Below are 72,089 nucleotides of genomic sequence, written 5' to 3'. Positions count from 1 at the left end.
TTTGAATTCAGCATACGCATATGAATATTCATTATCATTCTGAGGAGTCTCCAGCTGTGGTCGGTTTATGCCTGTGTCTACAACCATGATGTCATTTATTTTATCATACAGACTTGATTCTCGAGTATTATCTGAATCTACTTGATCATACGGGCTCTCATTACCGGACATATTGTTGTCATTTATATGATTATCATGACCGTCAGTAGTCTCGCCTATACTGTTGGGCGTTTCATCGTCAGTTTGAATGCTATCATATGGGTTGTAGCTTTCTAATGAGTTCTTTGTGTCCAGACTTTGCCCATTTGATTCATCGGAAATATTTTCATCCTTTACTACCTTTGGCTTTGTATACTCATTATCTGTAGCGGTAGTAAGAATGGACAACCGGTTGATTTCATTGGTTTGTTCGCGACCACCAGGCTTCTCGTCTACACCGGCATTTATATATGTGTTGGAATTGTGTAAGGAATCCTTAGTGCCTATATTCTGTTCATCATACTCTCTTTCTTTGTCGGTATATTCATTTTTATCTACAGTAGCATAGGGGTTTAACTCTTTACTTCGATCATTAATGGAAGCTTGTACGTGCATTTGGGTGTCCGTTTCTTCTGCCTTAGAATGAATTTGCGCAATTTTGTCATCTGTTTTATCGTCAAGAGTACTATCGTTATCGGAAGTAGTGGCTTGATTAGTCGAACCTTCTAGCAATCTTGTCTTTTTAATTGGTTTAGCATAGATTGGCGTTTTGTCACTTTCCTGATCATGTTGCCTTTGGTCGTTTCCTTCCAGTTCAATACAACAAAGATCTATGGAATTGTCTTGTCTTATATCTTCATTTTCTGTCGATTTCTGTTCATTACCCTGTTGAAATGCAATCTTGAAATTACTTCTGTTGGATTTTTTTGAGAAGCTACGCTTTCTGCAAATGATGACCAGGATCAGTATGAAGATGATAATAAGCAATCCGCCACCACCAGAAGCGGCAATAACATAGATACGATTAGATTCTTTCTCACTAGTTGTGGCGCCTTTAGTCGTTGTTGCCATTGTATCGGTATGAGGTGTGCTTGTTGAAGGCGATGATGCCGTTGTAGTAAACGAAGACAAAAGGAAATCAGTCGAGGGCGATTCAGGCATGTCTGTGAAAATTGAGGAAGTTGGGGATGTAACATCAGAAGAGACAATAACTGAACAATTTTGTTCAAAATCTGGATAGTGTTTACTTGCAATTTGGCACAAATAGCCGGTATAATTTTTTTCTGTTGTCAGTAAACTTAGAAATTCTGATGTATCTTGACTTCTGAGGTTTGACGTTTCATTTAACTCTTGAAATGATTCAACATCAAACCAATGAAATGTTATGTCATCAGGACACATTGTTTCGACTGAGCAGAATACTTTGTTGTTGTCGTCAGAACCACAGGATGGATTTCGCGGCGGTGCTGTAATAACACATATCGATCTATCAATGGTCACCGTCACAGATGAGCTTGAGTTATTTGGGATAGTCAGGTACTTGTACAGGCAGCTTATGATGCCTGTATCTTGTGAGGTTGTATTGGATATTTGAAGAGATGAGTATAATCCACTAGTACCGACTGTCATTTGCGTCACAGTAACTCTTGGTATTGGTGTATTTACATAATAAGTCACTGTCATACCTGTTGCAATAAAAACATGATCCCATAAAAATATTGATCCATCGACATTGTTTCTGACGGTACATAAATAATTCACTGTTTCTCCTTCCCTAACAGTTTGGTTGCTTTGCGATATGCTGAGAGCTGGTGTAGGCATATCTTGGCTTCTCACAAGCATGAAAGTAAACCATATGATTGCACATGCAATCGATAAGCAGCCATTAATGTTGGTATTTCCTTGTGTCGATCTCATGGTGTAAATGATAACATACAACGCTGCATAATTTTGACTCCTTTATAATCTAGATGCTGTACTTTGATCAGGTTGTTTTTCTTGATTATGTTGACGTGGTCTTCGAAGAGTTAGATTGAACGAATTTCCAGTAATATGAAATGACGACAGACAAGTTGGTTATTAGATTATTTCTTCACACGAGAACGTATAGCTTATCGTACTATCTGTAATAGGCCTACATGTATATAATTATATATAGTATTTCCCCGTTTTAGTCCTTTATTCTTTTTACACTTTAACTTCCGTGTACGTATGTCAAATCGCTCTTTCATTACGTTTGACCTGTCACCTACAAAACCGGTCATCCATGTACATGTACAAAATGGGACGATTCAAAAGAACGGCATTTATGACATTAACAATATGTCTGTATACATCTTCTTGGCGGTGTGTGTCGATTTCAAGTTTACATTTACAGTCACCTACTCCAAGCACTTCCTTGTTCCAATGGAGTAGGTATACTAAGCTTAAGTTAATTAAAGCATAACATTGTACGATCTTTTAAAATGGATTTGGTCTTCTTTTTTCCAAATCTAATTTGTTGGCATATATTTGTAATGTTTACCCATGTCCCAACTTACAAATAATTGGATTCAGCCAAATTCATTGTATTTTAGGAGAACAAAGCAAAATTGAATCAAAGTCACATTATGACTTTAAATCCCCATAGAACACCACAGTTAAGCGTACAAGATACGATATAGTAAATGAATTTTCTTTCATTTGGTTTAACAGTTGTTACTAATAATATTTCACAATATTTGGCAAAGAAGAATAACCAAATTAATATTTTACCGAAATCGTATTATTAAAGCTTTAATGGAAAGCATAGGCACTATTTCAAAAATAAAATCTGAAATTAAATATAGTGCACTCATGAATTTTTACCCATCATTGGGTCGCGTAAATGCGTTATCCGATCAAATTTAGCTTTCGAACTAACGATTTTATGAGGGTTACTGCAAGATATTCGTAGGTGACATTTTTGTCATTTTGCAGCATAAGCATCCATGTGTTTCAATATTTTAACTTTATTGTTTTTAAACTTATTAAATTAAAATATTATTTAATTAATTCCTTTTAATACTTGCAAAATTTTTGCATACCTCTATATTTTCATAACCCATTCATACCTAAAATAACTTGCACTATAACTTCTGCATTAATATTAGAACATAAATTAATTTATCCGACTTTAAGATACCCTGAACATTTTATGTTGCAGATGGCAGAAATATTATAAGATTTATAACGTTGTCTTAAATAGACCTAAGCAAAAGGATGGTGTTTTAGAGATTTTTTTGTGCCACGCGTGTGTGTGACTTCAAAAATATCTCAGTTAGAACCTCTTTCTTTTGTGTAATTCACATAATGTAAATTGAGCTATATCTTCAGTAGATAGCATGCAGCGTTCACCTAATGTAATTATAGCTATATCTTCAGTAGATAGCATGCAGCGTTCACCTAATGTAATTATAGCTATATCTTCAGGAGATAGCAGCGTTTACCTAATGTACCGGTAATATTAGCTATCTTCAGTAGATAGCAGCATTCACACAATGTAATATTAGATATCTTCAGTAGATAGCAGCTTTCACACAATGTAATATTAGCTATCGCAAATAGATAGCATTCATACAATGTAATATTAGCTATCTTCAGTAGATAGCAGCGTTCACACAATGTAATATTAGCTATCTTCAGTAGATAGCAGCGTTCACCTAATGTAATAATAGATATCTTCAGTTGATAGCAGCGTTCACACAATGTAATATTAGTTATCTTCAGTAGATAGCAGCGTTCACACAATGTAATATTAGCTATCTTCAGTAGATAGCAGCGTTCACCTAATGTATAATAATAGCTATCTTCAGTAGATAGCAGCATTCACACAATGTAATATTAGCTATCTTCAGTAGATAGCAGCGTTCACACTAATGTAATATTAGCTATCTTCAGTAGATAGCAGTGTTCACCTAATGTAATAATAGCTATCTTCAGTAGATAGCAGCATTCACACAATGTAATATTAGCTATCTTCAGTAGATAGCAGTATTCACACAATGTAATATTAGCTATCGCCAGTAGATAGAATTCACACAATGTAATATTAGATATCTTCAGTAGATAGCAGCGTTCACCTAATGTAATATTAGCTATCTTCAGTAAATAGCAGTGTTCACACAATGTAATATTAGCTATCTTCAGTAGATAGCAGCGTTCACACAATGTAATATTAGCTATCTTCAGTAGATAGCAGCGTTCACCTAATGTAATAATAGCTATCTTCAGTAGATAGCAGCGTTCACATAATGTAATATTAGCTATCTTCAGTAGATAGCAGCTTTCACACAATGTAATATTAGCTATCTTCAGTAGATAGCAGCGTTCACCTAATGTAATAATAGCTATCTTCAGTAGCCTAGATAGCAGCATTCACACAATGTAATATTAGCTATCTTCAGTAGATAGCAGCGTTCACACAATGTAATATTAGCTATCTTCAGTAGATAGCAGCGTTCACCTAATGTAATAATAGCTATCTTCAGTAGATAGCAGCGTTCACACAATGTAATATTAGCTATCTTCAGTAGATAGCAGCATTCACACAATGTAATATTAGCTATCTTCAGTAGATAGCAGCGTTCACACAATGTAATATTAGCTATCTTCAGTAGATAGCAGCATTCACATCTAATGTAATATGAGCTATCTTCAATAGATAGCAGCATTCACATAATGTAATATTAGCTATCTTCAGTAGATAGGATCCATCTAATGTAATATGAGCTATCTTCAGTAGATAGCAGCATTCACCTAATGTAATATTAGCTATCTTCAGTAGATAGCAGCATTCACACAATGTAATATTAGATATCTTCAGTCGATAGCAGCATTCACACAATGTAATATCTTCTGTAGATATCAGTATTCTATCAAAAGTATTTGACATCATCTCCCGGCACACCCCAATTTAGCCCGTGATGTTTATACAGACCCATTTCAGACTATAGTTTTAGCACATCGTTTAAAGAATATTCCATACCGGTACTTAATGTCAAGTCTATTACTTAATAAGCCAGAGAAAAATAATTTAATCCTCCTATACGGTACGCGGTTGCTAGCGGCCAGAATATTTAGATTTAAAGCCATTTTTGGTCAAATTTTGCCCCTCTTAAAAGTCTTAGATATACCATTAAGTAGGCTAACTATATTCACCATTTTAGACTCAATAACTATGGCAAATTTTTTTTTTTGCGCGTCAATCAGGGTATAGACTTGATTGTCGCCTCACCCCGTCTGTTCTCTTTTATTAGCATTAATATTCTAAATAATATTCTTACGTGCGCCCTCATCTAATTTTTTTTATTTTTAATATCGTACATATAGAATGATGGCGCTATTGGACTTTCAAACTGACATAAATTTTTCTCTCAGTGTTATGTTTACTGCTACTGCTAGTAGAGGCATGCGTGATATATACTAGTATTGCTATCTACTGGTGATAGAGACATGGATGACGTACTAGTATTGCTATCTACTGCTGATAGAGGCATGGATGACATACTAGCACAGGGCTGTCAACTCTCACGCATTGGCCGTGAGTCTCACGCATTGGGTCACTTTCTCACGGTCTCACGCCAAGGGAGTAGGCCTATAATCTCACGCCTAGGTAGTAAATCTCACGCAAAAAGCTGGAAAATGAGTAAAATCTCACGCATCGTCATGAATAATATGTTGCACCTAACCCCCCGCTTTTCACATTCTCGAGCGCCGTGGCTCAATGAATCATGGTACAAAATGAACATTGGAGTCGGCAAATCCCGGTACACGCCAAGCAATTCCAAAAAGTTGACAGCCCTGTACTAGCATTGCTATACTGATAGAGGCATTGATGATATACTATAGCCTATTGCTATCTACTGCTGATAGAGGCATGGATGACATATTATAGTATTACTATCTACTGCTGATAGAGGCATGGATGACATACCAGTATTGCTATCTCCTGCTGATAGAGGCATGGATGACATACTAGCATTGCTATCAACTGGTGATAGAGGCATGGATGACACACTAGTATTGCTATCTACTGCTGATAGAGGCATAGATGACATACTATAGCATTGCTATCTACTGATGATAGAGGCATGGAGCCATAGTATAGTATTACTATCTACTGCTGATAGAGGCATGGGTGACAATGACATACGGTACTAGTATTGCTATCTACTAGGCCCCTACCCATAGAGGCATAGATGACATACTAGCATTGCTATCTAATGCTTGGATGACATACTAACATTGCTATCTAGGCCTACTGCTGATAGCTTATAGGCATGAATGACATACTAGTATTGCTATCTACTGCTGCTGATAGAGGTATGGATGTCATACTGGCATGCTATCTACTGTTGATATAGAGGCATGGGTGACATACCTGTATTGCTATCTACTGCTGATAGAGGCATGGGTGACATACTAGTATTGCTATCTACTGCTGATAGAGGCATTGATGACATACAAGTATTGCTATCTAATGATGATTGAGGCATGGATGACATACGAGTATTGCTATCTACTGCTGATAGAGGCATGGGTGACATACTAGTATTGCTATCTATTGCTGTTAGATGCATGGGTGACATACAGCATATACAGAAGTCTCACATGATTCGCATATACGAGGGCGGTCTGTGATGAAAGTTGACTGTGACCACATAGTGACGCCCCATGTCAAAAGAAAACACCTTTGGGCAGGATCGTAAATGGAGAAATGGCCAAAAGTCTGGCCGGGTGATTTTTTCACATAAACAATTTGGGTTTGTTGCGAATTTGTGATGTTGTTAATGTTTTAAATATTGTCTGATAGTTTCAGATCGGAATATAACTGGCATCTTGTATTTTTTGAGACATTTTTCAAGGTAATTCCTACTCTCAACATTTGTCAATACTATTTTTAAAGGCCGATATCTCAATTTCCAATTATATAATATACCATTATATTAATAACTTACGAACTCAATATCATCGCTTAGGAATGTCCGGTCCGATTTCATTGGGGGGAAAACGGCGTTGTGGAGCAAATAATCTCTACGGGCCTATTTCAGATATGTAAAGAACCTGATAACCTGCCCAAAAGTGTCTCCTGTTGACATGGCACGTCACATAGGCCCTAAATGATGGAGATACAAAATTAGGTATCCGGGACTAAAACCTTTGTTCATGGTGCTCCTTTGGTGAAAATGAATGCTGCTATTTACTGAAGATAGCATAATATACATTATGTAAATTAATACTGCTATCTACTGAAGATAGCTCGATATATTACATTATGTGAATACTGCTATCTATAATTACTGAAGATAGCTCGATTATTATATTATATGTGAATGCTGTATACTAAAGATAGCTCGATATATTACATAATGTGAATCATGCTATCTACTGAAGATAGCTCAATATATTACATTATGTGAATGCTGCTATCTACTGAAGATAGCTCAATATATTACATTATGTGTATGCTGCTATCTACTGAAGATAGTTCAATATATTACATTATGTGAATGCTGCTATCTACTGAAGATATCTCAATATATTGCATTAGGCCTATATTATGTGAATGCTGCTATCTATAAGATAGGTACGTCGATATATTATGTGAATCATGCTATCTACTGAAGATAACTCGATACCGGTATATTACATTACGTGAATGCTGCTATCTACTGATATAGCTCAATACCGGTACATTATGTGAATGCTGCTATCTACTGAAGATAGCTCAATATATTACATAATGTGAATCATGCTATCTTCTGAAGATAGCTCATATATTACATTATGTGAATGCTGCTATCTACTGAAGATAGCTCAATATATTACATTATGTGAATCATGCTATTTACTGAAGATAGCTCAATATATTACATTATGCGAATGCTGCACTATACTGAAGATAGCTCGATATATTACATAATGTGAATCATGCTATAACTGAAGATAGCTCGATATACATTAAGTGAATGCTGCTATCTACGGAAGATAGCTCGATATATTACACTATGTGAATCATGTTATCTACTGAAATAGCTCAATTAGGGCCTATATTACATTAAGTGAATGCTGCTATCTACTGAAGATAGCTCGATATAAGTTATGTGAATCATGCTATTTTATACTGAAAATAGCTCAATTACATTAGGTGAACATGGTGAATGCTGTTATCTACTGAATATAGCTCGATATAGGCTATTACATAATGTGAATAATGCTATCTACTGAAGATAGCCCGATATATTACATTATGTGAATCATGTTATCCACTAAAGATAGCTCAATATAATTACATTAAGTGAATGCTGATATCTGCTGAAGATAGCTCGATATACATTAATTGAATGCTGCTATTTACTGAAGATAGCTCGATATATTACATATGTGAATGCTGCTATCTATTGAAGATAGCTCAATATATATTAAGTGAATGCTGCTATCTACTGAAGATAGCTCGATATATTACACTATGTGAATCATGTTATCCACTGAAGATAGCTCAATATATTACATTAAGTGAATGCTGCTATCTACTGAAGATAGCGCAATATATTACATTAAGTGAATGCTGCTATGTAGCCTATACTGAAGATAGCTCGATACGGTATATTACATTATGTGAATCATGCTATTTTATACTGAAGATAGCTCAATAGGTGAATGCTGCTATCTACTGAAGATAGCTCAATATATTACATTATGTGAATGCTGCTATCTACTGAAGATAGCTCAATATATTACATTATGTGAATGCTGCTATCTACTGAAGATAGCTCAATATATTACATTATGTGAATCATGCTATTATAACCGGGCTTTATGAGGTCTGTTGATGTTGGTCTGGGGAATTAACTCTGGTAGAGACTTGATGACTATAAAATACGAACTTAATATTCCTTTTGCTTGAGTATGATATTTATTTGAGATCCTTCTTCTTCAACTTCCAAAACTTAACTCTCTCAAAACACATTTCTTAACCCACATCACTTACATCCAGCTTAACCATCCAATCATCATGTAGGAAACCATCACTTTCCTAGAACTCATCTCTATTGTTTTACCATGATACATTAACCAGCCTTGCTTGTACTATTATTAATCTTAAGAAGATGATGGGCGGTAGCTTCCTTTAAAGGTCCGTAACCCGATCGACAGCATCATCCCCGATTTTTTCATTGTTGATGAGGTTTTGGTATCACATAATAGATACTATTTTTCTCATTTCTATCCTCAAATTTGACGCTCCAAGTCGATGTATTTCCGGAGAAATCATGAAACACAGCGGCTTTTTACAGGTATACCAGTTTGTAAACAATGGTAAATACTTTGGATCATGGGCCGGGAATTATGAACGAAATAGCTCGTAATATCAGTCGCCTCAACAGCTACTTTGGTTTCGCGTCATACACATTCTGTGAAAAAAGCGAACCACACTAACTGCTGAGGAGACGCGTCTAGACGGTGTGCCGTATTTAATTATAAAATTTCCAAGATGGGGGCAGCGGGCCGATTAGCTCAGTCGGTTAGCGCGCGCTTCATGTTTCAACCCGAGAGGTAACCGGTTCAAAATCCGGTGTCGGAATGTTTTTTTTCCTCTCCATTTTTAACCCAAACTTTTTTTATATTCATTTGAAATGTACATATTGCAAGGGGAAATATATTTTGTTTCCTTTTTTTCTGAAATGTTACGAAAAAACAAATATTTTTCGTTCAATACGGGCCGGGCATTGATTGTACAGCATGTCAGCATTAAATTCGTCATACGAACGGAAATAGTTGTTGTTGCTTGCCTACCCAGAATGCAATTCACGTATACCAAGGTATTGGATTGCAAATTTGGCTATTTATTCACATTTACGCCGAAAATGCTCTCGTTTTTCACAAAGCAGCATAAAGGGGCGATATTTGATATTATTATGTAATTTTAAAGACAATCCATATCCAAAACCAATAGTGTTACCCCCCTTTAAGAAATCATGCAAAACCACCTTATGAATGATATACAATTTTGTACTTGGAAAAGGATGAAAGTAACATTTGTTCTCTGGACGTCATCAGGGCGATGGCCTAGATTGTGGTTTCTTAATTACTAAAAGAATGTCATAATTATGCCAGGTAAGTCATGAGAACCAAAGTTGACTGACCATCGTGATTATTACTCATCAATCATCAAGGTTGCAAACATAGAAAAACATAATACATTTCTAAACCATGTTAATTAACTATACAAAATAATTAGTAATCATTATCATAACCAATATATAAACAAAACAAAACAAAAGTAATAACAAACAGTTTCTTTGGCCTATGATACTATTTAAAGAAAATAGCCCACTTAGGCCTATATTAAGCGAATGCTGCTATCTACTGAAGATAGTTCGATATATTACATTATAGGTGAATGCTGCTATCTACTGAAGATAGTTCGATATAATTATGTGAATCATGCTATTTTATACTGATATAGCTCAATTATTAGGGGAAGGTGTGGCATAACGGACCCCGGGGCAAAACAGACCCACGGGGCAAAATAGGCCTTGGCAATACTGCCGTCTATATGCAAACTATATTGAGGGACACAAGTATGGCCACGCAGATTTACAACAAAAATTTGATCTGAAACAATCCACTGACATCCGAGCAAGATCAAGTCAAAAAATTACTACCCGTCTGGTCTGATGTAAAATATGTAGTGTTTAGCCTAATGTGCTGAAATTTTACTTCATTAATATCGGATTCCCAAATAATTGTGTATATTGCAAAAACGAAGGTATAAATAGCTTTGAGCTCTATGTACTGCATGGCTAGGGGGCCTACGCTACAATGTATTATGCATGCAACCTATTTCTAAAAAATCGGGTATGGGGCAAAACGGAACCCCTAGGTGTGGGGCATAACGGAACAGGGTTCCGTTTTGCCCCGGACGTTTTGCCTCACAGATGGGTTCCGTTTTGCCCCATTAGACATAGGCCTACCGGTAACACGTCTTCACTCAAGGAAACGTAGGCCTAGGCGTTATTTACTCGAGCTTGGTAGACCTAAACACTTTGCTGAAACACAGGCATTTAACTAGGCTTACAGATAGAATTAATGATTAAAAGTTAACCACTTACTCCACAGATATGCATGGGCAGGCCTACTTAATATTTCTTTCTAATCAAATATTGGTCATACATAGGCCTATACAGATTAAACTAATCATATAAGAAGTTACCACTCACTCCACAGAGATGGTAGGCCCACTTAATATTGTAACTGAATATATGCCTATATAACTAGGCCTAGGGCCTACCGATGGAACTACTGATATAAGTTAACACCCAGGGTGCCGTTTTGCCCCATATTCCGTTTTTTGCCCCGATAGTGGGGCAAAACGGATTTTTTTTTTTGGAAAATATTTCTTCATTCTTATAAAAAATTGTAAGATTCAAGTTGTATTGGTTAATGGTATATTAAAGGTAAATACAAACTTCAACTGAACATATAATTTTTACAGTCATATTACTATGGTGACAGAGCATCCTCGAAGTTAAGTGTTCCGTTGTGCCCCACCTTCCCCTACATTATAGGTGAATGCTGCTATCTACTGAAGATAGCTCAATATATTACATTTAATATGTGAATGCTGCTATCTACTGAAGATAGCTCGATATATTACATTATGTATAGGCCTATTAAAATGCTGCTATCTAGGTCTACTGATGATAGCGCGATACAAGTTACGAGGGGCGGCGGTCAGTAGGCCTAGGCCTATGTACCGGTATTAAACTTGACCTTTGCCCCATAGGCCTTGAATAGTTGGATGGAATTTCTTTGTGATAACATAACGACTGTATAGGGCCTAGGGGCCTATCCGGTCCGGAGCCGGGGGGGGGGGTAAAGTTTAAAAACAAAAAGTTTTACGTTTTAGGCATAGGCCTAGGCCTATAGGTCTACCGGTAGGCCTATATCAATATCCTTCAATGTCTTAAACGTAACCCTGGTAACATAAACAGTCAAAAAGGGAAGAGTCACATCTAAGATTTGAGCGACATGTAGGCCTAGGCCTAATTGTTCTTTGGTTATTCACCCGGCCCCGCGGGGCCCCGCACACACAAATTGTCTATTGTTGACCCCCAATGTTCCTAATCTTAGCCAAAGCCCGCCTATAGCCTAGTGGGGGAAGTTTTATTTTTTTTCAAAAACTTCCAGCACCCCCCTCCCACCTGGAAGTCAAATGGTCAGTGTGTCCCCGACCTCGGGACAAATACCTGGCGTCCGCGGTCAGAGCCCCTGTATCCCATCACTCAGACATTTTAATTCATTCTTGCGAATTCATTGACCCATTTTCGCGTACGTAAACATGGTAAAGCACTGTTTGTCCTTTGAGTGACCTTTGCTACGTCCGCCTATGTACGCGTATAAATTTGGTGATTGACAGGTGCAGTGACGGTTTCGAACTTTCTACCAATCACATTATCTCCAACTTCAACCATCAGCAATGCACTGTTTAGCCTTTAGGAGTGGGACGGAGTTCTGACCAAAAATCCGGCAATTTTTTTTTTATCCCTCCCTCACATCCGCTAAAAATATTCCCCTTGTTTTCCCCATTTAAAACTTAAAATCCCGCTTAAAATCCCCCACATGGTTCAAGTAAAAAAAAAAAAATCAGATTCCCCAAAAAAAAAAAAAATCGGATTTCACCTTAAAACTCCCACTCTCCTGGAGGTGGATTTAGGCCTACTCCCTATGATACTGTGTTGTAGGCCTACGCAGGCAGGTTCAATATATCAAATGATTTTTTTACCTACTGATTGTACAGAGTAACTAAAAACTTTATATGTGTTGAATAATGTGAATAATATGGTATTGTAGTCCCATTTCCATTTTTGTCTGTGACGAGATTGGATCGAGATCAGAGTGGGGATGTGACCCCGGAATCGGATGTGACACTTGTTTTTAGTTTATTTCGGCTAGTTTATAGAATAAACATTTTGGCAATATTGATCTGTATTAAACAAAACCACAGAATGTCAGGTCAGGAAACATAAAGAAATATTAAATTATAATTAAAACTGCTCCCGGAAATTTGCGGAAAACTGAAGTAAATTTGGCGGCAAATTGAGAAGTTATATTTTTCGTGAACTTTTTACCAAAATAGGCGTGACTCTAAAATGTTTCTATGCAAATTAAATATACTACAGACGAGTCCACTACAAGGCAGGGGTGGCAAAGTGTGGATGGGTGTTTTTGAGCGTAGTCTCGTCCCAGTGATTTTTATAGTTCCGGACCTGGAAAGCCCGCTGGAAAGCAACTGAGCTAAAGCAGTCCTGGCCTCCCTGCCCTTTACAGCAGCACTGATCTCATCACGTATGTCTGGCTTTGTCTAAAATCTAAAATAATTTATTAGATTTTGTTATGATCATCGCTCGAAAAATGAAAATTCACCCGGAATTTTAACCGGTACTTGAGTAGCTGTTCATGTTCGATGTTCCGGGATTCCGGTCATAATATTTAACTAAAATATTTATTTTTTACTTTCATTTCAATGACATTGGTATATGAGTTCAAATGGATCATTTCAAATGGGATAAACCTTTAATTTATTCGAATGTTTCATAAAATAAAATAGTCACAGTGCAGCAAAGTGAGCGAACATATTCCAAGAGATACATTCTTGAAATGCCTTAGGTACTGGGACATCCCCACGTTTGGAATTATTGGTATGCGCCAAGTCCCAGCTGTTTTGACCAGGCACACGCGCGTGTACTGTACAATGTACAGCTCTCCATTGAAATCTACAGCACATGTGAATGATGATGATCAAATTGAGCTGCGTATTTTCTGCTGATGAGATTTGTAATACGGATGACTACTCGAGCTTCACTCTAAATTGATGGAAAATATAAGCGTTTTATAGGACCGGAATCTTAAATTTATCAAGCTTGTCATCATGACAGAATCACAGATTCTGGTAAGTATTACTTTGGAAAAGGCGATCGTGTAGAAAACTTGAAGAGAATACAGTGAAAGTTTCATGCATGGATGATGTACACACGATGATCTGTGCATTCATGCATCATTGGTGAGTTGTAGGGCCAGGGATATCTCAGCCCTGGGGTCAATAGCCCGATCATAAAACTTACACGGGTAATTAGTGTTGTATTGCTTCCGATTGTGTTAGCGCATGACACCATTGATGTCTAGACCAGGCTTCCTCAAATAGATTTGTTGAAGCGCCACATGAAATTTAAAAAAAACTGCAAAGCGCCACTCAATGGCTGCGAATTCGCGGGGGAGTCAGAGGGGGGTTCCCCCCTGTGAAGCTATCGAATTTTTTAATTTGAGGTGCAAATGACGCCATTTGGTGCAACATTTTGTACTATTTTAGCCTGTCTTTACAAGGATAACATGGGAATCGCATTGTTTATTTATTTATTTTTAAATCTAAACGGCGCCGCGCGCCACTCGGGAAGCCACGGCGCGCCACATGTGGCGCGCGCGCCGCTATTTGCGGAGCCCTGGTCTAGACCATCGAAACATAGCCTCAACAAGTCAACATACATGCACACACGTGGATCTTTTGCATGTTTTATTGGAAAATGTGCTGCACATGCTTGCATGCTTGACATTGTAAAAAAAAAAAAAATTTCAGTAGATATCCACGAAAAAAGCTTATTTCCAAAATTTCAGTTGATTCCGATTTTCATGGTTTTGCGTTTGCGAGTTATGCATGATTATGTGTATTACACTGCTCCATCATCATCATGTCCATAGACAATGTGTTGTAATTTCATTTAATTTCGTTCTGGTGCACCAGAACGAAATTCAAATTTGGCGATATTTTTGCTAAGGCTGCGTTCACATAGAAGTATACTATTCGGGTATACGGTGCACGTTTTGCAGGTTCACGCGTATAGCTTAAATCGAGCAAGGCAATTTCATAGTACCGGGTCACATAAGGCTACGATCGCATAGAAGTATACTATTCGGGTATACGATGCACGCGTTTTGCAGGTGGACGCGTATAGCTTAAATCGAGCAAGGTAATTTCATAGTACCGGGTCACATAAGAGCTATTCGAAAAGGCCGTATACCTGCGTTTAGTATAGTATAGTGGGAATCATCGCGTGTTCGATTTTAGTGCAGCGTATACCGTCCAAATTTTAAAAACCTAAACCATATGTGGGTAAATTCATTTTTTTTTTTTTTGTACTATCTAATTCTGCACATTATGACACCTCATTGAATGCAATGTGACCTCAAGAAGTAAAGTTACAAGCATTTGATAAGACGAAGAAAATGGGTAAACTGACATACTGCGCTGTTAAGCTATATGAATATCGCTCATTCGATCAGGCTGAGTTCACATAGTATACTCCTATATGAACTCAGCCTGATCGAATGAGCGTATTTCAGTATAGCTTAATACCGTGATACTTCTATGTGAACTCAGCCTAAGCGAATTAATCTGCAAGAAATATTAGGTACATAAACAATATGTGACCTTGCTTCGATACAGGTGAGTGGTTTTGAATAGATCAACGTACGTCCGATGTCTACGTTTTGAAATCGCAATGTCTCTATTATGTGTATTTTTTACACTGCTCCATAGACAATGTGTTGCAAGTTTCACGATATCTTTTGCTAAACAAAGCAACTTGCAAGTACATTGTACATAAACATTATGTAGTCGGAGATTTCCAGTCATTGCCAGTGATATAAAAATCTCAACTTTTTTTGAGCCAAGCGAGGGGATGATGCTGTGGATCTGATCACGAAATGCCCTTTAATTTAATTACCCCCCTTATGAATGACCATTTTCATCACATGTGACAAAATTTGACATGTCATTCATATTTCATTGCATTTTTTGCACCTCACTATAAAATAATAAAAGTATTTACCGTATTTCGTCAAATAAACGCCCCCGGGGCATTACATTTTCCAAAAGGGGGGCGTTTATTCAAGGTCAATTTTAGAACAACAATTCCCGTTAAAATCATTAGCAGTCCAAGAGAGCGCCAAATATGGATCAGGAGTATTACATACCCTGCTATGACAATAGCTGCACTAGGTTAATCGTATAATCTCCTCAAGTGGTTAGCATGGCTGGGCCAGGAAATCCACAAGGTCAGCCAATGTATGTACATGTATTCGGTACATGTGCCATATCTTTTACAATGGGTGATAATATAAATTTCTGGTTTGTTTTATTTCAAAACATAACATTCGATATTCTAAAGCTTGGTCCAAATCCAAGAGAAGAACCAACTCTAGTAATTTATGTGGTTTCAAATTATATCGGCCGTTGCCTTTTTGATAGAAATGGTGTTTGTTGATGTGCACAGTTTCCCATTAGATCATAACATGCTGTTGTACATCCAAGGTCAAAGGTCTTTTAATCCATATTTGGCGTTGTTCTGGGACTGAATAGGTAAACTTAAAACTCACGCTAAAATGACGAACTATGATGAACTAGAAACACTGACTTCTGGTTCACTTCCGGGTTTCCAATCCAGATTTTCGCCAATTATTGATGCTATTATCGACCATGTGGGGAACTTGGTAAGCTTACTACACAAGATAGCATGGAAATATCGGCATTTTTGAAACATCTTGGTTGAAAAAAGTGGTGGGGGGCATTTATTTGAGGGGGGCCGACTATTTGACGAAATACAGTAATTACTTTTGCATTTAATGAGGTCTACTGGTCTAGTGTTGCATGGTCATTTCATTTTCACGGTAAGGGTGTTTTGGATTTTTAACACTTTGGTCCGTACTGGTCTAATAAAGCTACAGAATTCCATGATTTTTGGCCACATAAGTTATCTAGTCACATGTAGCAGCTACCTTGGGTAGCATAATCATCTTTGGGAGTAACTGCGTTCAGTTTTGGCAGGCTAAAATGTCCATAAATATGGCCTTTTTGATGTACCGTAAAACGGGGTGGTCTTTGTACAATTTTGATGTACATTGTGGTTTTGTATTGTCGTAAATATTTTGATAATGATCAGTAGAATTCTGAATTTCATGTTGGGATTGGCAAGTACCAATAGAGGACAGTTCATGCCCATAGAGTCAACTCAAGTTTATTTTATTTTCCAATTTGGGGGGGGGGCAAAGTTTGTCCAAAGTCACCCCTAGGTTTGGGGTTACTTTGGACACCATCATCATGTATTCAAGTGAGTGTCCAAAGTCACCCCAACCTGAAGAGTAGAGCAATGGAGAGTGTGGAAGTAGTTGTGTGGTGAGTAGGAGCACAGAGGACGCTGTTGGGGTAGGGCATGGTCACTGTGGTGTATTTCGAACAAAGTGTCAAATTTTTGGTATTCGTTTATTATGTCCAAAGTCACCCCGGAAAGGAAGGCAAACCCTGGGGTGACGTTGGACACAGCCTGCTTTTAAATTCTTATTAAAGAGTGAGTAGATATCATCATGACTATCCAGGTAGGTTCTTAATTTATCTGTGTTCACTATCCAACCAACAGGCTTGAGTTTCCACTCATTATGTTCCGGTGGAGTACTGAAAGTTTGACCACCACAAAAATCCTGTATTTTATTGGCCCAGCTAAAAAGTTATGAAAAACATAACACATTATACTGGGAAACTTTATTCATTTGTAAATTATTGTAATGTCCATACATTACCACATAAGAACATATAAAAATATTCTTAGAAATATTAAAAGGTAAAATAGCCTACATGAAATAATAGTTTTTCCTATGTGTGTCCAAAGTCACCCACCGTCCAAAGTCACCCCGTTTTACGGTACTAAAAAAATTGTAACATTTTTGTAAAGCCCTGTGTTTTCTTCAGTTAGTTCATGGATAATTTTTCTTATGATGAAAGTGTAGTCATATGCTCAGTAAAAACTGCCACGTTAGTTTTAATTGTGAACAGCCCTGTAGGGGAGATTGGGGTTAGTTGGAACGCGGGGTAAGTTGAAACATTGTATTTTTTTCTGACACAAAAAATTAATTTGGTAAAATACTGGCACCTAGTAATAGGTATTAGTAAGGGTCATCCACCAAATTAGCAACAGCACTGATGCCCCACCAGTGTTGGCTTGGGAAAGGAATATCTGATTTTTGACTTACTGACTAATTTTTATACCTCTCAGAAAAGATGCGTTATCTCCATGTTGTTTGAAGATTCAGGGGATTATTTTTTGAGTATCATAAGCACTAGTAGTAAGTCCCAGAATAATGTTAAATAAAAGTTTTACTGTATTTCTTCTTTTGTGTAATGAACTTTGAAATGTAAAAATAGGCATAGGGGTTAGTTGAAACTTTTGAGGTGGGGTTAGTTTCGCATAGAAAAATATGGTTAAAAATTTGACTTAAAAAAAATTTGTAACATGTTTACCATTTCTTCAATATTGCTTTAATATGGTTAAAAAGCAATAATACAAGCAAAAAGTGCACACAGAAAGTACATTTTATAATATTTTAGGCTTCTCATATTTTGGTCCATGGTGACACTCGTCACCTTGTGTCCAAAGTATTGACCCGAACTCCCACATATTTATTTATTCATTTTTTCACACTGATTGTATGTTAAAGGGTGCCTTCAAGGGAAGTATAACCCTAACAACACAATAATAATTATTTTGAAATTTTTACAAGCCGTGTTTCAACTAACTTCATTCTATGTTTCAACTTACCCCAGGGGTGGGGTTAGTTGAAACACTTTTTTTTTTTTTTTTTAATTGGATTATATGAATAATCATAAGCAGGTCCAATAAAGTTTAAGGCTGTATTTGTAGCATGTATGTATATGTTTATACTGATGTGGTTAGTGTTTCTTGAAAGTAATCGGTTTGCGTTAAAAAGACGATTTTGTGAAAAATGTTTCAACTAACCCCAATCTCCCCTATTTTTGAGAATCTGTCAATCGGACTTTGATATTTGTCGTTTCGGAGGCTTCATTTTCCGTTAACAAACTTTGTGGGTATAGCTTTGGTTCATAATTCTTTGTTATTTCTTCATTTCTTCTTGATTCATAACAGTTGATTACTTTAACTTGAAATAGGTAACAAAAATTAGCCGATTTGCAAGCTTTGAGTTTCAAATTTTTTATAAAATCTTGACTTTTGAAGCCTCCGAAACAAACTGTTCAGCTAGCTTGTGCAAATATAAATAAAAGAGCTCATCCAATCTATTTATCAAAATGTAGCAAAGTAGATCCTCAAGTCACTTGTTTTTAAAGAGTGGAGATACAAACTGGTATACGTATACATCACCGTTTGAAAATGGGACCCAATACAAACTTTCCGTTAACACTTGAAGCCTCCGAAACAAATGAAGTCTCTGAAACAACAATACGATCAATCATCATCTTTGCGCATCTAAATTGGTGTGTTTCGTTATACTGATATCTGCATGTGCAGAATGTCATAAATTTAAAAAAGTGTTGATATTATGGTTAATGTTTGAAAAATATACTGATACCCAAGAAAGCCTGTTTCGGAGGCTTCACATGCAAGTTTAAACACCATAAAACAAATGGGGGAAAAATGTAAGTGTCATAAATCTACAATATCTGCGGCATAGAATTATTGATTCAATGCACACAAGAAAATAACAGCTTAGATGATTCCAACAGTGTTCTTTTCAAAAAAACTACTTCTGCAATGTTTAACCATTGTTAACATGAAGCAAAAAAAAAAAAAAAAAAAAAATGACTTGCTGTGATAATTTACTTTTTGTCACAACTGAAATTCAATACTTACATTGTAGAAGCAAAGCATGAAAATTGGTAAATGTGATATTTTTTACCTATTTTTTCATGTCAACTTGTAGTAGCTATATAGCCAAATATTTTACTTTTATGATCACTTGTGTTGTTAACTGTTCAAGCCTCTGAAACACAAATCGCTTGAATTGCCAATTCTAAAAAATAACTCCAATTTCTGTGAAACTTAGCTGGGAGGTTCCTTTGTACATGAAGTTAGACATTCAAATTATTTTAGGAACCCAATTAAAACTTAAATTTCCATTGTACATAAATTTGTAAATGACACTTGATGCTAAAAATTTTCAAAACTGCAATTACAAACATAGCAAAACATGGTATAAAATTTATCTTATAACTGTTGACTTACTTTGGAATGGAATTTCACATGTATCCATTTCATAATTTTCTGGGCTTATGAAAATATATTTTTTCTTAGATTTTAACCTAGAAATGTTATGGAAATGTCAATTTTTTAAAAATTATAAATCAAAAGGTTTAAGCCTTGAAACATTATTTTTTACTGGAATTTAAGTTGCTTCTATGCATGATTTCAGTATTTAAGTGGTTTGAAATTTTGACCATAAAAATCAAAAGTTACACCCTTTATTATTATCCCAACCTGCAGTCCTGCATTTTGCATTTTGCATTTTTTCAAAGTACCAAATGGTTACATTACATTACAAAAACCAAGAAAAAAAGTTTGGATCTTGATGGTGCACAAAATCAACAAATCCAATGTTTGATGAAAAGTGCTCTTGTGCTAACTTCAATGTGCCATTGAGATCCCAAGTCCAAACAAGTGTGAAATTAATGACATCCATGGTAAAAGTTTCATTTGATTAAATTTGCATCTCCTGTGCATCATCCTGAGTGATTGGTCCTCCTCCACTTCACATATTTGCTCAATATTGGAAAGTAAAAAATATATTAATTACCTGTTTAAATTAATATAGTTTTTACTTTCCAATAATGCTTTCATGCTGCTAAAACAGCTGATGTGTTACTAATCACAAGATGCTTAAAATAATTTGATACCAAGTTCACAATGTATCAAAGTAAGAAAAACAAATGCACAGTACCCCAAAGGTCACACAAATGTAACACATTGCTGATTTTGAAAAAGTGGACTTGGCGGGGGGGCAATTTTGATGTAAAGTTGGATCGATTGAGCCCAAATTTATTGGCCGAGCTACATGTATGTGTTTTAAAATATTGGACTTGACTACATCTCGTCCAATATTTTATAACTCAAAGCGAGACCAATAAATATTGGACGTAAAACATCCAATTTTATCATTATTATGTTTTGGAGCCAATATTTTCATCCCAAAATTTGGACCTTTTTTTGGCCAAAAAAGCATAAAAAAACTGATTTTCTGGACTTCTTGTAGGCCTATAATATGGTACTTAAATTGCAAATTTGGGGTGGTGCGGCCACCCACACACTAGAGTTGGGCAATAATCACTTTTTTCCTAGTCGACTAGTCTCCAGCAAATAGTCACGACTAAGACTAGTCTCCAGCAAATAGTCACGACTAAGACTATAGTCGCGACTATATGTTAGTAATAGTATTTGGTTGGTTTTGGTGTGGATATCTGGCGCTTTTAATATGTTTTTTTTTTTAACATAAAATAAAAATATACAGTGTAGTTGTGTCTAGTCGACTTTTGGTTTTCAATAGTCGTAGTTACGACTATTAGCGACTTAGTCGCCCAAGCCTACCACACACCCCGGTCCCCGGCGTACAGGCCTGTCACCGCCTGTGATCAAGCAAAATCAGTCGGAAGTCGGAAATTTATTGATTTTCAGATGTACATGATATATGTACAGCCAAACGTAGGAAAAATTCATTTGCGCTCTCTTATAATTTGGAAACGCTTCAACTGTTCATATCTTGGGAAATAAATGGGGTTGTCTGCAATTAATGTAGCTTAATTTTTTGCAAATGAATATTAAAAAACAATGTGGGAAACTGAAAATTGAATATGCCCAACTTCAGACTGATTTTGCTTGATGAAGCCACATATTGTTACAACTCAAAAATTGAATGGCCAGGGTGGCCCTGCAGTGTGGACAAACAGAAATGAGTGTAAATCTTTATGATACCCTCATCTACGTAATTGATACATAGCCACAGGCTGTGTATACTGCTTGAAGTTGAACTACAGTACTACAAACCAACATCAGCTAAGAAACAAAATGATACCTATGGATGTATAGTGCAGTCACAGTGTACGTACGCTTGTTGTGTACAAGACTTGGACATTAGTGTGTAGTTAGGAACTAACTGCATGATACCAAAAAAGGTAGTGTGCACTTATTTTATTGATACAATTTCAAAATGCGATGAATTCTAAAATTATTGATTGCACTATATTATGGTTTGATGACTGAATGTTTCAGGGAGATAAAACTGATAGATGAACATGGGGGGGCATAAGAGAAAATGCCCCCACCCCCGTCAGAACCCCCCAGTTTCCCCGTAAAATATTTACAAAAATGTCCACTTTTTGTGGTAATTTTATGCAAAATTTGATTTTGCCTCCCTGCAGTTATGTGGCGAGAATCCATGGAATCTTGCAAAATTCCACTGGGAGAATCCAAAAGGATGTTGCGAATTTCTGACCTTGCAATTTCTGGTAAAAAGGGTGTCTGGCTAAAAAGCATGGCAATAAAATTCAAAAGGGGGGATTTGACCCTGTGACAAACAGTGCCAAATGTTAAAGAGAAGGAATAATTGTCTGAAGTTAATATTATACAGTTTTGGGGATCATGGCAATTGCCTATTTGCCTTGGGTGTCTTTCAAAGCTGGGATGTCCCCCCCCAAAAAAAAAAGAAGTTCTTTTCTGTAATATTGTTGAAATTACTGTTTGTCCATATAGCTTAAATTATTGTTTTTTTTAGATATTTGAATTTTTAAAAACAAAAAAATTGTGGCCAAATTATCAAAGAAAATAAAGTGTTAGCAGTAACTTAGCACACCCTTTGACCCAACCTGATTTATAGGCCTACTTTTCAAATTACAAAGTTCAATTTGAAACCCATAGTCTTTTCAATTTTCAATAAATTTTATAAAACAAAATTGAAAAGTGGGGTTTCAAATTGAAATCTGAAAAGTATAAATCACATTGGTCTAAGTGTGTGCTAAAACTTTTCTTTGATGACCTTGACGGTTGACCACTATTATTTTTTCAAATATCCTAAAAAACCCAATCTAAGCTAATTGAACAGACAGTGAGTAGCCCTTTAAAGGAGTATTTTCATGAATTGACAAGGGTGGGTGTTTTTTTTAAAAGCAAAATTAGCATTGGTAGCACTTGTCAATAATGAAAAGATCAATTTTAGCCTACAGTCAGTCTTCTCTGAAGTACAAAGTACCGACGCAGACGCACACATTGTGCCGACTTTGAAGGCACGCATACCTGCAGCAGAAACGCACCACTGCACACTATTTACGTGCTGTATACGCGCGAGTTGTTACTTTGTACTTCAGAGTGGACAGACTGTAGATAATTGTTTATCATACAATGTAAGCTGCCCTCTCATTAATTCGTACAATGTAATTGACCAGCAAAATTTCTCAAGAAAAATGTTTTATTTTATTTTTTCTCTTTTATCTTGTATTTCAGGATGGTGTAAATAACAGTGCAACAAGTTCTAAAGCCTCATCGCCGGTTCCCAGTGCACCCAATGCTCCCAGATATGGTACAGTCATTCCAAACAGGATATTTGTAGGAGGTGTCGCATTTAATGTAAGTAAAATCAACAAACAGAAAAAATGCATGGAATGAGGAACATTTTTTATCCATAGACTCTTCATCCATTTTCCTCTGTTTTGAAAGAATAGTATTGACAAATTATGCTTAACATTTTACGGTGAATTTATATGGAAATATAGGGACAGTCTTTTGGAATTCGCAGGAGAGCATTAAATAGCTCTTGGACAGCTACTTTGAGATTTACAAACAGAATGTAAGGAGAGAATGGTCAACTAAGGAGAGCTAAAAATCATTCTCCTATATCAGATTTAAGGAGAGCAGTAGAGAGTGATTGCTCTTGCTCTCCTCAAAAGGCAGTCCCTGGAAATACTTCTTGTTTTTAATCAAATATGCATTAAAAAAAATGACTAAAATAAAAAAATAAAAAATGTCCTTGATACTGTCAAAGGTTATGGTGTCTTTTAAAAAAAGTGATCGATAAATTCTTTTTTAAAAACCCGACCCAAGATTTCCAATTTTTTTCGGACGGTTGCGGAGGGCAACCAAACATCTTTTTTGGGCCTAATTTGGCAGTGAAATAGTGGCAAGTCTTGTCGTGAGGTTCTTGAAACTGACATTGAGATACATTCAAGCAATATTTGAACCCCAGGGTGCCGATACTCCCTGTTTGGGCAGATGTACTGCCAATAGCAATTTGCGCAAAATGTTAAGGAGATGATTTGTCAATCTTGCTTCCTCATCTTCTGGCATTGAGATAATTGCTCAACTGAGACGTGTGCCGGCCAGTCGGGTTTTGTTTCAATAACAAAAAAAACAGGCGACCCACCGGTGATCGACTCTGCAGTTCAGTAGCTCATCTTGGGGTTAATGTCACAATTTAATATAAATGTAAGCTGGATATATTAGAAGTCACTTACTGTATGACCTTACTAGTGCCCTGGGCTCTTAAGTCAGTTTTTTAAACTTTGGAGCTCTTGTTAAATTTAAAACTTGAATGAAATGAAAGTCTGCAAAATGAGGAATTTAGAAAACGCAATACATTCTGAAGTCATACCGTCCCCTTCCGCCTCAATTTCTTGGCATTTGTCTGGATTAAAAAAAAATGATTTTTCCAAAAATTTAAGACTTTGGCATGATTAGAACAAGGATCACTTCCTGACTTCCAAGACTTTTTGATGTGGTAATCTTTGGGGCCACATAATTCTAGTTTTCTTCTTTTTGTGGCCGGTTAATACTTTATTTCTTGAATAATTCTTTTCCATTTTAAACTGAAAATTGAAACCTGTTTTGTACATTATGCTTTTTATTCTGTGTGTGATTTCAGACAAGTGAAGCAGAGCTAAAGAATTTCTTCTCGTCATATGGGCATGTAAAAGAAACAAAAATCATCGCAGATAGAGCAGGAGTTTCAAAGGGGTAAGTAGTAGGCTCACAGGCTAACTGCATGCCCGAAGCACAAGACCTTTTTGTAAGCCTCTGGGTTTTGTGCGAAAGCACAAAGGGATTTTTGTCTCCCATTACACATTTTTCAGGAAAATGGAAATTGACCCGTACGTATATCCTCTAATAAATGCCCCTAGGCTTGAAATTTATGAAAGGGGGCGTTAAGGTCATTTTTACAACGATGATACCCAGGGAAAAAGGTAAGCTTAAAAATCATGTTGAACGAACTATGAATTAATGGTCAATGACTTCCTGTTCACTTCCGGTTTACGATGTAATTTTTGCCAATACCAACCACCAAATACCGATCATGTGTGGACCGTAGTAAGCTTACTTACACAAGATTTGTAGCATAGAAATTGTTTCTTTCAGGGGAGTTTGGGGGCATTTTAATTCAATTTTTTCAAAGTTTGGAGGGGCGTTTATTAGAGGAGGGGTGTTTATTTGAGGATATATGATTATACGGTAGGCACATCTTTGAAAGCATAAAAAATATTGCATCTGGATATTGAAAACTATCGTAATATCATCAGGATATTGCACACCCTTCGAATTCGTGGGTTTTTTTTGCATAGCAAAAACTGCTATGCAAGTTTTATCTTGCATAGCAGTTCCAAAATTTTGTATAGCAGTTTAAACTGCTATGCAAAAGATGTTTTGCATAGCATTTTTTTAAATTTTAAAATTTGCTATGCAAAATATGTTTTGTGTAGCAAATTTACTTTTATAATGTTATGTATTATTATGTTAAATGATTGTTGTGACTTATAATCATTTATTAAAGATACTGATTAAAATATTGTTATTTGTTAAAAACAAGTTTTAATAAACATTTCAATTTGTCATTGCAAAAGTGCAAACATTCAGACTTTTCACTTCTTGACTGCCAGTTAGCTTGACTAATAAACAGATTTCAGTAACAGACAGCAGCCAAATTTGGCCAACACAACACGGCTGAAGAAAAATGGCTGAATGATGAGTGATGATTCAAGAATCAAGACTAAAGACTGTCAAAACTAAAAGTATTATTATGGCCAAGTGTTAGGCCTACTAAAAATAAAATTCGGTTTCGTAACCCGCCTCGTCCCTCTTTTTGGTGCATAAAAAAAAATTATGCCACTTTTGGAAAAATAAAATTTTTCAAGAGTCGTCTGCGGTCGAAATTCTGACATGAAGTTGTTGGAAATCACATATATTTTATTTTTCCCCGACTTTCTGCCATTCAATGATTAAAGAAATACAGTTGAATTGATAGATAATATTTATCGCGACATACGCCAATGCACAACTTTTTTATTTTATGAAAACAGCGTGCAGCAGGACTCGTAATATTAAGTAGGCCTACAACTATTGAAAACCACTGAACTATTTTGTCTGTGAAAAATTAAAGCACCAAACATCCGCACAAAACCAACCAAATAGGCCTTGTAGCATAAAACCCGCAAAAAATTTAATAAAAACGGTAATAGTAAAACTAATTCCCATAAAGCTCGTATTAAAAAGAGCAAGTAATAAAAAAGTTAAAATGCTAAAAATGATGTAGGCCGAAAAATTGTGTAATCTTCCTTGTCCTAGACACTCAACGATAAACCCCTATCAAGTATGAATAAAAGACTGTTCATTGTCCAAATATTTCAATTTATAAACGTTGAGGAAGTTGTGCATTTTGTTAGCACCGAAATAACAAAAATTAAAATAACTAACCTGGCAGATTTCAGGATTAACCAACATTTATATACCCGCATGCGAAGCATGAACGGGTATATTGTTATCCTTATACCCGCATGCGAAGCATGGACGGGTATATTGTTATCCTTTGGTTTCTTCTCCTTCTTATCTATGCCTGTGGAACAGGGCATAGATATTCTGCTTATGCTCTTTAGTCTTCTCCTTCTTCTTCTTCTCCTTCTTCTTCTTCTCCTTCTCCTGACCCTTCATATTGACAGGGCTATCTCCAAAACTACAAGGGCCCCAGGGCTCATATTTGGCACACTTGATGGCCCTACCCCGTAGATGTGCCTTTTACCCATTTGGGCCTCATAGGTCAAAGGTCACGGGCCCCAGGGGCCCAAATGTAAAAATACAAAGCATGCCGTTTCTCATCAAATAAAGCAGCCTCAGGGCCCTGAGTTGGTGCACTGATAGCCCCAGGAGTACTCTATATTTACATGTATACATGAGCCCCATATGTCATATATTATGGGCCCCAGGGCCCCAAATGTTAAAAAAGGGCAACAGTTTGACAAGGTTAGCTGTGAAACTACAAGGGCACTAGGGCTCATATGTGGCACACGTATGGGCCCGAACTTGTAGATATGCATTTTACCAATTATGGCCCCAGATTTTTAAGACTAGGGGCCTAGAGGCCCAAATGTTAAAACAAAGGGCCGGCCGTTTCTCAGCAAATAAAGTAGCTACAGGGCTCAGATTTGGTACACAGATAGGTTTTCAGTATAGGGTGATGGAACAGCCATTAAAGGGACACTCCGTTTTGGGATTAAAGGGGTATTCAGATTTTTTTTTTTTTTTGTTTTTTTTTTGTTTGGAACATGTTTGTTGCATTATTTAAGGAGGAGCGCCCTCAAGCGTTTACACAGCAAATGCAATTAAAGGGCTATTATTTGATTTTTAATTAATTAATAAATTTTAATTTTTTTTTGTTGGTATACTGATAGCCCTTTTAGAATATGGGGTGTCAGTGGGTGTTAGGGTGATGGAACAGCCATTAAAGGACACTCCGTTTTGGGATTAAAGGGTATTCAGATTTTTTTTTTTTATTTTTTTTTGTATGGAACGTGTTTGTTGCATTATTTAAGGAGGAGCGCCCTCAAGCGTTTACACAGCAAATGCAATTAAAGGGCTATTATTTGATTTTTAATTAATTAATTAATTTTAAATACTGATAGCCCTTTTAGAATATGGGGTGTCAGTGGGTGTTAGGGTGATGGAACAGCCAATAAAGGGACACTCCGTTTTGGGATTAAAGGGGTATTCAGATTTTTTGATTTTTTTTTTTTTTTTTTTTTGATTTTTTTTGCATGGAACATGTTTGTTGCATTATTTAAGGAGGAGCGCCTCAAGCGTTTACACAGCAAATGCAATTAAAGGGTATTATTTGATTTTTAATTAATTTATTTATTTCAATTTTTTTCGTTGGTATACTGATAGCCCTTTTAGAATATGGGGTGTCATGATGGATTAAGAGTGTCATGGTGGGTTAAGGGGGTTAGGGTGGGAAACACAGGCATAGATATTCGTGTTTGGTCAAACACAACTGTGCCATCTAGTTCTTCTTCTCCTCCTCCTTCTCCTTCTCCATCAAACACATCATTCTGTCAAGGCTAGCGCTAAAACTACAAAGGCCCTGGGGCCCATATGTGGTACACTTATGGGCCCTACCCCGTAAAAGTGCCTTTTGCCCATCTTGGCCCCAGAGGTCAAAGGTCACGGGCCCCAGGGGCCCAAATGTGAAAATACAAAGCACGCCGTTTCTCATCAAATGAAGCAGCCTCGGGGCCCTCAGTTGGTACACTGATAGCCCTAGGGGCACTCTATATTTACAGCTATCCAAGAGCCCCATATGTTATATATTATGGGCCCCAGGGGCCCAAATGTTACAATATGGTGCAACAGATTGACAAGCCTAGCTCTAAAAGTACAAGATCACTAGGGCTCATACATGGCATATGTATGGGCCCTAAGTTGTAGATGTGCCTTTTGCCCGTTTTGGCCCCAGATTTACAAGGCTAGGGGCCCCAGGGGCCAAAATGTTAAAACAAAGGGCCGGCCGTTTCTCAGCAAATAAAGTAGCTACAGGGTTCAGATTTGGTACACAGGTAGGTCTTTAGTATTGTATTGTCAAATGTATGTATAACCCCCATAGGTCACATAATATGGGCCCCAAGGCCCCAAACGCTAAAACATAGGGCCGGCCGTTACTCAGTAAATAAAGCAGCTACAATGCCCAGCTTGAGTTTACTGATAGCACTTGAGAATTATACTTCAACATATGTACATGAGCCTCATAAGTAAAAAAAAATATGGGCCCCAGGGCCCCACATGTTAAAACAAAGGGCCGGCCGTTTCTCATCAGTTAAAGCAGCTTTAGGGCTCAGAGTTTGTACACAGATTGCACCTGAGAATTTCATTGTTATATGTACATATGAGCCCCATATACCACATAATATGGGTCCCAGGGCCCCAAATGCTAAAACATAGGGCCAGCCATTACTCAGTAAATAAAGCAGCTACAGGGTTCAGATTTTGTACACAGATAGGTCTTTAGTATTATATTGTCATATGTATATATAATCCCCATATGTCACATAATATGGGCCCCAGGGCCCCAAACGCTAAAACATAGGGCCGGCCGTTACTCAGTATATAAAGCAGCTACAATGCCCAGCTTGAGACTACTGATAGCACTTGAGAATCATACTTTAACATATGTACATGAGCCCCATAAGTCATATATATTGGGCCCCAGGGCCCCAAATGTTAAAACAAAGGGCGGCCGTTTCTCATCAAAGAAAGCAGCTTCGGGCTCAGAATATGTACACAGATAGCACCTGAGAAGTATATTGTTACTAACACCCACACGCCCATCCACCCCACACACGTGGGACTAAACAGACATATCGTATTATCATAATTGGAAATACCAGCGTGAAGCGTTAAGGCTGTTCCAGTTAAATTACATACCCATTGGCTGTTCCATTTAATTTACATACTCCCTCTGAAATGGCCCCCAAAAGGCTGTTCCGTATAATTTACATACTCCCTCTGAAATTTTCTGCCCAATTGGGCGACTTTTTACAATTTCGTTATTTTAAGTCCTCAGCAAATAAGGACTGTAAGTTTGGGTACATGCGGGTATAGCCGTATTTGTGTACAAATATATAGCCTTCTAGTTATACCCGCATGCGAAGCATGGACGGGTATATTGCCATCCTGTGGTTTCATCTCCTTCTCCTCCTTCTCCTTCTTCTATCAAACACATCATTCTGTCAAGGCTAGCGCTAAAACTACAAGGGCCCAAGGGCCCATATGTAGTACACTTATGGGCCCTCCCCCGTAGATGTGCCTTTTGCCCATCTTGGCCCCAGAGGTCAAAGGTCACGGGCCCCAGGGGCCCAAATGTGAAAATACAAAGCACACCGTTTCTCATCAAATGAAGCAGCCTCAGGGCCCTGAGTTGGTACAGTGATAGCCCTAGGGGTACTCTATATTTACAAATATACAAAAGCCCCATATGTTATATATTATGGGCCCCAGGGGCCCAAATGTTAAAATATTGTGCAGCAGATTGACAAGCCTAGCTCTAAAAGTACAAGATCACTAGGGCTCATATGTGGCATATGTATGGGCCCTAAGTTGTAGATGTGCCTTTTGCCCATTTTGGCCCCAGATGTACAAGGCTCTGGGCCCCAGGGGCCCAAATGTTAAAACAAAGGGCCGGCCGTTTCTCAGCAAATAAAGTAGCTACAGGGCTGAGATTTGGTACACGGATAGGTCTTCAGTATTTTATTGTCATATGTATATATGACCCCCATATGTCACATAATATGGGCCCCAGGGCCCCAAACGCTAAAACATAGGGCCGGCCGTTACTCTGTAAGTAAAGCAGCTACAATGCCCAGCTTGAGTCTACTGATAGAACTAGAAAATTATACTTCAACATATGTACATGAGCCTCATAAGTCAAATATTATGGGCCCCAGGGCCCCAAATGTTAAAACTAAGGGCCGGCCGTTTCTCATCAAATAAAGCAGCTTTAGGGCTCTGAGTTAGTACACAGATTGCACCTGAATATTACATTGTTATATGTACATGTGAGCCCCATATATTACATTATATGGGCCCCAGGGCCCCAAACACTAAAACATAGGGCCGGCCGTTACTCAGTAAATAAAGCAGCTACAATGCCCAGTTTGAGTCTACTGATAGCACTTGAGAATCATACTTTAACATATGTACATGAGCCCCATAAGTCATATATATTGGGCCCCAGGGCCCCAAATGTTAAAACAAAGGGCCGGCCGTTTCTCATCATATAAAGCAGCTTTATGGCTCAGAGTGTGTACACAGATTGCACCTGAGAATTACATTGTTTTATGTACATATGAGCCCCATATATCACATAATATTGGCCCCAGAGCCCCAAACGCTAAAACATAGGGCCGGCCGTTACTTAGTAAATAATGTAGCTACAGTGGCCAGCTTGAGTCTACTGATAGCACTAGAGAATTATACTTCAACATAATTATGTACATGGGCCTCATAAGTCAAATATTATGGGCCCCAGGGCCCCAAATGTTAAAACAAAGGGCGGGCCGTTTCTCATCAAAGAAAGCAGCTTCCGGGCTCAGAATGTACACAGATAGCACCTGAGAAGTATATTGTTACTAACACCCACACACCCATCCACCCCACACACGTAGGATTAAACAGACAGATCGTATTATCATAATTGGAAATACCAGCATGAAGCGTTAAGGCTGTTCCAGTTAAATTACATACCCATTGGCTGTTCCATTTAATTTACATACTCCCTCTGAAATGGCCCCAAAAAGGCTGTTCCAGTATAATTTACATACTCCCTCTGAAATGGCTGTTCCATTTAATTTACATACTCCCTCTGGAATAGTTTCCCCTGAATCATATTGCATAGCCTCACTGTGAGTAAGAGAGACTGACAACAGCACCATATGGAGAATAAGAGAGACGACTCCCCTGTGAGGGGACATTTTACAACTTCTTTATTTGAAGTGCTACGACAGTGCAACCTACATTCAATTAAAGCTTGTGACTTGGACTTTCACTTTTTACACATTTTCTGCCCAATTGGGCAACTTTTTACAATTTCTTTATTTTAAGTCCTCAGCAAATAAGGACTGTAAGTTTGGGTACATGCGGGTATAGCCGTATTTGTGTACAAATATATAGCCTTCTAGTTTGGTTTCTTCTCCTTCTCCTCCTTCTCCTTCTCCTCCTTCTCCTTCTCCTCCATCAAACACATCATTCTGTCAAGGCTAGCGCTAAAACTACAAAGGCCCTGGGGCCCATATGTGGTACACTTATGGGCCCTACCCTCAGAAGTGCCTTTTGCCCATCTTGGCCCCAGGGGTCAAGGTCACGGCCCCAGGGGCCCAAATGTGAAAATACAAAGCACGCCGTTTCTCATCAAATGAAGCAGCCTCAGGGCCCTCAGTTGGTACACTGATAGCCCTAGGGGCACTCTATATTTACAAATATACAAGAGCCCCATATGTTATATATTATGGGCCCCAGGGGCCCAAATGTTACAATATGGTGCAACAGATTGACAAGCCTAGCTCTAAAAGTACAAGATCACTAGGGCTCATACATGGCATATGTATGGGCCCTAAGTTGTAGATGTGCCTTTTGCCCGTTTTGGCCCCAGATTTACAAGGCTAGGGGCCCCAGGGGCCAAAATGTTAAAACAAAGGGCCGGCCGTTTCTCAGCAAATAAAGTAGCTACAGGGTTCAGATTTGGTACACAGGTAGGTCTTTAGTATTATATTGTCAAATGTATGTATAACCCCATACGTCACATAATATGGGCCCCAAGGCCCCAAACGCTAAAACATATGGCGGCCGTTACTCAGTAAATAAAGCAGCTACAATGCCCAGCTTGAGTTTACTGATAGCACTTGAGAATTATACTTCAACATTATGTACATGAGCCTCATAAGTAAAAAAATATGGGCCCCAGGGCCCCACATGTTAAAACAAAGGGCCGGCCGCTTCTCATCAATTAAAGCAGCTTTAGGGCTCAGAGTTTGTACACAGATTGCACCTGAGAATTACATTGTTATATGTACATATGAGCCCCATATACCACATAATATGGGCCCCAGGGCCCCAAATGCTAAAACATAGGGCCAGCCATTACTCAGTAAATAAAGCAGCTACATGGTTCAGATTTGGTACACAGATAGGTCTTTAGTATTATATTGTCATATGTATATATAATCCCCATATGTCACATAATATGGGCCCCAGGGCCCCAAACGCTAAAACATAGGGCCGGCCGTTACTCAGTAAATAAAGCAGCTACAATGCCCAGCTTGAGTCTACTGATAGCACTTGAGAATCATACTTTAACATATGTACATGAGCCCCATAAGTCATATATATTGGGCCCCAGGGCCCCAAATGTTAAAACAAAGGGCCGGCCGTTTCTCATCAAAGAAAGCAGCTTCCGTGCTCAGAATATGTACACAGATAGCACCTGAGAAGTATATTGTTACTAACACCCACACACCCATCCACCCCACACACGTTGGACTAAACAGACAGATCGTATTATCATAATTGGAAATACCAGCGTGAAGCGTTAAGGCTGTTCCAGTTAAATTACATACCCATTGGCTGTTCCATTTAATTTACATACTCCCTCTGAAATGGCCCCCAAAAGGCTTTTCCGTATAATTTACATACTCCCTCTGAAATGGCTGTTCCATTTAATTTACATACTCCCTCTGGAATAGTTTCCCTGAATCATATTGCATAGCCTAACTGTGAGTAAGAGAGACTATTACCAATTGGCTGTTCCATTTAATTTACATACTCCCTCTGAAATGTCCCCAAAAAAAGGCTGTTCCGTTTAATTTACATACTCCCTCTGAAATGGCTGTTCCATCTAATTTACATACTCCCTCTGGAAAAGGGACTTTTTACAATTTCTTTATTTTAAGTGCTACGATAGTGCAACCTACATTCAATTAAAGCTTGTGACTTGGACTTTCACTTTTTACACATTTTCTGCCCAATTGGGCGACTTTTTACAATTTCTTTATTTTAAGTCCTCAGCAAATAAGGACTGTAAGTTTGGGTAGACCGATAACATGCGGGTATAGCCGTATTTGTGTACAAATATATAGCCTTCTAGTTTATTTTCTCATGCCGCTCGCCCATGCCTGCATATTTATATCCCGTCAAGAAACTCAACCCTAGGCCTACATTTTACAACATGTAAATATAATTCCATAGTGATAAATAGTGAACGTTGCATTGGAGATGAGGATGCTTGGATGATAGGCCTACAGATATTAAGCACATGTTAATTGGGGGTATGGGGATGTCCCATATCTGTATTATTATAGGTCTACGTTATTTGTTTAATTTTGTAATGATAATGCTAAAAATAAATAAGACCCCGGGAAATACCCATGCCGACGGAATGGCTCAAATATGCGTCCAAATTAAAAAATTGTGCAACCATGTAAAATTAGGCAGGCTAAGATCATGATACAACTAAGCAAAACTTGCCGCTGATCCCCGATGATTTTTTGTTCGATCAACCCCCATGGGAACAAACGGTCAAAGAAATGTCCCGACCGTCATATTGGAATCGCAAGACTTTCGGCTTATCCTGTTGAGGACGATTTCATCTCTTAATCTCCCAACACATGAATTCTGTAAACAGCTTTGCACAACCAACCAATCACGAAGGGAATTCCTAGGTATTCCCTAGTACGTCATATGCATAAATTATTATAATGTCGATGGAGCTGCAGTTGTTAAAATCAGCTGTCGGACAAGACAAGCAAGGTATTAAGCAAATGTTTTTATTAAAATTTCTCTTTATTTAAAACTTTTCTCACTGACGCGACGTCAACATGATTAAATTTACATAGTGAGTCAACATTTGTCAGATTTTGCAAGATACACATTCTGAGCATGCCGCATCAAGTTTCTACATGTGCGGACCGTGGACGTTCATTGTATGAAAGGGGAGATTTGGGAATCCGGCCGGCGCGATAATTATTTAAAATAAAATAATGAACTCATTACCAGCGCTATTAATTATAGTTCATAACGGGCAATTAGTCCATAAAATGTCAACTGATACAAAGTAAGACCGTATTTCATATTTAAAGGGGCATTTCGTGATCCACAGCCTCATCCCCCCACTTTTCTCAAAAAAAGTTGAGATTTTTATATCACTGGAATACTCTGGCTACATATTGTTTATGTACAAAATATTTCTTGCAGATTAATTCGTTTAGCAAAGATATCGCGAAATTTGAATTTCGTTCTGGTGCACCAGAACGAAATTACAACGTATTGTCTATGGAGCAGTGTAATACACATAATCATGCATAACTCGCAAACGCAAAATCGGAATCAACTGAAATTTTGGGAATATGCTTTTTTCGTGGATATGTACTGAAAAATGTCATAAAAAGAGGATGCTAGGATCACGTAAATACTCCTTTAAATTATGTTTTACTTAATTTTTCTCCACAACCCTCGATTCACGCGCCACGCCGCACCATAGGCCTACATGCCTTACCCATGCCAAATAGTGAATCGTCCCAAAAGCATCACTCAATATACTCATGCATGATGCATATATGCTAATTAACTGCCGAAGTCAAGTTTGGCTGTGTACGATATTACTGTCCTCCCTGCGCAACATGTATTATGAAACGCAGTAGGGGAGATTGGGGTTAGTTGGAACGCGGGGTAAGTTGAAACATTGTATTTTTTTCTGACACAAAAAATTAATTTGGTAAAATACTGGCATCTAGTAATAGGTATTAGTAAGGGTCATCCACCAAATTAGCAACAGCACTGATGCCCCACCAGTGTTGGCTTGGGAAAGGAATATCTGTTTTTTGACTTACTGACTAATTTTTATACCCCTCAGAAAAGATGCGTTATCTCCATGTTGTTTAAAGATTCAGGGGATTATTTTTTGAGTATCATAAGCACTAGTAGTAAGTCCCAGAATAATGTTAAATAAAAGTTTTATTGTATTTCTTATTTTGTGTGTTATGAACTTTGAAATGTAGAAATAGGCATCGGGGTTAGTTGAAACTTTTGAGGTGGGGTTAGTTGACACGTGAAAATCGCATAGAAAAATATGGTTAAAAATTTGACTTTTTAAAAATTTGTAACATGTTTACCATTTCTTCAATATTGCTTTAATATGGTTAAAAAGCAACAATACAAGCAAAAAGTGCACACAGAAAGTACATTTTATAATATTTTAGGCTTCTCATATTTTGGTCCATGGTGACACTCGTCACCTTGTGTCCAAAGTATTGACCCGCACTCCCACATATTTATTTATTCATTTTTTCACACTGATTGTATGTTAAAGGGTGCCTTCAAGGGAAGTATAACCCTAACAACACAATAATAATTATTTTGAAATTTTTACAAGCCGTGTTTCAACTACCCCCACCCTATGTTTCAACTTACCCCAGGGGTGGGGTTAGTTGAAACACTTTTTTTCAAATTTTCAAATTGGATTATATGAATAATCATAAGCAGGTCCAATAAAGTTTAAGGCTGTATTTGTAGCATGTATGTATATGTTTATACTGATATGGTTAGTGTTTCTTGAAAGTAATCGGTTTGCGTTAAAAAGACGATTTTGTGAAAAATGTTTCATCTAACCCCAATCTCCCCTACACTGCTTAGCATCAGCGGGGGTAGAGATAGAGAATATAAAAGCATAAACAAGGTAAAAAAGAGGGGTATCGAATGAGTCGTTCGTAGCACAACACAGGTGGTCAAAATGATTTTAAAACTGTTTATTGTTATTGTACAAGCGTTCACGCGGAAGTATGGATGAATTTCAGAAACCCAGTCGGCTATTTGGATGAATAATTTGGTAAGCTTATTTAGGAATTTATAGGGAGAAATTATGCATCGCACATGTTGCGATGTATAGCAGGGAAGTGTTTAGCAATTGACAAGTTTTGCATCGCATTCTGCGATGCGATACGGGCGAATTCGAACCCTGCTTAGTGTACATGCACTGTAAGTGTAAGCATACCATTGCCATAGATGCACAAAATATTATTCCTTCACCATCACAATATCTTTTACTGCAAAAGTGAAAATTTTTGCGCAATTAATTTTTCAGGTTTTGCCAATTATGAACCGTTTCCTTTGATTTTTAAATTTGCGATTCTAAGTTTCCTTACATTGGCCTATATTCAAAAGGAATATAATTATTTGCTTGTTGATATTTTCACGGTAGCAGCTTGAAATGCCAAAAGCGCGAAAATAAATGAAGTGCGAAAATTTACACTTTTACAGTATTACTGCCCTTTCACTTCAGTGCAGACTATAAGGGATACCACTGTACTTAGCAAGTCTCACTGAGTAATGAGATAAGTAGAAGTAAATAACATAGGAAACATGGTGACCTTGACTGACAATGTTATTACATTATAGTGCTGATCATGAACAGCGGTAGGTATGTTATAATGGAACACACCCGGCTATCAGGAGGCGTAACAAGATGACAACATTTAAATGGTCTTATAAGCAGCCCTCAAATTAAGGATCTGAAGGGGCACGGCAAGTTTTTTATGGCAAGTTGGAAATTGTTGTGGATTTTCACTTAAAAGGCAAGGCAGCACGGCAGTTTGTAATATTTCAAGAGGGCATCATGGCAATTGTTGAAAATTTGAGAAGGGCACCAACTCACCAAGGCAATTTCTCAAAAGTGAAGGAAACACACACAAACATAAATAGATGATTTTATAAATGAAGGGGCAGGGCTGGGGCACCGACAGCAACTTCGTAAGAGGGTACGGCAAGTGACTGCCTTGCAGGGTTCGTAGCGGTCATTAAATTCCTTAAAAGTCAGTGAATTTGAAGCAAGGTCATTAAAGTCATTAAAAGTCATTAAATTTTGTAGAAAAGTAAAAAAGTCATTAAAAGTCTTTGAAATATATTTGTATGAAGGAAAAAATAAAAATACGATGTATTTTAATAATTATTTTATTTAATTTATGATTTACATACCTGCCAACCGTTCCGCTTTAAAAGTGGAACTGTTACACTTTTTAAACCTCAAAGTCGGTAAAAAGGGGAATGTTCCGTTTTTCCGAGAAAAAAGAAATATTAATGATGATTCTTTCTGGACACATATATTTCCAATTTTAAAATGAAAATTCCTTAGAACCCTGACTGGATGACTAGGCTAGATAATGGTACTCATTTAACATGCATGTGGTCACCTTTTCATGCCCAAAAGACTCCCAAAATTGATGCATTTTGGTCGATTATCGGACCTGCATGTTATCAGGTTTTGCGTTCAAAAACTCATCACTTTTTCCTCAATGAATATTACCTTAGTAAGAAGTATGTAATGTGTATTAATGAACGATGACGTTTGAGATGATGCTGGACTGATGTCGTGTAGGCCTATATGTATACTCTAATATCAAGTCATGTTTAAGTCTAAATTAAATTGAAGCAAACTTGGGTCAAAGGTTTGATATGAACCTTTAGCTGTATCCTTTGGCTTTGTGTGGCCGTCAGTCGGGGTGGACTTGGGGTGGGGGTGGGGGAGGTTGGGTGGGGTGGGTGGGTGGGGGTGGGTAAGTGTGTGTATGTATTTCCCTTGGGATAGGCTTACTATTTTAGTCCCAATTTGTAGTGACATCACTCTGTATGTTTAACATACTGAATTTTACAAATTACTTTTATCATACAATGTATTCTTCATGCACATTAGTACCCCCCCCCCCATGTGGGCCCCCTCCCACATACCCGAAGGTGTGGGGGGTCAAAATTTGATGAATCATTGTTTTTATATTGCGCATTATATATATATCAATTTCAGTCATGTAGGCCATGTTATTAGGCAAAAAAAACTTTGAAGAATGTCTCTCATGTACAAAAGTATAGGAAACTGAAAACTTTAAAGCATGTTTTCTGGAAGAAGGAAGCACTTTTTATTAAAAGTGTAAAACAAGCCAGGAGCTTTGAAATACACATTAGCACCCCCTCCCCATGTGGGCCCCTCCCACATACCTGAAGGAGGGGTGGGGCAAAATTTAATGAATCATCGTTTTTATATTATGCATTATATATATCAATTTCGGTCATGTAGGCCATGTTATACAGGCAAAAAAAAACTTTGAAGAATCTCTCTCATGTACAATAGTATAGGAAACTGAAAATTTAAAACCCCTTTTTAGGATGAAGGAAGCATTTTTTCAAAAAGTCTAAAACAGGTCAAAAATGGTGTAAAAACCCTCTGGCTTCGGGGGGCTTCATCCACTCGACCCCCACCGGGGCTTTGCCTCTGAACCTCCGCTGTTATATGCTCGGTCGCACAAGTGCTCCCGCGCAATATGTGTTCCACTTTTGGGGTTTCTGGGGTTGGCAGGTATGTGATTATTATGTATTACTTTATACTTTCCCGTTAGATAAATTAGAACAGTAGATTAGTTGAGTAACCCTTCCGAATTCAGCAGCTGAACCTGCAGGCTGTAGTATCAATGTATATTTAAAATAACTGGTACTTATATTAAGAGGTATATACAAACATAACTGGTACTTCTATTAAGATGTACAAACAATACTGTTCAACACATCCGAGGTATGAGATTTAATAAAAAGTCATTGAAAAGTGTATTTGAAAGTCATTAAAAGTCATGATTTCACTGTGGTCTTGACACTATGAACCCTGCCTTGGGTAAAGGACATATTTTGAGGGCATAACGGCAGTGGGGATGGGCACCCACGGAAAATGCCATGGGTGCCGTGGGTTAATTCGAGGGCTGCTTATAAGTCATCTAAATGGGCAGGTATGGAATTCATAAAAACAAATACAGGTAATTCAAATGGTCAAAATTTGAGCTTGTCAAAACAAAAAAAAGCGGGTTCGCCGTAGGACAAATTTAGAATTGTCTAAACTTGTCCGACCGCTAAAAACATGCTAATTATCATGAACTCCAGTCATAAAAACTTTTCCCGCAAATTAGTAATGTATCATATGTACATACAGGGTACAATTTAACTGGTGTCATGGAGCAAAATGTTCCCCATTTTGGACAACCTGCTACACAAATTTCAGCTTGTATAGTAATTTTTTACAATGTAATTATAAGAACATCACCTATATTCGCTAAAAATTGCTAAATCGAACTCTGTGTACATATATGTATGGTTTCATGAAAAAATCAGTGTTGAATTTCACAAAATTTATTATTTATCAGATTTAATGCCAATCGGCCTCGGTTACCAAAACTGCTAAACTAGTTATTCTTGTTGACATTGGAAACAGAATTTGCATGTTTTCAAGTTAGTTGTGTGATAAACAATACATCACATAAAAACAAGGCCTGGAAAATATTAAAAGTTATATCCTGGAAAATGGCGAACAAGAATTAATTGATCCGTGAGAGATTCTGAGGTTGATTTCGCTGCGAAATAGCAGTTACGTGATTTAGTGGACATGAAAATTTGTATTTTTTTTTGGAATAATTTTAATCTATCTACCAACATGTTTCTTCCTCTCCTGAGGCGTCAAAATATTTTAGGTTGTGGTGGGGGGAGGGATGTCAGAGCTATGGTTGACAGGGAACGCTATTAACCACACATTTGTTCCTTGACTTACATAATAGTTAGGCCTCGAAATAAGGAGGGCCCACCTTGGCCCCTGAAAATCAGTGAGGGCCTGCAAAAGATACATCCGACAGGCCCGCAAAAAATTTACTATTTTTCTCACTTTTTTGTGGGGTTCATAGGTTAAAACCAATGGCCCAAATTTGGGCCCACAAAAATTTGTGAGGGCCCTCAAACATTTAAGATCAAGGGCCCAAATGACCCTCAGAAATTCTGGCTTATTTCGAGGCCTGATAATGGTGGTGTAGATAAGATATGATTACACAAAATAAGATTGAGATCTTGGTAGACTGAGAGGCAGATGTTGCTATAAAGGTTGCCTAGCAGGGTGATGTGTCATCAATGTGAACTGTAGCTTACATTGGAGCTACATAACACAAGGTAAACCTATGTGCAGGGATGGATCATGTTGAGTCAAACCACACCCCAATTTTTTTGTGGTGTATAATACTGATAGGGCAGTGACGGCACCAGGGGGGTTGTTGATGGGGGAAAATTCTCTCAAGAGTCAAAACTTGTTCCCCCTCGGATGTTTTACTTCACCCAAAATTTCTACTTTCTGCTGTCATTTTATGCAAAATTGGTTGATTTTTACCCAGTGAAATTCACCTCCCTCCCCCACACCCTGAAAAAACCTGTCTGGTGCTGCTACTGAGTATTATAATATTATCGCTTGCAAAGTCTACTCTAAGGGTAGTTTTGGCAATGTTTGATTGAAGGTCTTTTTTGCATGCTAAGTACTGTCCCCCCCCCGGATATTCTACTACACCCACAATTTCTGCGGTCATTTTATGCAAAATTGGTTGATTTTTACCCACACCCTGAAAAAAAAACATCTGGTGCTTCAACTGAGTATAATATTATCGCTTACAAAGCATACTCTAAGGGGAGTTTTGGCAAAGTTGGATTGAAGGTCTTTGTTGCATGCTTGACAAGCATGACCATAGGCACAAGACCATATGCATAGTCAGGGGCAAGGGGGCAGCTGTCAGCTCCCCCTGTGAAAAGCCTTTCCCCCCTGATCCTGATACATAAGATTTTAGGCCTTTTTTTATGTTTTGTACTTTTTTGTGCCCATTTTTTTAACCATTTTTGTCAAAGTTTGCCCCCCTTAATAGTTAGCTTGTTCCCCTTTTGGCCTCTGAGAAAGTGCTGGCTACACCACTGCACAAGACCAAAATGTCAGACAGTTTACAATTCCCCAAACCCTGGACTCCATAGTCCAGCAATAATTGATACTAGAAGGTATAATTTTGTTTGTTTTCTTAATGCATCCTTTCAGGTATGGGTTTGTCACATTTGAGTCAGAAGATGAAGCAAGGAGGATATTAAAAGAACAGGTAGGGACATCATCAGGCATGCAAGAAACCTGAATTCGCTGGTGTAATGCATGTTAGTAACCATTGGCAGGTGGATGTGAGTTCATAAGAGCAATGTTGGGGATTATAGATCACAATTTTTCAATCGATGTGGAGAGATGAGGTCCCACCAACAGCCATTTATAAATTAATGGTTCATGTTCAACTAATTCCAGCGGACAGTCTGTGGCTAGTAAGGAATCGTCTTTGACCATGCGCTGATCTGGCTGGTCAGGAAGATATTTAATATCCCGAATTTATAATATGCCTACCAGTTCCATCGTATAACCGATTGCTAGAGAATATGTGTTACCATGTTTAATAAATTTGTATTTATCGTATAATAAAATGTGTACATCCATATCAAAACGATGCACTTGTCGGCTGCTACATGTGTCTCATTTCACATAATAGCCAGGAATAAATACCATACCAGATTCATATCAAGTGTAGGTTACTTCAAATCATCCCAAGTCAAATTGTATAAGAAATATTATCTGTATTTCTAAACCATGTGACTTGGGATAATTTGAAGTGACCTCCACTTCGGAGATGAGTCTTATCATGTGAAATGAGACACATGTAGCAGCCGACAAGTGCATCCTTTTGATATACGGTATGGATGTACACAAATAAATGTGGCCAAATGTATAATGTGTACATAGTGTGTGGATTCACTGTGTGCGAACATGCGTGAGAGGCAATTCCCGATAATATATTAAGTTCCCTGCCACTGGTTACCTAGCCATTGGCCTAGGCTCATGTTCTGAATTATGATATGCCTTAGTCTTTGTGTTGTGATTATTTCGATGAGTGGTTCATAACAAAGAAAGCATGATCCAGTTGACCTAGCAAGGGTCATACTAGTATTCTAATGTGCACTACACCAGCGAATTACCAAGAAATCTGCTTAACTGTGAAAGTATCGGACAGCAAAAATGTTTGAAGCTTGCAACTGTAAAAATATCTGTTTTAAACATACACAAAATATTGGCTTACATAATACAATGTAAGTGTCGCACATCTTTGCTATGATTTTAAAGGGCTGAAGGGAGTACGTGGATCTAAAAGCTCAATTTTGATTGGCTTACTCAGATGAGTATAACATGTAATCAGCCAATCAGAGGCACTGTAGAATAGCAGTTGTGCCAAAGGTGTCATTTTGAACCACTTCTGGTGACACTTTATTATAAGCATCCCACAATGCACCTGTTATAAGAATTTTCGTGTTGTGCACATCATTAAGGGATCTAAAATGAGCGTTTATTATGCTTTCGACAGTATTTTTTGGGACATGAGAGCACCTCAGACCTATCGAATTGCATTCTGAATACGAAGCATGTCTTTCTGATATCAAATAATTTTCATTTTTTGAAAATTACAATATAATACAAATTTTATGACAAATTATAAAAATTTGATATTTTTCAAATTGTTGATATATGGTCATTTTCACGGTAAAGGGTGTAACTTTTGATTTTTATTTTTAAATTTTCAAACCACTTAAATATGTTTCTGTTTACTGAAATCATGCATAGAAGCAACTTAAATTCAAGTAAATAATGTTTCAAGGCTTAAACCTTTTGATTTCTAATAAAAATTTGACATTTCCATAACATTTTAGTTAAAATCTAAGAAAAAATGTATTTTACATAACCTCAGAAAATTATGACATGAAAGGTGGAATACATGTGAAATCCCATTCCAAAGTAAGTCAACAGATATCAGTTAAATTTTATACCATGTTTTGCTATGTTTGTAATTGCAGTTTTGAAAATTTTTAACATCAAGTGTCATTTACAATGGAAATTTCCAAACCTGAAACATATTTTTTAAGTTTTAATTGGGTTCCTAAAATAATTTGAATGTCTAACTTCATGTACAAATACTACTTGATGAAAGGAACCTCCCAGCCAAGTTTCACAGAAATTGGAGTTATTTTGTAGAATTGGCAATTCAAGCGATTTGTGTTTCGGAGGCTTCAGTTAACAACACAGGTGATCATAAAAGTAAAATATTTGGCTAACTACTACAAGTTGACATAAAAAATAGGTAAAAAATATCACAATTACCAATTTTCATGCTTTGCTTCTAAGTATTGAATTTCAGTTGTGACAAAAATTAAATTATCACAGCAAGTCATTTTTTTTGTTTCAGAGGCTTCATGTTAACAATTGTTAAACATTGCAGAAGTAGTTTTTTTGAAAACAACAGTGTTGGGATCATCTAAGCTGTTATTTTCTTGTGTGTATTGAATCAATGAATCTATGCGGCAGATATTGTAGATTTATCACATGTTAATTTTTTCACCCATTTGTTAAGTATGGTGTTTTTTGCATGTGAAGCCTCCGAAACAGGCTTTTTGGGTATCAGTATATTTTTCAAACATTAACCATAATGTCAATTTTTTTTTAATTTATGACATTCTGCACATATCAAGTAATAATTACAATGGAGATATCAGTATGAAACACACCAATTTAGATATGCATAGATGATAATTAATCTTATTGTTGTTTCGGAGGCTTCATTTGTTTCGGAGGCTTCAATTGTTAACGGAAAGTTTGTATTGGGTCCCATTTTCAAACGGTGATATATATCTCCACGATTTAAAAACATGTGACTTGAGGATCTACTTTGCTACATTTTGATAAATAGATTGGATGAGCTCTTTTATTTATATTTGCACAAGCTTGCTGAACAGTTTGTTTCGGAGGCTTCAAAAAGTTAACGGAAAAACGGCTCTTTGAAGTCAAGATTTTATAAAAATTTTAAAAGCTTGCAAATCGACTAATTTTTGTTACCCATTTCAAGTTAAGATAACAACTGTTATGAATCAAGAAGAAGTGAAGAAATAACCAAGAATTATGAATGAAAGCTACACCCACAAAGTTTGTTAACATTTGTTAACGGAAAATGAAGCCTCCGAAACGACAAATATCGAAGTCCGGTTCTCAAAAATACAGGGCTGTTCACAATTAAATCTAATGTGGCAGTGTTTACTGAACATATGACTGTACTTTCAGGATAAGAAAAATTATCCATGAACTAACTGAAGAAAACACAGGGTTTTACAAAAATGTTACTGTTTTTTATAGTTTTTCAAAATGGCAATATTAAGTACATTTAAGCCTGCTAAAACTGAATGCAGTAACTCCCAAAGCTGATTATGCTACCCAAGGTAGCTGCTAACTAGATGACTTATGTGGCCAAAAATCATGGAATTCTGTGGCTTTATTAGAATAATACGGATCAAAATGTTAAAAATCCAAAGTTACACCCTTTACCGTGAAAATGACCATATAACAGTCCTTGGAAGTAAATTATATAAATCTAATGATATATTCTTAAAGTGTATGTAGCAGGAAGGAAAAGCCGACGGTCAATTGAAAATTTTGACCTTTCATATTGAAGATATGGATTTTTTCCCAAAAAGACCTAATTTTTTTTTTGTGTTTTGGGAAAAAAAAATCCATATCTTCAATACGAAAGCTCAAAATTTTCAATTGATCGTCGGCTTTTCATCCCATCTACATACACTTTAAGTATAAATCATCAGATTTATAAAGTTTACTTCAAGTACTGTTAAATATTAAAAATATCAATTTTTAATGATTTGCCATAAAATGTGTATTAAATTGCGAATTTCAAAAAATCAAAATTATTTGATATCAAAATGACATTCTTCGTATTCAGAATGCAATTCGATATGTCTGATGTGCTCTAATGTCCCAAAATAAATACTGTCCAAACGTTCATACCCCAGCCCTTAAGTGAATTGGATGAATTGCTGAATTTTTGGACAATATTCTGATACCAAATTTTTTAATTCAATTGCTGTTGAAAGCGATTTGGAATGGATATTAGAAGCAAAAAATGTGTATCACACTGGCCCATGGAACACTACGACGTGACTTCCGAGGTATTAACCTTCAATCTATGATGTTTTTGTTCATACTCTTAAATGAGAAATGACACATTTCGAGTAAAGTTTCACTAGGGATATAAGAAAAATATGAGCTTCAAATCTGATACCAAATCTCAATTTTGATGGGGGTAAAAAGGAGGGGGTGAGGCTAAAAATCGAACGCAATACTTTTAGGCTTTATCATGGTACATGTGCCTACTTAATCTCAGTGATTGTTGATTTCAGTCAGTAACCATGGAAGCATTTTAAACCGGTGTTATTTCATCATTACTTCCAAGATTTTGTCTTTTTTTTCCAGCCCAACAGTTTAATCTTCAAAGACAAAAAGTTGAACATAGGCCAAGCAATACGTAAACAGCCAACGAGCTTTCCAAAGAATGTTGGTGAGTTCAACAATCGTACGTAACAATGTGGTTTGTATAATTACTAACCAATGAGGTTGAATCAAAGAGTACCGACTCTGACATGTTTGTGTGTTGCTCATGGAGGCCACTTGTACCTCAGGGTTATTTTGCTTTGCGCCTGGCAGACTTAAATTCAAAGTGTGTGGTGGTTTGCGTTTTGTATGTAACATGTGTCAATAATGCATGCTAAGCGTTGCATGTGCAAACTTTTGAATACACAAGCTAAAAGAATTTCAGACTCTTGACGATAGATGCTGGAGGTAACATTAAATGACCTCCATGAGCGACAGACCAAAATGGTGGATTTGCCATAGCGTAAATATGGTTTGATTATGAGTTGGTATTCTTTGATTTTTATATCTTTGTACCTAACCAAAGAGTTTAGACTTGGAGAGCCCAGACTCCAAATATCTGCTTAGCACTGTTGTAAATCTGCTGTATTGGATTGTTACAATGGGGACCAAATAGTGTACTCGGGCAATTATCAATAAGAACCTGAAATCAAACGATAACTGGCTCCTTTTCAGCTTGAGCGTTTACTGAGGCTTGTGACGCTTATCGTGCCTTATCGGTAGTGTCCGAAATAAGGAAAATATGGAGGTTATCCCGAGGATAACTGAAGCATAAATTCTGCTTGTCCTCAATACATTTTGGTTGTCCCCAAAATGTGTCATACTTTTGGAGGTAAAATATAGTGGTTGTCCAGGGGATAAGTATATAGCTCAATATGGTTGTCCCCTGTGATTTTTGGACAAGAGGACAAGAGGATAAGTGCTTATTTCGAACACTGCTTATCGGCATCACATATAACCAGGGACAGGCGATTTGCGCGGAACTTTTTTTCCGCGCAATTGGCTATTTTTTTTCCTATGGGCAGGGATACATGATTTGCACTGAAAAAAGAGTTCGCGCAATTTGCTATTTTTTCCGCACAAATCGCCTGTCCCTGCATATAACACACAGATGCAAACAAGCATGCACATTGAATCAGTACCGGGCGCATGGCTGAATTATCCTGAGGTACACTATTTTGCCCCCTTGAGCAACAAACAAACATGTCAGAGTGTGAACTCTTTCAAGTCTAATCTCACTGTTCCTATTAATCAATTTTGTCCAGCATCAAAAACCTTGTCATTTGAGGATCAAGCAAAATCAATCGGAACTCGGCAATATTTATTTTAAGATATAGCCGAACAAAGGAAGTATTTCCTTTTGTTTACTGTTGTTTTGGAAACTCTTTATTTGCTCATATCTTTTGAACTAGTAACTGGTTGTACAATTTCAATGGGGTTTTCTGCAAAATGCAGCTTTGCAATACGATATGTTTAAGAAACTGAAAATTTAATATTTCCGAGTTCCGTCTGATTTTGCTTGATCGCATCACATATCATGCCTATTAATAAACTAATCACATCTAATTAAGTAATACTGAACAGCATAGCACTACACTAACACAACTTGGTATAAATTTGGGGGATTATGCGGAACAACTCAAATTGCATATATACCAAATCTTATTGCGTGGAGAAGGGAAAAGCGTCGCGGGATTTCACACTGCAAAAATCATTGGGCCCTGCTGGTGACATGTACTGGAAAGTGTTGTTGCAGTCTTATGTTTTGAAACATTTGTTATTATTCTTGGAACTGTTGTGCTGTTTATCAGTGCTTGAATGCTTCTATTAGGCCTTAAAAAAATTGTTTGATTGGCGTAACCCGACCGACCCTAAAAATAGGCCCGACCCTAGACTTTTTTTCTTACATTTTTTTCTTACAAAAAATTGAAATTGATAAAAAAATGTAAAATAAGTTCCGATTTATGCAATTTACAGCTTATAAAAAAAAAAAATTTAAATTGCTGACCGACCTACCCTAATTTTTTTTTTTATGTTACGCCAATCAAACAATTTTTTTTAGGCTTTATGTGATTTCAATGACACATCTGTTATGGTTTCACTAACACGCATAATATGTATGTGACCTAATTCTTGGGAAACAACAGGTGTGTTCAAATGACAGTGAACTTTAAGAGCTTTGAAATTTTTATGAATTTTATGATACCATTAAGGTAGAAGGACCCCTATTAAATGCCATTTTTGACAATTTGTAAAATTTTCCTTAACAGAAAACTACATTTCTTAGCTTTCCTTTGCTTTTTACCCCATTCAAATACAATATTCCGCTCAAAAGTTGAAATTATAAATGTGGCAAGGATTCGCAAAAACCTGAGAACTTTATGAAATTTGTATACTTTTACATGTAATTTTTTTCTTTTGTATTTTATTGTTTTTCAAACTGCGATTTTTAATAAAATCAACTTTTAAAATAAAAGCAGGTTTAGGCTAGTTTTGTTAATTAAAAGTGTATTATTATTACTTTTGGTAAATATTGTATACCTTGAAGTGTTTTTAATCCATTATGAGGTATATTTTATATTTTTGATGACAATTTACACAAAGTAATAATTATTAAATGTTATTTTGCCATTTTTTGCAATTTCTATTTTGGACAATAGTGTAATTTTTGATGCACAATATCTCATTTTTTGTTTATTCCAATTAAAAGCCATTTGGCATAGTTGTTCATTGGATATTCCTGCTTGTCCTGACATTTTAGTTTTTGAATTAATGTTTAGATTTTGTGCTATGACCTCCCGCATACTAATGAGGTGCGAAAAATATGAAATTTGCATATTTTTGAATATTATGCAAATTTGATCAATTAATTTGAAATTTGGAAAATGTCAGGACAAGTAGAATTACTCAATACATCTAAATACCAAGTTTCATGTTGATAGGTGGTATACTTTGGCCAGGAGAGTGCATCAAAAATCGGTCAAAATGGCCACTATTGGCGGCCATTTTGACTACATAATTTGCATAATTTATGCAGAAATAATTTTTTTGTATATAATTTGGTATGTGTTTTCATGTCATCAATGAACATTAAAGAAATACCTTAAAATAAAGATTTTTTGCTGAATAGGGGTCTTTCTACCTTAAACTAAATGTATAATGAACCAAACCAGTCAATTTTTGGTTCAATCTAACTTATGAAGAAATTTGATCAGTTTTGCCATTGAGCAAGCCTGTACGCAGGGGCCGCACCACCCCCCCCCCCTTCCCATTACATACAAAAAGTCACAAAATATCACAATTTGCGAGCATAGCAAGCAACAACAAAATCAGGTTTTTTACGCTTATTTGGTCAAAAAAGGTAAAAATTTTGGGAAGAAAGTCCACTTTTTCAAAATCAGCACCCCCAAAAAATCCTGCATACGACAGCGTTCAAGCTTTGACTTGCGTTTGCCGGACAGAATGGTGGAAACTTAAAGTGAAAGATATCCTACTTAAAGGAACATTTTCTAGGGTGAAATTTTGTGTAGAAACTGAATCTGACATAAAAAATGCATAATTATCAACTTGAAAATTTTCCCCATAGCACTGTACAGGCATATTTCTGCCCAAGTCCCCAAATTGGAGCAAAAATTGGAGCAAAAAAATAAGTCCTTCAAAATGGGGATACTCAGGGCTAAACAAAAAACATGTTGCTCTAGAGGGAGGCATTGGTAAGGGCAACATGTCTTTTGTTTAGCCTCAAACCTCCCAATTTTGAAGGACTTATTTTTTTTTGCAAAATCTGTGACTTTTTTCACGTCCTCAAAATCCTTAGGGGTGGGGGTAGCATTTTGCAAGTTATTTTATTTTCTGTAGATCTAGCTTACTTGTTTGTTATATCACCATTTAGCTAATGAAATACTGAGCAAATAAACACTTAAAGCATCCCTATAGCTCATACCATTGTGGAGATATGGCGTTTTCAAATTGAAAATGATGCGAATATTGTATATTTTTCTAAATCAATTGTCACCCGAACCCTCAAGTTTCTACCCCTGCTACAAAAATAAAGAAATATGTGGATCCCATTCAATGCTTTTAATATCACAATTGTACCCTTGTTACAAAATTAGAATAGAAAATTAGGCACTATTTGATGGTTTTCATGTTCATATACTCACAGGAAATCTGCAAGTCAAAATTTTTGTCACCCCAAAATGGCCATTTTCGGCCAAAATCGGACCAAAAAATGATTTTTTTCTCAAAATCTATAAAAGATAGGGAGTTTTAAGTGCCTAAATCTGAAACTAGATGACATTTTACCCTTGGAAACATATAAACATTCAAGAATTTTGGTTCTTTTCACCCCTAAATACTTTTTTCACACGTGTGTCCGCCAAATGTAAGTCAAATCTTGAACGCTGTCATACGGGCCTGCCATTGAGCAATTATTAAAGGACGAAAAAGTGATCCCACCCAGGAATTGAACCCAGGACCTCTGATTTACGAGACCAGCCCAGCGCCTAAACCACTTGGCCACACGAGGTTCATGATAAAGCAGAGTGAAAATTAAATCTATAAAAGTTCCCTTGAAAAAAGCCACTGTTTTTCATGTCAATCGAAATTTCTCATCTGTTTTGATGGATATCACCCATTATCAGTCCAAGAGAACGCCAAATATGGATCAGGAGTATTACATAATAATACCCTGCTATGACAATAGCTGCACTAGGTTAATCGTATAATCTCCTTATGTGGTTAGCATGGCTGGGCCAGGAAATCCACAAGGTCAGCCAATGTATGTACATGTATTCGGTACATGTGCCATATCTTTACAATGGGTGATAAATTTCTGGTTTGTTTTATTTCAAAACGCAACAGTCGATATTCTAAAGCTTGGTCCAAATCCAAGAGAAGAACCAACTCTAGTAATTTATGTGGTTTCAAATTATATCGGCCGTTGCCTTTTTGATAGAAATGGTGTTTGTTGATGTGCACAGTTTTCCATTAGATCATAACATGCTGTTGTACATCCAAGGTCAAAGGTCTTTTAATCCATATTTGGCGTTGTTCTGGGACTGATTATGACCACACCAATGTTATCTGTGGAAGTGTAGGTTGGAAGACAAGTGTTATAAATCAATTGTGGTCACAGTGTTTACACATGGTATTACAGTAACATCATTTCACCCAGGCATGACCTCAGATATTGATCATTGAAAAGGGGGTCACTGTATGGAGAGAGACTGTGACCTGTTGGAGTGTGGGAAGTAATTGACCTGGATCTCAAGATGTAGGCCAGTAACCTCATCCCATATCATGTATCATGATCATGGATGCGCACTGGGATGTTCCAGTTGAAATCTGTACCCCCCACCCCCCCACACACACACAGGGGTGTAGATTTCAAATGGAGTCACCCATTCAGGTAACTGAAATTCACATATGGGGTGTAAGGATTTCAAGTGGAATAACCTTTTTTTAAACACACTGTTAGTGGCGTTGCAAACAGCGGGGGCATGACAGAGTTCCCTCCTAACAAATAGAAAATTTGGAAGGCAAAGAAAGGCAAAAGGAGAAAAAAAGGAAAAGAATTCACCATGCTCATGGGTCAAAAATGGTGTAAAATCTCAAATACCAGTCCTGACAAAATGATGCACATCAGGAAAATGTGTGTCATTGCCCAATTGAGCTGATGGTTACTTGATTGAATACACTTCCTGCTATATTTTATGGTCTAGATCAATTTAAATTTAAGCGTGTTGTAAAAAAATTAAATGGCCACTGTAGCACTTTGGTGATTCCAAAACCTGTGAAAATTGGCAAAATAAATGTTATTTCATGTAGATGTTGTCACGCTTTAAAACTTTTTTTAAAAATGGCACGACCCAGTATCATTTTCTGAGCTGTGGTGTTGTATAATTCAAGGACCCCAATTGGGCGGGATGTGGCATCCCTGATCCATTTAAAGGCCCATTTAGTGATCCCAGCAAAAGTTTTGATGATTTTTCTGATCCTCGGTATGAGCACATCACTGAATAGGCCTTTAACAATGTCAAAAGATCTGGACCAAGTATGCATGTATGTACATCAATGCTTGATTCCTTCCCATTATGTAATATGAGTGTAAAGTATCATGAACTCCCTGTGCTTGGCTGATGTATTAAGGCTTCAATATGTGGAAACAATATTCACAAATCCATTTTGGGTTATATTCATCACTGATGGTGAAAATAAGAATTCCAGTGTTGTTGGATCCAGCACTATCTCTTTACCATGTAGATTTAAGGCCAAAAAAATTGCATTGCCCTTTTTGACCAACCCTAAAATCTGAAAAAATAAGGTTGCGTTTTTTGTGATTTTTATAGAAAGGGATATAAATGTAAAATTAGATTGGGATCAGGATTGGTCGATCTGTCAATTTTGTGATCAGAGATTGGCAGTGCCGATCTTGGGCTGAATCAGCCAACGCTACTTAGAACACAATGTGAAACGTTGGCAAGATATTCCATGTACATGGTCAATGTTTGCGCTTAAGCTTAAATTATGGGGTCCACTGGGCCCCATAATTTGAAATTTTGTCAAAATATTACATCCAGTATAAAATTCTATGGGGTTCAAATTCCAAAATTGTTCATGTAGCAAGGAATTAATGCATGGGTCACTTTAATACGGTATTGGTTCCGAATTTGGCACCAACAAACTATTATTGGGTACCTTTGCTACCGCAAATTCCAAACTTTTCACAGAGTATATTCAAAATTAACTCTAGAGCTGTTGCATTAGAAATCAACAAATTCTCACAGAAGTCCTGCCAAATATGGCACATCGCAGAGTAAAAAATCTCACATGGCAGAGATGATCGCCACAGCGCCATGAATTTTCAGTCTAGACCTGGAAGTAAGCATTGTAAAGATCGCAAATTTGCAATAAAAATAGATTGTCATACCCTTTTGTTCGCCGAGCCTATCCTTGCATAGCTTTATAAGAAATCAGGATTTAGAATGCTCTCTGCGCTATGGCTATTAGAGTGTTTATTTGTGACATTTTTTTTGAAGTGATCGTGAAAGATTTTGACATCTTCTTACGCTTGAAAATTATGTAGGTTTGCATTTTTTAACCCAAAACTGCTGCGTCCAGGCGAACACAATAATGTTACGTGTTGTTAATATTTAAAGCGTCCCAGTCATCAAAATCGCATTTATGGCGCAGGGACACGCTAAAAGCATGATCCCTGTACATGGTCATGTCAAATTTAGTTCCTATTAAAATAGTGAGATTTGCATCTGTTGGCACCTCATTACATTTGTTCATAATGACCCATGTACATCCCAGTAATCAGATACTATCTTGTCTAGGATGACATAAGGTGTACACACGAGAGTGATATTTGAACTGTGGGTGTGGTGTGTTTTACACAGACCTGTTTCCCGGGCCAGCAGCAAGGATTTATTTTTTTTTTTTTTGGGGGGGTAATGCAGGGGCTAAATAGTGGACCTCAAGAAAGAGCTGATTTTAATATTTTTAGGGCTGAAATTGTTTACTGAACAAAAATCAATTCAGATTAGCATGGGGGTTGGAGCTACAGCTTCAAAATGCTGTTAAGTGCGCCTCTCGACCAACTCTGCGAAATGCCAAATAATCAGATTGTGTTCTAAAAAGAGATTTGATCTTTAAAGTTAAACATAATTAATGTATAGTAATAAGTCTAGGTTTTGTCACCAGTGTTTTTCAAGTTCCTCTAAAAGTAGGGGACAGTGTTCGAAGTAAGCACTTATCCTCTTGTCCTCTTGTCCAAAAATCACTGGGGACAACCATATTGAGCTATGTACTTATCCCCTGGACAACCACAATATTTTACCTCCGAAAGTATGACACATTTTTGGGACAACCAAAATGTATTGAAGACAAGCAGAATTTATGCTTTAGTTATCCTCGAGATAACCTCCATATTTTCCTTATTTCGGACACTGGTAGGGGAAACAAATAAGATCACATACATTTAACATTGGACAGAATCCCAAATTTGTATGCGCTACATTCAAAAATTGTCCCAATAAAACCCTTTTTGGAAGTCAAGACTTTTTTACAAAGTCTCTGTTTAAAAGATACCCGGTATAATAAATAAAGAGCCAGAATGATGCACACATGGAAATTGTTTTCCTCAACCACCAAAACTGGGGAATTTGGCCCCTTCCACAACCAAGAAAGCTGGTTATGCCCCTGGATCAAGGCTCCCGCTGGACGCGAATTCTTGCGTCCAGACGCATTTTTGTATTACTGGACGCAATGTTCAACAAATTTCATCAACCCGTTGCGTCCAGTCGGACGCAAGTTGATTCAGCCCAAAAATGAGTGATTATAAGGCTAGCTTACCAACTTCATCATCAAAAAAATCGCGAAAATTATGTTGACTGATCACTCCTAATTCTCCTAATAAATTCATAACCAATGGACCAATCAGTAAACGAGTTATTGACCTTTCACATTTAACCACTCCCATTTTGCAACACTTCCGGGTCACAATGTCTGAATGAAAATTGGACAATTCTTACGGCAGCGAGATGTGATAAGCTTTCAAACACGAGAGCAAAAATACAACTTTTTAAACTATCGTACATTGTCAGCAAGTTTGCATTCACGTAATTTGTTATTGACAATAATATTTACATAAATCCTTAAAATCTCATCAGGAATCTGAAAGGAAATAGTCAAATCGGGGCTTTGTAAAATTGTATTCCCTGTTGTCCAACACATTAACATACATGTACGGACGCACACACATTTTGTGGGATGCACATTTCCCGACCAGGTTTTACAGTTGTGCGTCCGATCGGACGCAGAGTTTTTGAAGGCTAGCGGGAGCCTTGCCCTGGATGGGGGTGGGGGAAGGCCAGGGGAGGAGTGAGGGGGCGGTTGAATGCCCTCAAATACACAAAGGTACAAAAAATCCCTTCAAAATTCAGTTACCCCCAAATCCTTAAAATTGTGCCCTAAATTGGCACAACTGCACAAGATTACCTCCAAATCATCCGAAAAGTTTTCCCAGAAGTTTCCCAAAACAAAACAAAATGACCCATTTTTTTTCAGCCACTTTTTGACAATTCAGGCCGATTGTCCCCATGTTACAATTCAGGCCGATTGTCCCCCGTGTTTCAAGCCGGATTGGCGCTAATTCACATGACCATGTTTTATTGCATGTTTGTAGATTCCCCAAATTTGGCCTTGACTAAAAAATTTGATGATCTCTTCGGGTAAAGAAGTATAAGTAGACTAAAGCCTGATCTAAAGTTGAGTCTTGATTCTTGAGTCTGTAATTTGGCTACTGTGTTGTATATAATTAAAGTACTACCTATTCAGTTGTTGGCTACAGAGTAACATTCGGTCACATTCTCCATGCGTGCTAATGATGCCCAGATGTAGATGAATGTGAACTGCTCTTCCTCACTTGGCCTAGGGACATAATGAACTGATGTTCAGATGAGAATCTAAGTTATAGCCCCGGGACAGAGTAAAGGATGTTCAGACTGGTGAGAATTCCTGCTGAATTATGGCCCAGGAACATACATGAATATGTTCAGATGGATGAGAATCCTCCGAGTTATACTGAAACTGCAAAGTTTAGTGATGAATCCAACATGGCGCAGAATCGGTTATAAGATGAACTCATAGCGCATCAACATCATTATCCCAAGTTATTCAATTGGTAGGTACTTGAGGGGATGGAGGATGACCTGAAATCTCCTCTACAGTTTGTTCACTCTGAAGTACAAAGTGACAACGCACGCGTATAGTCCCGTATACAGTGTGTTAACAGTGTTTAGTACTGCATCTCTGCTGCAGGTATGTGTGCCTTCGAAGTCGGCACAATGTGTGCGCCCGCATCGGTACTTTGTACTTCAGAGTAGACTGACTGTAGTTGTAGAGGGAGTTGAAATCACCTCTAGTTGTAGAGTTAGTATAAAGACATGCTGAAGCTGAACACTAGTCCATTTGGCTTCCTCAAGAGATTGATGTCAGTACTTTGTCTGAATCGTGTGTGTACAGATGTACCACCTTTGATGGTACGTATATACACCACTTTTTTGAGTTGACACAAGCGATTTAATACTACGTGCACTGGAGAACACACTGACATTTCTCTCTCTCGAAGAAACCAAATAGACTATAACTTCCTGTTAACTCCGACTCAACATCTCAGCCCATGGAGACAATTTAACAGTGGCGCCATCGGAAAATTATTTTCAGGTGAATTCGGGATGGGAAAAATTCAAATTTCTGTTAAATCAGCCTAGCTCTAGGCACTGTGGATGCTCAGTGACGGGACACTGGCCGGTGCTGGTTAATACACGCATGGGCATTGTGCTATTCCAGTTGAAATCCACACACCCTCTATGGAAGCTTCCCATGCCCTTAATCTCCCACACGGAGAGTGAATTTCAAATGGAGTCCCCCATTATCCCATTTGAGAAGTGTTTCCCATGTGTGGGAGATTAAGGTCATGTCTTCCATGAGGTGAATGGGTTCTAAATGGAATAGCCCATAGTCAGACATAGGGGTGTACCTGTACCCCGGGGGTCACTCCCATTGTGGCCTGTACACCATCCATAATAATGAAAACACGTAAAAGGGTAGTTTTTCGTGGCTAAGCAAGATACGCGCGTAACGCGTTTAGGGTGTCAAAAACATGAAATATTGGGGAAAATTGTAGCAAAATTGCAATTGCTAATACGCGGAAATGAAATTTAGGGTATGAAATTTGATGCAAGGAATAAAATCCCTGTTTAGGGTATTGTTTTAGCCAAGGGTTAAATCCTTGTTTAGGGTGCTTTTCAAAAGTTGATTATCGCGGATGGTGTACAGGCCACAATGGGAGTGACCCCCCCAGGACCTGTACCTCCATGAATTAAAATTTGCTTGATTTTATTTGACTTTATTTTTATTTGTGTTTTTAACTCAATAGGTACTAACTACATTTTGTTTTGTTTGCTTCATTAACACCAAAGTTTATTCATGTTTAAAATCATTCACAATGCTGTATCGCTTAATTATTTTACCATGTTAACTTTATTCAGTTCGTATCATTATGAAGCCAGTGTCTTAGCTAGCAGACGGCCGAATCCGTATTTGTCTTTTGGTAAATTCATGTTGCGTGTGATTTATTTTTGAATTAGCGAACAAGGGATCAATGCTTCAGATTATGGGGGTAGCACATCAATTTTTTAATGGTAATGAGTGTGATAAGCAAGCAAAAGAGGGCAGCATACAGGGTTAGCTAACGGTGCAGAGCAGTACGGTCAACAAAGATCATCGTTAAAAAAATTATATGGGGCCCACTATAACTAAAGCGTTGATCTCTTGTTTGCTGATTCAAAAATAATTCATGTGTAACATGAATTTATCAAAAGACGAATACGGATTTGTCTGTCTGCCGAACTCGCAACAATATTAAGAATCGGAATCAATCTTTGCTTGCAAATTTGACCATGCCATGCTAAAACCTTAATTTGACATTCTTTACTTTTGAGTTATGGATAGCTTCAAAACCTAACTGGTGGTTTTGCTGTGTGTTCTATCATTGTGAGCAATAGAAAGCAGACCCAATCACTGCATGGTTCTGCTATGGTGCGGTGGGGGGGGTTAAAGCCATCCTTGAAGGTGCAAAACATGCTCTACGGACGGATGGACTTGGGGTGCATTGGTTAAGATTTTATAATTTTTCATTCTGGAAGTGGTTAAATGACTAAACAAATCACCATAAGCTTGAAAAACCTGAAAATATTTTGGAAACATTTTAAAATTCTGAATAATTTTCATGTAGAACTGGTGTTTTGTATATCATTTTTGTTGCCTTGTAAGTTTTCAAGTTTATTTGTTTATTTTGTTCCAGTGTTTTGTTATTGTTAATTAACCTAGTTTATTGTCTTTTCTTTGTTTTTTTATGTTCCTCTAACCTTTGGCGATGACAACAGATCCCGGTTTGATACCCAATGGTACGGTTCTGCATTCACCCCTAGGGTACAGCTATACCTGTCAGAATGGGATGTTTTATTTCAACCAAAATGAGATGCAAGCGGCTAGCCAAGGTCACTCAGCGATGGCACACCATACGCACACACCCCACCATCAGGTAAGTATGTGTTAAAAATGATGGCGATTTTCAGTTAAAGTTGAATTTTGGTCAAAATGTGACTTGGTCAGAACTGCGACTTTTGGTCAAAAATGCAATTTTGGTCAAAAATGAGCTGCAAGCGGCTAGCCAAGGACACTCGGTGATGGTGCACTATACGCACATTCGCACACACCACATTATCAGGTAATGTGTGTCTGAACAGGATGTTTTGTTTGAACAAAAATGAAATGCCAAGCGGTTCTGGTTAGCCAAGAACGCTTAGCTATGGCACACACCAGAAGTACCCGTGTCTGAATGCCTGTAGAGAAATTTTCTGATTTCTTGACTTAACCAGTTATAATGATTGCTGAAAATCCAGATTTTCAAGGTGTCTAAAAACGATAAAATCAGCAGAGAAAAAGGTTCACAATGAAAAATCCATAATTTTTGAGGGGCTCATTTTGAACTATTCCATAATTTGTTTATATCTTACTGCATTTCAAACTTTGTTCCTGTAACATTAGCAACTGCAATTCCAGTTGATTTCAGGAAACAAACATGGAAATCCAGTCATTTCTTTGATTTAAAATTTACTTCTCTATAGGGGTGTGCACTTACTTTCTGGAATAGCCGATTATCAATTGAAATCATTGTTGGGCTGGATAAAACCTCCTATGTGTTTGTGGGCCCCTGAACATGTTTAAAACAAAACTGTCAACCAGTTACATAAAAGGTTTTGCTTTAAACATGTTCCGGGGCCAATTACACATAGTTTTTCCTGCCAAAGGACGAAATGTTAAATCTAATGTCCATGCATGTTATGTTCTCAGACGCCAGCGTATGCACCTTACACAATTCCAGTAATGATGCCTACAGCAGCAGCGGCAACATCCCATCATCAGTATGTCACAACACAGCAACAGCAACAGCAGCCTCAGCAGTTCACAACTTACCCTCCACCAGTATCGGTATGTATCCTAGAAAGAAAGAATAAATAAATAAAATAATGAAAAATAAATAAATGTGTTTGTAAAAAATCTTCAGATTATATTCAGATTTGGGTGAAATTTTAGGGTAATTTTAGCCTCCAGAAAAAACAAAACAAAAAGAAACCGACCAACTGACCCCACTTAAGGTCCGTCCGTCCGCCGGTAGAACAGGGTTGGGTTTTTTTTCGTTGCCTTTAATTACAGATAGCTGCCAACCACTTTTGGTGGCATGATAGACAAAATTGGGGCAGCTTGGAACCAGACTTCGGTGGGCTAATATTCATTTAGGTGATTCTTTTACAGTACTTTGCAGGCATCGCACAATCAAATTAATTACTTACAAAATATATTCTTATGGTTTGCTATGTATTTTATTTGCAGTCTGCTGCTCCTCAATGGACTCAGCCTCAACCCCAATGGAGGTGGGTGCACCCATCACAGCTAACCAAACCAATTGTAAGTAGACCATTTTCCCTTGGCACTTTTGAACTGAGGCATTTAGCCCTCTCCACACAGGTCTCGACTGCAGACGACTAGTTCTGAATTGTATATTTTCATTACCATATTTGAAATGAGCATGAAAATGCATGTATTGGTTCAGTGGTTCTTAAGATAGTGCTTGATATTTTGAGAAAATGTCTCAAAACTAAATTTTCTCAGAACTTCTTATGTTGAATCCTATGGCCAGCACGCAGAGCATTTGGTTGTGTCAAGTTTCTGATAGATTAACAGAACGGTCCTAATATGGTAAAATTGTGTATCTTGAATTGAGATCAATATACCATTTTTCACCCTTTTGCTATCATCAGTAGACAGCAATGCTTCTTTGCTATCATCAGTTCTCAGTAAAACTTGTTTGCTTGCTTGCTATCTTTGGTACACAACAAAGCTTCTTTGCTATCAGTAGCACTGCAGTAGACAGCAAAGCCTGTTTACTATATTCAGTAGACAGCAATGCTGCTTTTTTATCTTCAGTAGACAGCAATGCTGCTTAGCTATCTTCAGTAGACAGCAATGCTGCTTTGCTGTCTTCAGTAGACAGCTAAGCTTCTTTGCTATCTTCAGTAGACAGCAATGCTGCTTTGTTATCTTTATCTTTGTTATATTCAGTAGACAGCAATGCTGCTTTGCTATCTTCAGTAGACAGCAATGCTGCTTTGCTATCTTCAGTAGACAGCTAAGCTTCTTTGCTATCTTCAGTAGACAGCAATGCTGCTTTGTTATATTCAGTAGACAGCAATGCTGCTTTGCTATCTTCAGTAGACAGCAATGCTGCTTTGCTGTCTTCAGTAGACAGCTAAGCTTCTTTGCTGTCTTCAGTAGACAGCAATGCTGCTTTGTTATACTCAGTAGACAGCAATGCTGCTTTGCTATCTTCAGTAGACAGCAATGCTGCTTTGCTGTCTTCAGTAGACAGCTAAGCTTCTTTGCTATCTTCAGTAGACAGCAATGCTGCTTTGTTATCTTCAGTAGACAGCAATGCTGCTTTGTTATATTCAGTAGCCAGCAAAGCCTCTTTGCTATCTTCAGTAGACAGCAATTTCAAAGCTTCTTTGTTATCTTCAGTAGACAGTAATGCTACTTTGCTATCTTCAGTAGCAGGCTCGATAATTTTTTTTTTAATTGCCCGTTTGGGCAAGCTTTTAGAAGGTCAACTTTTGCTTGCCCGATTATGCCCGAAAGTTTGAGAAAGAAAACCATCAACAAGTTGCAGTATTGCAATAGCTAAAATTGTCTAAAAAATAGCACAGGGTACCGCCACCGCGGTACGACCTAGTTGACTCACTTGAGATGTTCCACTGGCTTTTTCAGAATCAGCCAGATCAGGAGCATCTGCATCTTTCCACTTGTGAATTAAAAATTAATCCATGGTGGAATAATATCTCCAAAGAAATTAATTAACTGTTTATGTTAACATCAGAACAGCATTGTGCACTGATAACATGTTCAGTGTCGTGACCTGATTTTAATTGACAGGGAAAGCCCCTTGTTGCTGATGCTGCCGGCCAATCCCCAATATCTTTTGGTAATTCAATAGTAAGCACAACAAGAAGATCAGATGGGCTGTGAGCCTGTGGCTATAATGTTCTATGCAAATTAGATGACACTCTCCCAGGCCAGGCTTGCGACAGCCGGCAACCGCGTGCGCTGAATAATTCATGAGTCACGTGGTCATATTATACAGTACATACGATATACACTGTAACGTGTTTGGGGTCAGGGAAAAGGCATAGCGTGACAAGGTCATCAGATTGACCTCATTAATAATTAAAGAGTTAACATGTGCTTGTACGGTAACAAATACTGCGATATGCACTGTACATGTTTCGGGGTCATGGAAATACCGATTGACCTCATTAATATTGAAAACATTTTGATCGGGGGATTCCCACGATATGAACAGGTGATATGTACAGTGTAATCATGTACTAGCATGTATGCTTCGAAGAATAGCCTGCGATAAATAACAATTAACAGTCGAAATTAGTGCGGAAATATATTTTGTTTGTTTGTCTGCATTGCTATTAATGTAAGTAAAATATGCAAGTCATAATGCCGTCTTTGCACAATAATTTTGCAATTGCCCGATCGGGCAGAGTGCCTGATGATTTAGCTTGCCCGGCAGTATTTTTAATTGCCCCGGGCAATCAGACAGGCGATTTATCGGAGCCTGTTCAGTAGACAGCAAAGCCTGTTTACTATCTTCATGAGACAGCAAAGCTTCTTTGCTATCTTCAGTAGACAGCAAAGCTTCTTTGCTATCTTCAGTAGATTGCTATCTTCAGAAGACAGCAAAGGTTCTTTGATATCTTCAGTAGACAGTAATACTGCTTTGCTATCTTCAGTAGACGGCAAAGCTTCTTTGTCTCTTTCAGTAGACAGCAATGCTGCTTTGCTATATTCAGTAGACAGTAATGCTGCTTTGCTATCTTCAGTAGACCGCAAAGCTTTGCTATCTTCAGTAGACAGCAAAGCTACTTTATTTGCTTCAGTAGACAGCAATGCTGCTCTTCTGCTGTCTTCAGAAGACTGCAAAGCTTATTTACTGTTTTCAATAGATCGCAAAGCCTGTTTGAAACTGTCTTCAGTAGACAGTAATGCTGCTTTACTATATTCAGTAGACAGCAAAGCTGCTTTGCTATCTTCAGTAGGCAGCAGAGCTTCTTTGCTATCTTTAGACAGCAAAGCTTTGCTACCTTCAGTAGCCAGCAAAGCATCTTCGCTATCTTCAGTCTTCAGTAGACAGTAATGCTGCTTTGCTATCTTCAGTAGACAGCAAAGCCTGTTTACTATCTTCATGAGACAGTCTTTGCTATCTTCAGTAGACAGTAATGCTGCTTTGCTACGACTTCAGTAGACAGCAAAGCTTCTTTGTCTCTTTCAGTAGACAGCAATGCTGCTTTGCTATATTCAGTAGACAGCAAAGCTTTGCTGTCTTCAGTAGACAGCAAAGCTTTGCTATCTTCAGTACACAGCAAAGCTGCTTTATTTCAGTAGGCAGGAATGCTGCTTTGCTATCTTTAGTAGACATCAGTGCTGCTCTGCTGTCTTCAGAAGACTGCAAAGCTTGTTTACTGTCTTCAATAGATCGCAAAACTTGTTTGCTATCAGTAGAGAGCAATGCTGTTTGCAGTTTGCTGTGTGAATGCATGAATTGTCAATTATTTATAGAGCAGCTATTGCTTGGCCTTTTTGCACTATTACTCTTGATATTATGTTGATTGAACATTTTAATAGTGCAATTTTTTCTCATGAACTGGCCTTACTTTTGCCCAGACTGCAGGATCCGTCAACGGAGGCCAACTCGTATCTCCCATCTACGCAGCAGCACCATCACCAGCAGCAGCAGCTGCAGCAGCACATGCATCAGCAGCAGCAGCAGCAGCCGGCGATGGTATGGTATATGCCTCCCCAAACATATACCAGTCACCAGAAGCAATTGAAGCCGTTCCTATGATCGAACCCGCACCGGCAGAGGTAAGAGGGTTGACAAGATATATGTAGCCATGGGCAGGCCTAGAAATTTTCATAGGCACTAATTGTCAAGGCTAGTAATCAAAGGTTATGATTTATGATACAATTGACAGTTTTAGACCCAAATATGTGGGTTTCTGCTGTTGACGACAAGTGTACCTAATCTGCCTATTATAATATTTTGCAGCAAACCTTTGACGAGAGTGTATTTTAAGCGTTCATCGCTTATTTACTGCGTTGAAACGCATGTGTCTCTGATTGCTGCTGAGGCAATCTGCTGTTACCGAGCAGAAATTTATGAATGAAATTTGTGCCTTTCACGTTGTTAGCTCTGACTTAGCAACATCACGGTAGTACGGCGCTCGTCAAAGGTTTAGTGCAAAATATTATCGTGTTGCACATGGTAGTGACAATATACAATATTTTACAATCTTTAGCAGGGATGTGAGAGTTCCGTGTTTTCACGAATTTCCGCGTTTTTAGCATGCCTGCGTCGCGTTTTTATTTTTCCCAAACTAAAAATGTGCAATGAAATATAGCTTTTAATCTTCTAATATTTATGATCAAATACGCAAAAATATGGATGGTAGTAGGTAAGCTTTCTATGCGTGCTTCGAACACACTAATGGATACTTGTTTTTTTCCGCGTTTTTTGGAAAGCTCCACTCAGACCCCTGCTTTAGGCAATTCTGGAACATAAATATTTTCCACCACCATTGCATTTTGTTGCATGTTGAATTATGTTTCGTTAAATCTTTTGTTTTGTTTCAATGTATGATTTTTGTTTCTTTGATTTTGTGTATGGATTTTCAGTATATCCCCCCTATACTTTGTATACACCAGGCACAAAAAGAAACTCGTCAGGTATATTCATCCTTGCTGTTCAATAACTTGATAGTTTTGGATTATTCTGAAATATATATTTTGTTAATTGGACTTTGCTTTCTCATTTGACACCCTGTTTGTGAAAAACGAACAAGAATTGACCAAGATATGCGCCTCCAAAGCCTCAAACCCCAAAATCAGAAGTTGCATTTTCAACGATTTTCAATGGGAACGCATCGTTGTATTGCACACAAGCACCACGGGCCAATCAATAAAGCACACAGTGTAGCAGGCACAATTGAATCGTTAAAATTGCAACTTTTCATTTTGGGGTTTGAGAGTTTGAGGCGATATCTTGGTCAATTCTTGCTCAATGTTCACGAACAGGGTGTCAAATGAGAAAGAAAAGTCTAATTAACAAAATGTATATTTCAGAATAATCCAAAATTATCAAGTTATTGAACAGCAAGGATGAATATAACTGACAGTTTTTTTGTGCCTGGTGTATTTGGTTGTTTATTATTGGTGGCATATTATTGTCATGTTAATTTTATTGTGAAAATAAAGGTTTCCAGATAAAAACAACACAAAAAGAAACTAATCATCAAATTTGTTAAAATGATTTTGTAATAACAAAATATATATGTGTGGCATGTGCATGAACTGATTACTGTATATATAATGCTTCAACCTAGGAGTACAAACCAAATCTGTGGCTTCGGGGGTCGATGCTTTGTGTCACAAGTACTGCGTGTTAAAAAATGTGACGCATGAAGAGCGTGGTGCGCTCGGCAAGTGCAAATTGCGCAGCAGTTGGCATGCGCCAAAGAAGCATTTACACACAGATTGAACTGATATAATTATTCTCATGCCTCCAGTTTCACAGGTCTATTTACTTTGTACTTCTGAGTTGACGGACTATAGTGGGATATTTTCGCTGGGTTAATTTTACAAAGCGCAAAAATTTCCTGCTATACAGATTATTGTTTTTAGTGCATTATTATAGGGTTGCCAAAAACATTTAAGCAGGTCAGATAATCAAAAAGTCACCAAATTTTTCTCTTAACCGTTGGTTTCTATGGGACGGAAATTACTGAAGTCATGCTAGCCAATGTTGAAAAAATGTGTCGGTGGGGAAAATGTTTCAGTGGTCAAAAAATAAAATAAAATACCTGATGTTTTTGTGATTGCATCATGGTCACCATGGAAGCAGGCAAAAATTTTTAGAAGCTAGCATGATTTACAAGTTGGAAAAAAAGTTGTTCCTGTTGACTGCAGAATTTCAAAACTGATTTTCAGTAATTTTGGCTATAAAAATCTGGCTTTAAAAAGCTATACATCACTGTTTACATCTTAACTCTTCAAACTCACAATTGTTGTTATTTACAGATGAGGCTGTTCCAGTTGAAATCTATCACCCCCTATGGAAGACATGACCTTAATCTTTCACACAGTGTGATTTTCAAATGGGGCTACCTGAGTGGGTGACTCCATTTGAAATCTACACTCCCTGTGTGTGAGATTAAGGTCAAGTCATCCATAGGGGGGTGTATGGATTTCAACTGGAATAACCATTGAATGTCAAGTTGTTATTGTTTGCCTGTTTGTTTGTCTTGTTTCTTAGGCTAATGGAATACTGTTGTATGTCATTTCTCATTCACCTATTTTAGTATTTGGTAGTTTTCATTTTAGATTGCTTGAGTTCCAACCTTGTTATATCAGTCCACTTCATTTCATTCCATTAATTCCATTTTATCATTTATTACCCACAATGCACTGCACTGGTGTTGGTTATTTGGTGATTACGGTTGAATTTTGATTTTAGACCATAAATGCTTTAGCCTTTTTCAAAGTTTAAGCAACCTAATTTTCATAAAATAGAATAATCTTGGAGTAAACACACAAAGTGCATGACAGGTATTCTGATGAGTAGGTTAACACAGTCAACATGTATGCAAGGGGAGGGGGGTATGCAAGGGGAGGGGGCATGGTCAAATTACAATACATAGGGCAGCCTGCCACAGGCCTAGAAATCAGCGGCAGTGCGGGCAAGAGAATTTTGCGACAACTGTGCCATCCTTTCAGTAATCGGGCCTGGAAATCACCTTTTGTACCTTTGTATTCATTTTGCGACCTGGTATTTCCTTTGTGATATCGTTGTGACGAAGTTGCGATGCGTAATCAGTCAATCAGATTACTGGTCTGTTGCTATGATAGTGGGACAATTGATTTAGCCAATCGGGATCCTGCTTCAGTATTATGCTGTCTGCACGTTGTTAATAATATGTTTCCGAACATATTCAAAAGGGCAGAATGTTTTTACCAGTGCAGAAAATTGTGGGAAAGTAAAGAGAATTTGGTGTGAAAAATATGCTGTCACAGTGTGGCTGTTTACTTCCTCCCTTGTTAAGGACCCATCTTTATATTCCCTCTAGTTCAGTCAGCATTGGTTATACCCCGGCACTACTGGGCTATTCCAGTTGAATTCCTTACACCCTTTATGGAAGACATAACCTTAATATCCCACACAGGGAGTGTGAATTTCAAGTGGGGTTACCTGAATGGGTGTCGGACTCCATTTGAAAACTACACCCCCTGTTTAGGAGATTAAAGTCATGGCTTCCATACAGGGGGTATGGATTTCAACTAGAATATAGCTTTTTTTTAGAAACCTTCCTTCATTGTTTTGAATTCTTGTGTGGCAGTTGTGTTTATAAAGCATGCTGTGGAAGTTGTTTTAGTTTAGTTTGGATCCATTGGAAGTTGTTTTATGTTAATTTTTAGCCATTTGGCTGCAGAAAAAAAAAGTGTTAATTGATTTTTCAAATTTCCCTTTCCTTTCTAAACCTGGCGAGGGAAAATATTTGTCATCCAGACAATTTTTTAATTAATTGCATGCCATATTTTAATGATATATTTAAAAAAAATTGTTATTACTTTTTTAAATTTTAAATAAGAAAAGGAAATTTAGAAGTCTGGTAAAAAAAGAAAAGTCCCTTTTTCCAAACTAATGTCATGCTATTAGCATTTTAAACTGTTTGCAGGTTTCATAATATCTTGCCATCTCATAATTATCAACTTTTCTTTTATTTGATAGTTTTTACCATCATTCATCATCACATAACTTTATTCATCATGAATTTCATGCTAAGTTTACTCCTTTTTGAAGCAATCCCAAAAACCATCAATGCCTTAGATCTTAAAATGACAACCAGGGAATGTTTCATGCTACAGTTATTTCCCCTTCAAAGCAAGCAATCCCAAAAAACCATGACAAACCCATAGATCTGAGAGTGACAACGAGGGCATTTCAGTTCTAATAAAATATTCAATTACATCAAGCAGGTAATGAGAAAACCCATAATGACCTATTCCATTAGTCTATAACTCTAACCATGTTCTGTGCCTCTGTGTTGCATGCACCCCTTTGCATCTTACAGAGGTACACATTTTCTTCTCCCCCTCTCCCCCCTCCTCTGACCAGGGTGCAGTGATTGCAGCCACCACAGATCAAGTACAAGTCAGCATGGCCCAGCCACCACCACCAATCCCTCCACAGTTTCAAGCCCCTCCACCGATACAGCTTCAACCTCCGCCACCGGGGATCATGCGCCCGTATTACACCACGGCCGATTTTGCGTACACGGATCCAGCGGCCTTTCACGCTTTGATGCAACCCAGAGCTGCCGCTCCTCCGCTTCACGGAAAGTTTCCGGCTAAGCGTCCCATCAAGATGCATCGTCACGACCGGGCTCCGAAAGCGTTTCGCACTGGTATGGATGGCATGGCGTACGCTGTTAATCCGCATGATGACGTGTCTAGCGGGGAAAATTAAAGACAAGTATTTTGTGGAGGTCATGGTGGTGCGGATACCTTGATCTGTCGTCTCATCTACCTACAAATCATTATTAACCCCCTGAGCACTACCTGCCGATCTAACATTCTCTCTGATTGGTCAATTACATGATATCTTCATTTTAATCACCAATCAGTATGGAGTTTTGAAAATAATTCACCCCAAAAGTTTTTGGGTGGTGAAATTATTTTAACAATGTTGCTGATTGGTCCAATTGATAATGAAAACTTCTTTTTGACCAATCGGCAGGTAGTTCTCATAGGGATAACAGGAAAACTTGGTGCCATTTATGTTTAATTTGTTACATAGACTATTCTTATTATAGGAATGTAGATTCATATCCGATAGTTAGGGAAACAAATCGAAGGTTCAATGACGTCCTATAAACGAAAGTGCTTTTGTTAGGAGGCTGACTCCTTCCCTCCCTCCCCCTGAAACGTAAGTGTGAAATGTTGACAATTTCTACCGAAATATCAACTTGAATCGATGTTTTAACTAGTTTTTTACAAACGTAATCAGACTTTTTTACCTGTTCCACCTACCTTCTATGGGGTGCATCAAACACCTCCTATGTCAACCAATTTTCATATTACTTGGTCAAACTGTGCCACTTGTCAAAATAATAATCTCCACCAAATTCCAATTCAATCGGATGTCGTCTTCTCGGTCTTCTGGGAGCTTAAAGTTTGGACAGGATCTTTGCAGCAAATATCACAATTACACATGAGGCAGCTTTTTATCTTTACATTATTTGCACATAAAAATCATGGCTCCTGCATGCATTTTACATCTAATTACACTTAAAAGAGGGGAAGTGGAATGTTTTATGGTTTCAATCATATTTTTAGTGATTGACAAGTATCTGCATGCTTACTTTTAACCGGAAACACAGGCGCTGCATGTGACTATTATAAACACATAACGACAAGTGTTTAGGACCGACACAAACTGGCTGTGTAGGAGACGTACTAGATCATTACTTCAGAAGGGGGTGAGCCAGGGTGTTTCAAGCACCGATTGAATCTCAACCTGCACGGAGGATGCAAAAGGTACGCAATTTCCGAGAACGGTGGATATAGTGTGGGCGGATGTGTTGGTTCGTGAAACACATGGCATGTGCCCACTAACAGGTACAAACTTGTATAAAGTTGTACAAGAATTTATGGGAAGCTACTCAAACCGTCAACTTCATTGCAGTATAGCAGCCCAATTAAACGAGTGACTCCGGCCAATAAACACGGAATTGGCTTCTGCTCAGGCAAAGTAATATTGGTTGACCAGTTTTCTGTCAAAAGGATCACTTTTGAAATTTGAAGAAGGAAACAAAATAATATTTTGTGTGAGATACCAGCACCAGCTGCAACAACTTGTACATCAAAATGGCTCATATCGTCGAAGATCTCGCTTCTTTAAATGTACAGCGACGTAACCAGTGATGTAGAATTGAAGATGGCGGATGGAATTCTGCATTGTCACAAGTCTGTTTTGGCAACGTGTAGTAAACACTTTGAGGCAATGTTCTCTGATGAGTGTAATTATTCTCTTTAAGTGTAATTATATGCAAAATGCATGTGGGAGCCATGATTTTATGTGTAAATAATGGAAAGATAAAAAGCTGCCTCATGCGTATTATGAAATTTGCTGCAAAGATCCCGCCCAAACTTTGAGCTCCCTGTGGAGTCGGCGTGGACCCAGAAGACGACATCCAATTTAATTGGTATTTGGTGGAGACTATTACTTTGGCAAGTGGCACAGTTTGACCAAGTACCAAGAAAATCGGTTGACATGGGGGGCGTTTGATGCACCCTACCCCCTAGTGAAAGGACTTTGGTTTATAGGACACTCATCGATCAGTATTTGGTTAGCTGCAATGTTTTTATCTGAGAGGCAGATATGTTGAGTCAATCTGCTTCCTAAGTTAAAGGCAGTATCTGATGATAATTGATAAATCAGATACAGTATTTTTACGTGGAACAGCAGAAATGGGCTATTCCATTTAAAATCCACACTACCCATGTGGAAGATTTTGGAAATATCTGTCACAGGGGGAGTATGAATTTCAAATGGAATGAGCGCATTAGGCAGCTCCATTTGAATTTCATACACCCTCTGAGAAAGATTCAACCTGAATCTTCCCCTGAGGGGGAGTGAGTTTCAAATGGAGCTGCTAATAAGCTCAATTCCATTTAATATTCATACTCACCCTGTGAAAGATGTTTCCAAAATCTTCCACAGGGGTAGTGTGGATTTTAAATGGAACAGCCCAAAAAGCTCTGCTTATTTAGTAAGCAAATTTCAAGCTTGCAGGTGCAGGATGCCAGCACAGCAGATAGCATGAGTAAGAATTGTCTCACCTGGTGCCTTGTGCTTCCATGTGAATCTCTACTTTGCTTCCTCGAGATGGTGACGCAAGCACTTTGTCGCAGTTTTTGTACAGCTTTTGATCGTGCATGTAAACATGCTAATCTTTGAGTCAAGATAATACTATGCATACTAGAGCACTATAACGTCACTGTCTGGGGGAAGCCAAGTGGACTGTAGGCACCTATTTTTTATAAGTTCAGTACTTCTATGCAAAATGTAAATAATGTAGATAGATACATTTGAAAACTTGGAACAGTACGTACAGTACTGATTAAAAGGTCTTCGATATATTTTTTGTGCGGAACATGCGGGCAATTGTTTTGTGTGTCAGTTGCACGTGTCAGTTGCACACGCCAGTACACGCAAAGTTCACTTTGTCAAGTGATGCCATTTGCACCATATTGGGTGTCTTAACAGAGGAGATATGTGAATTAATGTAGAAGTAGCGCCCGTACATGTAGTTTAGGCATTTGCCAGGCTCGCAAACACATGGACCTGCATGTTCATGGTATTAGCATGGCAATAAAAATCCTCGCATGCCAATGAGTGTCAATTTTAGTTGCCTCACATGTCAATGTCATAAAAGTCAAAGACCTTTGATCAGTACTATGCATTTTATAAGTAAAAAACAGATTAAGACCACGTCTCCGAAAGGTGCGCTCCTGGTGAGCTCATTCTGATAGAATTTTAGTCTAGTTTGTGGATTTTTAATGGTACATAAACTATGGTGCTGACGTTTTAGTGACCAGACCACATACTAGGCAAAGGTGACTTCAAATCTTGTGGTGTCATTTGGCTATTCCAATTGACATTCTTATACCCCCGTATGGAAAACATGACCTTAATCTCCCACACAGGGAGTGTATATTTCAAATGGAGTCACTCATTCAGGTAACCCCGTTTAAAATTCACACTCTCTGTGTGGAAGATTAAGGTCATGTCTTCCATAGGGGTGTATGGATTTCATCTGGAATAGCACAATTTTCATTTGGCTAAATATTGAATCATAGAAATAAAGAAGGAGAATTTGGACTCATCTTCATTCAGGCATGGGGGAATATTTGAGGGTATTTGTGTTTTGCAATATAATCGGAATAAATCGTATACTGTAAGTGCAATTTGAAAGCGTGCATTTGGTTGTAATGAAGTAAGGAGTGACACAATTGTATTTTTTACACACAACCTTGCATGTAATAATATTGTAAGGTCATCATTTGAAATCATTTTAACAGCAAAACATTACGATGCACTCTACGCGGGAGTAGGGTATATTGTCAAAGTCCAGAGTGGTTAGTGCTATCCAGACAATAATTTACATGTTATGTATATTGTACTGCTTTTAACCAAATGTATTGATAACAGGGGTATGTCTACGTGGAGGATGCATGCACCCAGGGTGTTTATGCAAAATTAAGCTATTCTTGACTTTATATGGTGTCACTCCACTCCGGGGTCCCCCAGTCGTGGGTATGCTATAGTGGAGAGTATGGGGTTGAAACTTACATATGGTGTCACTCCACTCCGGGGGTCCCCCAGTCGTGGGTACGCTAGGAGTGAAAAGTATGGGATTGAAACTTATAGGACATGTGAGTATTTGAAGTTGCCTTTGCCAAGTCACAACAAATGAGTCGTAGATTATTATTATCGTGGTGAGATCCGGCCAGCCCTGTGTGCTTGCTTTGTAGGTAGATTTGATACTCTGTCGTGTGATTGCAAGGAAGTCTTATGTGCAAGGCTGTCTCATGTGAGATTTTGAATCCAATAGCTTAACAAAAAAATGTTAATCTCCTTACGGTATTGAGTTTGAGATTGTTCGTCACATGATCAAAGTTGCTAAAAGGTAGCTATTGCACATATAACTTTCTTGACTCACATGACGACTTGTAAATACAGATTATCGTGTGTGCTTGTAAAAAAAATATCAAAAACTAAGTAAAAGATAATCAAACTCTAATAAGCTGTATATATTGTGATCCGTACATCAGGAAAAGAAGTAGCTAGTCGTATACTTATTGTAAAAGGGGTTTTGTAAAGAGGATTTCTTTGATAACGTGGCGAATACTTTTATACAAACTTATACAGGAAATATATATTTTATTTATAAATGTTGGGTGGGTGTCTCTTTTTGACGTTTATAGCGGTAGGGATAAGTTTA

At 37.6% G+C, this 72,089-nt stretch overlaps 1 protein-coding gene across 1 annotated transcript; it reads left to right on the top strand.

Annotated features, from left to right (window-relative positions):
* Positions 1-13,884: 13,884 nt before the first annotated feature.
* On the top strand, positions 13,885-68,284 carry LOC140143606 (uncharacterized). The gene is made up of 11 exons (XM_072165418.1): positions 13,885-13,951; positions 23,349-23,471; positions 24,763-24,854; positions 41,572-41,629; positions 45,874-45,958; positions 57,786-57,943; positions 58,756-58,893; positions 59,296-59,370; positions 62,692-62,892; positions 65,339-65,390; positions 67,155-68,284. The coding sequence occupies exons 1-11, from the start codon at positions 13,931-13,933 to the stop codon at positions 67,547-67,549; spliced, it is 1,398 nt and encodes a 465-aa protein (XP_072021519.1). The 5' UTR covers positions 13,885-13,930; the 3' UTR covers positions 67,550-68,284.
* Positions 68,285-72,089: the final 3,805 nt, after the last annotated feature.

This window comes from Amphiura filiformis, unplaced genomic scaffold, assembly GCF_039555335.1.
Source record: "Amphiura filiformis unplaced genomic scaffold, Afil_fr2py scaffold_24, whole genome shotgun sequence".
NCBI lineage: Eukaryota > Metazoa > Echinodermata > Ophiuroidea > Amphilepidida > Amphiuridae > Amphiura > Amphiura filiformis.
This window is presented reverse-complemented; position numbering and strand designations above follow the sequence as displayed.

Excerpts from the sequence above, each read along its gene's own strand:
- LOC140143606 (XM_072165418.1), top strand. The coding sequence starts at position 13,931 with ATGACAGAATCACAGATTCTG. Across the intron at positions 41,630-45,873 it reads GGAGGATATTAAAAGAACAG|CCCAACAGTTTAATCTTCAA; the intron begins GTAGGGACATCA and ends TTTTTTTTCCAG. Across the intron at positions 57,944-58,755 it reads CGCACACACCCCACCATCAG|ACGCCAGCGTATGCACCTTA; the intron begins GTAAGTATGTGT and ends TTATGTTCTCAG.